General features: G+C 40.6%; 1 protein-coding gene across 2 annotated transcripts; it reads left to right on the forward strand.

The window, feature by feature from the left end:
- Positions 1 to 7851: 7851 nt before the first annotated feature.
- TMEM184B (transmembrane protein 184B) lies at positions 7852 to 58180 on the forward strand. 2 transcript variants are annotated; one of them, XM_075182950.1, is made up of 11 exons: positions 7852 to 8094; positions 9777 to 9932; positions 22498 to 22731; positions 30391 to 30556; positions 35957 to 36047; positions 36975 to 37050; positions 47691 to 47782; positions 47997 to 48166; positions 49158 to 49352; positions 54825 to 54848; positions 55494 to 58180. In XM_075182950.1, exons 2-11 carry the CDS (start codon positions 9882 to 9884, stop codon positions 55730 to 55732), a joined length of 1338 nt encoding a protein of 445 aa, XP_075039051.1. In that variant the 5' UTR covers positions 7852 to 8094; positions 9777 to 9881; the 3' UTR covers positions 55733 to 58180. The 2 variants fall into 2 exon arrangements, with proteins under 2 accessions (XP_075039051.1, XP_075039052.1); XM_075182951.1 differs by lacking the exon at positions 54825 to 54848 and having other exon boundaries at positions 7853 to 8094.
- The last annotated feature ends 13909 nt before the right edge of the window (positions 58181 to 72089 follow it).

Raw genomic sequence — 72089 nt, forward strand, 5'->3', positions numbered from 1 at the left:
AATATGCCTGAGAAACCAAAGCCCACCTGACTGAGGTGGATACTATGTTGGAGTGGACTCAGCCTGTTTGCGATCAGTTTAGCAAATATTGTGCGGTCTGTGTTCAATAGAGATATGGGTCAGTACAGCGGTTCCCAAAGTGTGCGCCGCGGCTCCCAGGGGTGCCGCGGAAAAGCCAGAAACAAAAAGCACAAATTTTTTTAAAAAAAAATACTTACCAATCCGCGCGGCGCCTGAGACCAGCATCCTCCTCTCTCCCTCAGCTGACAACTCGAGCACAGTTTTATCCAGCACTGGACTCTGCAGACATCTACTCACAGACGCTGGGTCCTGTGCTTCTTGCCTTGCATACTTGTAGAGCCTCTGCTGGTCATTGCAAATCAGTGGTTTGCTCTGAGGACGCAGATAGCGGTGGTCACTAGACTGCATCAGTTTCACTAAATGCTGGAACGGGGAGTGAGTACCTTTATATTTCTGCAACAGGAGTCACCATTACACAGCACTACGCTTACCGCACAGCATAGGAGTGGCAGGAAAATGAACAGTAGGCTGTCTGCCAGTATCTGTGCCACACTCCAGTAACTGTCCCTGCTCTGGGGTATTTGAATCCTGCAACACTTTTCTACACAGTGGTGCATCAAATTGTCACAACTAGGTGCTTTTCAAGTTCCAGCATCGGGCACCAATAGATACGAATTGTCAATTGATGATGATGCATATGCCAGCCTATACTTAAGGTCTGTATGTGGAGAATATTGTATTGGAATTTTGCACTTGGCTGAGGAACTTTAGTCTCTGAGCCCTTAGTGCTTCAGTGCACATATTTGACAATAAATACTGTCAGGTTGTATACACTGTGATAGAGAGAAAAGTGCCTGACTTTATAAACATTCAATACTTTGCCTTAGTATTTAGCCGCTTCTTCTTGGCCGTCACAAACTACCTGCATAGTGTGAGGAAACACCTGTTATTGATCCCGCAGCAGTACATATTTGTGGTATTGGTCTGCCTCCCTTCCACATCCCTGCTTTCCTAGTACCAAAATAATCAGGGGCTCAGTGTGCCTTATCATAGCCCCACACAATATACCTACCTATAGCAGCGTATTCCTAGCTTAAATGGGTAAATTCAACCAAACTGTTGTTGTAGCTGCGTGCCTGGAGAAGTTTTGCAAGATCTACGCCTGCCAATTCAGAGGACATTGTGACCACCTGTTAGCAACCTTCTGCTCCTGACTATCCTCTTATTTCTCAAACCTGGTCTGAGCCATCCCTTCAACAAGTTGTGAAGATAGATGACAGCTGCGGGAGAGAGGAGAATGCTCGGTCCCGTGCGCCGTGCGGACTGGTAATTTTTTTTCTTTCTTTGGCTGGCTGCGGCAGAAGAGGCAGCGTGACAAGGGGCAGAGGTGGCAGCGTGACAAGGGGCAGAGGGCGCAGCGTGACAAGGGGCAGAGTGAGGGGGCAGAGTGAGAAGGGGCAGAGTGAAAGGACAGAGGGGGCAGCTTGTGTGGAGATGAAGGAGGGCACAGAGTGAGTTAGCTGTAAATTATTCTTTGGCAGAAATATAATTGAAAGAAATATATAAAAATATTCTTTTCCCTTGGATTTATGTGTATTATTTTTGCATACAACTAAATAAGTATTTCTGTCCTGACCTAAATACTTATTACTTTTTTTTGACCCAACTACTTCTATAACAGGACTGCTCGGTAATTATTTTGGAGGGGTGCCTTGAAAAAATTATGGAGACTCTAAGGGTGCCGCGAACTGCAAAAGTTTGGGAACCACTGATCTAGGGAGTGAGGTTTCAGGCGTAGATAACTGCACTGTAGGGTGTAGGACATAGTAGGGTAAAACAAACAATGTTCCCTGGTGGGGTGGCCTCTGCTAGAGAATAGTGCAGCAAAGTAAAATGGCGGATAGGGGGGCAAGAGAGCAGCAGAGAAGGAACGGTGTGAGGGGGATGAGTGGTTACTTAAGGGAGGATGGGTGGTGGCCTCTGAAGGGGCAAGGGGAGAAAAGAAGAGAGAACAGAAAGGGGAGGGAGAAAGTAGGGGAAGAAAGAGGGTGCGGGCCCAGCCCACTGGTGAGTGCAATATAAAGATATAGAGCGCCGGGGGGAAATAGTCTGTGGAGGTCATTGGGTATGGGTGATAAGACACTCTCCTAGCAACACTGAGTACAGGCAAACATAACCTAACACACTATCAACCAGTAAATCAATTAGATTAAATAACAGAATAGACGTTAACAGCGGAATGTTGGGAGATAAGCAAGAATGAAGAAAGGGGGGGGGGGCTGGCTCAGCAGTAATAGGAAAGATAGAACAACAGGACAGAGGCCCAAGAGGTCCGCAGTTCGGGGCCTGTCCATGAGAACAGTCAGGGGGAAAATGGTGAGAAAGAAGTGTAGAAAATGGGGAAGGCAAAGAGATAGTAAAGGAATAAGTAGAAACCCCTGCAAGAGACAAGATGCATGCAAAACTGTAAATTACATATCGGCAACCAAAAATGTGCAACGTATCAGTAGCTTTAAGATAATTTTGCAAAAACATGACTGTCTACATATACATTATAGTAAACCAACGACCAGACAGTGCAATATAAAACACATAAATCTACCACCAGGTGTGCCTCCCTCACGAGAAGAGTTGTTGTCCCGTGGTGGAGGGCCAGGTGTCTGCAGGTACATTAGCAAGTCCTTTCCCTCCCTAGGTTCCCTAATAGCAACAGTTTTTCCCTCAAGGTCCACAATAAGCTTAAGGGGGAATCCACAGCGATATTGATTCCCCTTGTCATGGAGTGTCTGCGTGAGGTCCCTCGGATCCCTACGTTTTGCGATGGTGGACGGGCCAGATCTTGGTATAATTGCAGCTTGGCATTATCGTGGAGGACGTGCGGCTTGCCCCAAGCAACAGACTTGATGTGGTCTCGATCCTTAAAGCTTAGGAGGCAAATGATCATGTCTCGAGGTGGGTCACTGTCTCGCGGTTTTAGTGGAAGACTCTATAGGCTATTTCAATGGGCACTATTCTCTGAGCGAAGTCAGGAGAGAGAGCAGAAAATGGTCCCTGGAAGTAGGCCTCAAGATTGTCTTTTGTGACGGTCTCAGAGATGTTGCGAATGCGAACATTGTTGCGCCACTCTTGCAGGTTTCCAGGTCCTCGTTTTTATTGCACGAGTCCAAATCCTTCTGTGTCTATAGTTGAAATCTATGAAATTGTTCCTGTCGGGTTTCAAGTTTGGCAGTGTGGGAGAAAAACGAGGAGATATCAGTCCTAATAGATGAAACCGCCTTTTCAAGTTGCGACTCCAGTAACTGCTTAAGGTCGGTAATGAGAGCGAGAATGTCCTCCTTGGTAGAAGGCAGGGGCGGCATCACGGTCCGCAGTGGGACTCGATGGCGAGAAAGGGCCCATGTGTGAAGATTATTCCTGTCTAGTAAAGTGGTGGGTAATTTCAGAGGGAACCTCCTTTTTCTGTTGTTTTGAGGAATGCTGCATCAGGAAATCCGTGACTAGAGGCAATTATTGAAGAAAAACAGGGAGGTAGAGTGCACTCAGTGCTGGAACAGAGCTGCAGAGATCAGCGAAATAGCACACACGGGAACATGGAAAGGGGGTTACATTCTTAGGTATCCATGGGAAGGTTCTGTGCAGGTGACAAGTCTGAGTGGCAAGTAAGGGGGTTGTGGGGGGAGCCTGCTAGGATCTCTAGTCCGGAGATCCAAGTCAAAAAAAGTTCTTAGATGGGTATATAGGAGAGGCAGGTGTAACTCTGTCATTTGGCCACTAAGTGTCGGCAAAAGATCCAGGCACAGCAAACACAATGGAGAGTTGGGTTGCCAGGTGGAATCGCCAATTTAGTGATTAACAGGCTGAATCCTGGCAAGATAAATGTGGCCACTGTTGAAAAGCACATAGTCAACTGGAATGCCTGGTTTAGTGTGGACAAGGCAACAGTTAGGTCTGGGGAAACGTGGTCGGCTAGCCAGACAGCATGTAGGCTCCGGGGATGTAGGGGGAGCTCTCGGTCTGAGGACTGACTGTAGGAAACTGGTTAGTAAAGTCAAGGTAGAGGCCTATCAAGCCCAAGATGACGGCCAGTGATGGGTTGTAACTCCAAAAGAAATGTCAAAGGTGCTGATCGGCTACACAAGCTGGTATAGGTGGCAGGCACCCTGCAGTGGGCAACCTCAGTAGAGGGATGCAGTAGAGCCCTGCACAGAGTGGTGTCAGTGTACTTACTTCTACTGATGAATGTAGCGGTAATGAAGCAGGGACAGTGTCTTCTCCATGTACTGGCACCCATTATTAGCCAGCATCTGACCTCCCACGGGATGGTTTTTATTGCAGTTGGTGTTTGTGCAGTCTTATTTGTGGCAGGTTTTATAGAGTGCAATAATAGTAAATGACCGCTAGATGGCAACAGAGCTGCAATTGTGAAATACTGTTAGCAATCAGGTTGGTACAATGTTATTGTTCAGACAGGCTAGAAATGTTGTGTAGAGACAAAGACCAGCACCCACTGTGATGTATTGTCACAGTTCAGTTCCCAGCAAACAAGGGGGGGACCCATCGCCTCCTCTATATCCAGAAGGGGGGTGGATGGCTAGAATGAGGGGCAACAGTAACAAGCCAGGGGTACCTGAGTGTCCTGTTCTGAATTGGAGGTGCAGGTGGTGCTCCGGTGGGTGTCAGGGGAGGTTCCCCATGCTGGGAGTGTTGGTGCTGTCTGGTCTAGCAGTTTGGGTAGTGTCAGTGAAAGCCCGGATGGCCAGGGAGGTGGCAAGGATATGACCACAATGGCAGAGTGCTGTGCTGTGATGACAGCCTGTAAAGTAAGTTGCAGCAGCCAGGTTCAGGTGTAGATGTTGCCTACTGAGTGCGGCTCGGTGACAGGGGGGGGGGGGGGGGGGGGGCAGAAAGCCTCCAGATGTATCAATGAGGTGCTGAGGAGCCTCCGGCAATATTGGCAAGGGGCGAGGGGGCAGAAGTGGCACGAGGCAGCTACAGGGGAGTAGGTTGCAGTATCTTGTATGGCACCAGGAAGCACAATTCCAGCAGACAATGTCCATGCTTACTCCTAGGTAGTCCGGGGGAGGAATTGCAAGGAGTTACTGTGAAACCAGACTAGCGGGTACCGCGCAATAGCTGGTTTTTACAGGGGAAGTCACAGAGCTCTCAAGAAATGCAGCCAGTGTCGACGACTGCCAGCATGTCATATTTTTTTAAGACATATCAAGAGGTATTGTTTTCATCAACCCTTTCACATCCACGTCAGGCATGTTCAAGTGGGTCAGGTTGTGAAAACCCCTATCATTAGTCCTCTTGTTTGATTGGATACAGGGGTGGATTCTGCGGAAGGGGTGATCTGCTGCCTCCAGTGCGATGGCACAGCGCCTCTCTCCCTCCGCCTGACTGTTGAGCGCGACGTCAACATTACACACCAACATTGTCAGTGAGCATCTGCGCTGGAAGAAGCAGCTGACGTAATAGGAAGAACCACAGAAGAAAAGGAGACCATAATCAAATAATTGTGTGATGAGTGGGGCAGACATGTTATTTGTTGCTCTTATTGTTGTGATTTTATAGCTATATATTGTTTTACTTAAAATAAAGCAAAGAACAAACCTGACCGACTTGTATCCTAAAATACATTAATTTTTGTGACACATAGGGGCATATTCAATTCCGATCCCGATTCGCGGGATCGCGCCGGAACGGCCGCGAACCTAATCCGCGGTACCGCAATAACGTGGATTACGGGCTGCGTCCGAAAATCCGCGTTATTGCGATACCGTATTACCGGCAGTAGTGCGCATTTTCCGCGTTACTGCGGATCGGATCGAAATTGAATATGCCCCTTAGTGTTGTAGGGCACAGAGTCTACAGGAGTCGGGACTGAAGAGGGGGAGGAGTCAGGACTAGAGAGGGGAGGAGTCCTGATTAATAAACAGCCCCACAAAGAAAAGTCTAGATCCGTCCCTGATTGGATAGTGGAGAAGCAGCGGAACACTCCTTCTCTACAAGGCTGTGTGGGTGGGCAAGATAATAATAAAGGATTAAAGGTAGGTTGAATTAAACTGCGGAAGCTGCTGTCCCAGCTCTCTCGGCTCGTTAATGTAAGTGTCTAATAATATTCAATTATCTACCTAAGTACTAATGTAATTACAATACTAGACCTGCACCATATCCATTACAATTATGCCACATATACAAAAATTACATACAACTCTTGCCTTTCATCAGGTGACAAAACATTTGATACTCAAACTGTGAAGTCTGAAAAGGCTTAAAGACACATTTCCTTATTTGTTTGGCACTACTGTCATAATCAGGAAATCTATCTGATTACATTTGTAGGTAAATGAATGGGCTTGCTGTGTAAAGCAACAACATTTACAAACAACAGAAAGCCCTATTTTCCAAAGAAAAATATATTTTTTGGTAAACAATGAAACTAGGAAATGGACACACCATAAAACAGTCACAACGTGGTTAATCTACTGCTCAACTTTAGTTATTCATTTAAGGAGCCTATTTATTCTATTTTTTTCTTTATTTTTTTTAAATCCCCACCAAAAACAGCAGTTTTCAGGGGATAGCCACATTTTAAGTATCTCATTCATCAATAGGGGATCACAGAAGATATCTCCGATATTTGCTGCAGTCCCACTGTTTTCATTTTCAATAGCAGTCCCCGTCAAAGATTTTCTGAACTTGTACCCAATGACCAAGTTAGCCATTGAAGCTTATAGAGAGAGCATTGCGGTAGAGGGATCTTCGAAATCACCTCACCGAATCTTACCTACTCTCCCCTCTGGTCACTATCGCAAAGTGCCCACTCTTTGATAGTGACCATAGAGGATGGATAAGGATTGAACTATTTCTCAAATCTATTAAAAACGGATCACAGAAACAGCAGTTCCAAAAAACTGCTGTTTCTGTGATAAAAAAAAAATCATACTTACCCCCCTCTTCGGGACACGCTGTCTCAGGATCTCTTCCAGGTGTTCTTCGTTCCTCTTCATTCTTCAATTACGCATGTGCAGTTTGAAGAACTGCACATGCGCACAAAGATCCCCGCTCTGTCTCTGCAACGAGAACTGTGAGTGACATGGAGGGATCATGTGATCCCTCCACACATGCGCTGTCCAGCTCTGCTCTTCGGAGCAGAGCTGACAGCATTGGATTTTTTCAATTTTGATAAGCTTCAGCTGGTGTACATTAACATGACAAGTTCCCGAAAAAAAAATTTTTCCGGGACTTGTTAGATTGCGGCCAGAGCAGTCACCATACTGTTGAATGGTGACTGCTCGCAAAAACGATGAGGAGTACAAAGCAGCAGATATCCATGATATCTGCTGCGATGCACCTTTAATAAATTTGCGGAGGGCACATCGGGACCTGATTTCCACGGTAAGTGCACGATAGTGCACTACCGTGATTTCTTAAATATGCCCCATAGTTCCTCACAGAAACAGCAGTTTTTCGTGACTACTGTTCCAAAAGAAGAATATTCATCACGAACTTTCATTCCTTATCATTGCATAAGGAATAAAAAGTGAATAAAAAAGGTGCTTGTTAAATATGCTCCTAAATGCTTAAGAATCCAAGTCTTCAAAAAATAAATGTTATTCCTAATCCTCAAACATTCATGTAATACACAAAACTGACTATACAGTTAATTGCGCACCATATGTATCACTATATCCTCATCTGTTGACGTCTCACGCCACCCAGAGCACCAGAACGTAACATCCCTTTAAATAGGCGCTGACGTCACATCAGAGCCACGCCCACCCATACCACTGGGCGGAGATTGCAGGGATTCAATGACGTTCACACTTCGCTCTTTTCCTCCGATGTCGCCATGCAAACAGAGCTAGGCAGACACGGGTAGGATGCCAACATGCGGCGCATGCGCGGAATAGCGGATCCGGAGGCTTCACATCACACAGCTGCCTACTGTACTGTATGAGCTCCGCTCCTTCCCGGCCATTTACTGCACCAGGATCATTACCGAGTACTCGTCCAGTGTCAGACCCTACCAGTGCGGCTCTGGAATGCTCGGTGCTCTGATCAGATTGGGTGAGGATGCGTCAAGCTCGCTGTCGATATGTGAATAGAGTGCGCTCAGGTGTAGGCTTAGTTTGGGTGGTCGCTGCTGATTGGCTGCCCCCTGCACACGACCTCTTCGCGCTCTTATTTGGGGTCCCTCAGTACCTTGAACACTGGTCTGTGATTGGCTGAGTGTCTGGGGCCCGCCTGTTGCGCAGGGATGTGCGCTAGTCTTACAAGGACGGAGTTCCCCTTGTGTTTGGAGCAGCCAACTTGTATCCATGACGGAGTTTAACATCCATACCTTCTTTCACCCCACTGGTTAAATAGCCAATACATTAAAGCTGCTGTACCCAAACCAGCTTTCCACAGACCTATGATAAAATATAAATTATATGGGAACTTTCTGGCAAACGCAGGATTTATAGCTAGGGGTATTATTACCTTTTATCTAAATAATATGTATTATCATCGGCATGTTTAGTCATAGGTTGCTTCGGATTCCATAGTGCTGGACAATCCATCTTATGACATGAATATAATAAACATAATAACAGACACATGAATACAATTAAACATGATAACATGTACATGGCTAGTCATGAGATGGCAATTACATCTAGCGCAGATACTGGTAGCAATGTCAGGCCTGTCTGTGAACAAACACCAGAAGATTCAGCTTTAAGACGTGACTTCAGGGTCATATGAGGTGGATGGACATGAGAAATAGGACCATTCTAGAGGGAGAAGGTAATGAGAGACAATAGGTGCAAACAGGACACAGGTAAATGGAAGAAATAAAGGGAGTGGACATATGAGGATCTATTGGGGGGTAGGGTAGGCAAAAGCATGAAGAGGTAAGTTTTGAGGAAGCATTTTAAGGCTTGTAGATATGTGTTTGCATACTCTTCAAATACTATGACGTACTTTGCAAAAAGGAACCAGTACAAGTGCGTGTGTAGTGCTAAAGTTTTTCTAGTTTAGAGGGGGGATTTCAGGCACCTGTAATTACCACCATATCTTCCTTTATTTCTTTTAGCTACAGCCTGATCTATGAGGAATGCTGAGATATATAAATCCTAAACTGAGAAAAAGCAACAATTGAGATGTGAAATAGTAACTTAACATGTAAAATATTTTATATGTTTAAATGAGGCCTTTACTCAAGTTGCTTAGTGAGAATCTTTGTTGGAGCCGGTGGGCTTTACTTCCTGTAAAATTTTCTATCTAGTGAATTGAGGAATGTTTTTATTATTATGAAGACAAAAGCTATATTTTAATGGACTTCACTGTAAATGTTTTTGAAAGATCATAAACATTAAAGTCTGCAATATGTGACATGTTTGTTGGTTTATAAATAATAGAAGACTGTGAAGTTACATTATGATTATATATATATTTTAAGACATTTAACTTTGTTTTTGTTTTAAAAGAAATGGACCTTTTGTGTTTAGATACCAATCAGCCTAATTCTCCTATGGCACATATGTAATCTTCACACCTCTGAGTAGAGCTTCAGATCTTGTTCTGTCAGTAGGAGGTGGTTTTCAAAGTAGAATAAATCTTATCCTGGGACAACATGATTCTGAATATCCCTTTTAGCTCCATTGAGTTGGTTTATATTGGCTGGATTTGTGGTTGTGGGAAATCTTTTAAATTTTATTTTTATAAAATTCATAACTTATTTTCTCAATATCTTATGTTTTGTTTAGGAACATTGAACGTCTTTCAGAAGTAAGGGGCATATACCTTCAACTCGCACTAATGGGGTCCTGATGTGCTGGAGGCGTGTTATAGGCTCTTAACAGATTTTGCTAATGTTCTTCCTGCTCGCTTTGTGGCAACTAGCTGAGCCTCCAGTTTCACAGGTAAGAACTCCACTCTTCACAGGTGACATCCTGTCACTTTGTAATGGCAATTTCATAGGGCGTTAATGAGTGTGTGTTTTTGTAACTAGTGTTATAACACACATTAAATTGGCAAATGTTAACTCCTTCACAATCCCTTCATGTTTAATTTATACCTTCATGACCAGACCACACCACACTTCACAGTTTTGCTGTGTGATGGTTAAACTAGTAATGTTACTTTGTGTCAGGGATACAAGGAAATCTTAGCTCTTGTGTGTAATAGATTTTCTTTGGTTGCACTGATAAAGCGTATCCCTTGATCTCTTGATTAAGACCCCAGTGTGGTTTAGTGTGTGTCACCAGGACACACTATCTGCTCTTCCGTAATCCCTGGACCCACTATAAAATGGACTAAAAAGAAGTTTGTCTGTTATACCATCAAAAGAAAGCCCTGTTTCTTCAGAGAAATCCAAAATAAAGCTTATATTTGATTAAAAAAATAAAAATTATTACTGATGAAACAGGTGCAACCAAAAAAAATATTGTCATGGTTATGAATTGGTTGAGGATCAAATGAACGGCTACTATTTGAAATAATATATTTGGTGCTCCATTTTACACCCCAAAAATATAACTGCCAATATTGTTTGTGTTTTACTTTTTTTTTTTTCCACTCATTCTTTATGATGTTTGTTAAATGGAAGGTTTCACTCTTGTCCGTATAATACTACTCTAGCAGCCGTGTGAAATCGGATTCCTTGCATATTTGAGTTTGCCGAGCTTTAGCTCACCTGTCAGCTAATTGTCTTCCTGTAACTTTTATTACCGAGCTGCTTTGGAGGTAATATGCAACACACCTGGCTATGTTACACTTCTGTGTGTTTAAGCAGTGAGCAATCACCTGTGACAGAACTAGAAAGAGATTCTTTGTTTAGTTAAGGTTCTATGTTTGTGTTTCTTTCATGCCTGTGTTTTGAGTGGATATGGGTTTTACTGCTTTTGATCTACACCTTTTGAAAGTCCTCATCCAAAAATTGAATTCAGCATATAGGAATATATTTGTGTATATTGTGCAAACATGTTGTCATAGCAATGGAACAGCTGTTTCAAATGGCACAAATTTAGACATCTTTTTCTTTGATGTAAGTGGGAGCCGGGTAGCTTGGGTGGCACATGAAACGTTCTGGTCTCTTTATATTGATGTAGTCAACAGATGCAAATAGAGGCAGATAATTTATTGGGGTCATTCATTTATGCAATTGCAACATATATACAGCAGGTGTATGGAAGTATACGGTTCAGTTACTCCCAACAGGTGTAAAATTTTATAGAACTGTATTTTTTAAATTTGTCCACTTTCCAATAAATGTGTTTGATTCATACATAAGGTATTTCTAAGCTTTAATGTATAAAATACAGAATTGCCTTGTTCTGTTCAATTTAGTTTGTCTGGCTATCAGATGCTGCTATGCAGCTTTAGGATTGTTTGAGTCTTCCGCTTCACAGTTCATTTTGTGTTACCTTCTCTGCAAGTGTTGTCTATGTCTAGGCAGGATTTAAACAGATGCTGGTCCAACTGGGCTACATGCAAGATGATGCTGGTTTTGTACAGGGGAGACCAACACCTGTTTGGTGTGACTATTATGCATAGTGGCCTAGTGGTTAGCACGTCTGCCTCACAGCACTGGGGTCATGAGTTTGATTCCCGACCATGGCCTTATCTGTGTGGAGTTTGTATGTTCTCCCTGTGTTTGCGTGGGTTTCCTCCGGGTGCTCCGGTTTCCTCCCACATTCCAAAAACATACTGGTAGGTTAATTGGCTGCAATCGAAAATTGACCCTAGTCTACCCCTCTCTGTCTGTCTGTCTGTCTGTGTGTGAATGTGAGTCTATAGTAGGGAATTTAGACTGTAAGCTCCAATGGGGCAGGGACTGATGTGAGTGAGTTCTCTGTACAGCGCTGCGGAATTAGTGGCGCTATATAAATAAATGATGATGATGATGATGATGATATAAGGCATGATGATGTTTTTTGCTACAATACCTGCACAAGTAAAGTTTTTATGCTTGAAATCTGAAACTCCTATATTTCCAAATGAAAGCAAATGTACAAACTGTCTAGAAAGGACACCATTTTTGCCAAATTACGTTGTTTATAAAACATTTTTTTATAAACTATTGCATTTTTAGTCTTTTTTTATTTTTTTGCTAATTTTATTATACTGGCTTGCATTTGGGCTTAGTGATTCTGTCAGCATTGCTTGGAGCATTGAGCCATTGAACTTTTAGTTAGATTCTCGAACACCTAGGTTCCTCAGATAGATTTAAGGGGTTCTCAACACTGTCAAATATGACTCGCACTAAGATTAAATATATTAATAGAAAATAAAACATGCACAAATCTAAACAAAGGGGGTGTTTTCAAACATTTAAATGCATAAGTAGTTTTTTGGTATAAATTCAGAAATATTAGAGGTTATTTTAAATAAATACTAATTTCTTACTGGATGTTTTTTTGGGTGGGACTTGGTAAATACTTACTGTTACAACCGGGTGCATGTTACTAGAAAAGAAAAGTGAGAGGCTTATCTAACTTAATAGGCAAATCACATTCTGGGAGGTAAATGTATTAAGTAGCGATTCTAGCAAATTGCCGATATTGCCCTTAAACCCAATGCCGTTTTAAAATATGCTGGAAAAGTCAGGGAATATTGGCGATTTGCTAGAACCGCTGCTTAATATATTTACCCCTGAGTCTCATTTAGAGATAACAGTAAGTCCAGCTCGAAGGAGCAGTTTTAAACCTTGGCAAAACTGTGTTGCGCTGTGAAGAGATTTCCAGTTGCTACAACTAAAATTGCCAGTATATTCCCTGCATGCAAATAAATTATTGCTTTTGAGTCCCTTTTATCGTATAATAGTTTTGTTCAGGTGCATATTTATACTTTTAACCTGGAATAGCAATGTTTGTTTAGCTAATTGTTTGCTTTACTGACCATAGACTTCAGCATTTCTGTAATAACCAGGGGAAATGGTATATTAATATTTTCTATCTGTGCTTTCTGTTGTACTGGTTGGGTTCAATTCTTCATCATAGAGCAAAATGTAGGATCTTTGCTGAAGTTTACAGGTGTAGATATTGACCCCTGCTTGTGAAGTTGACATGCACTAAACTGATAACATGTAAACCACGTTCTTGCAATTGTCTGGTACCACCTGGCATTTTGGGCAAAATAATGCTTGAAAGCTTTATGGTTTCTGCTGGAACATGCCTCAGAATTGCTTATTTATGAGTAAATGATGAAACAAAATTGTTACACACCTACTTTCCTAGCGTGGAGCATATGTTATATGGAAGTTATGATGTCTTGCTGCTGAACAGTGAAGCATATTTTTTTTTCATATGGAGAATTTTAAAAACTTAGTTCGTCTTTTGAAAGCTCAATATATTGATGGTTACACCCTTTATGTACCAGGGCGGTAAGGACTCCTGATTAAATTCCCTCTCCTAAAAAGAAGAACCTGGTATGGAAAGCTTGCCTCAGAGGAACGTAATGTTGCATTATTTTGCTACTGCAAGTCTACAACAAAATTACATTTCACAGAACAAATTAGATCGTTCTTAGCCCTGGGACATTTTAATATTAAGTTGGTGGAGGTGGCAGGAGCCAGACTGCATCCATGTTGCTCCCATGCGACACATTGAAGTTATGTGGGAACACTCCACACAGGAGCGATTCACTTCTGAATATGATGCATCTAATTTTTCCTGAGCATAATTGCAGGTCAGAACCAACTCTATAAAATAAAAAATCTATTATTTTTAAATGCTATTAAGTTATATTTACTAAGGTAAATATAGAGGAAGGAGTGGTGGATTTCCAATCCATATTTGCTTCCAATTGAATGCTGTACATTGCTGTCCGTAAGGGAGGGCGCATGTCTGGAGTAGGGTTGGTAGAGCTAAAAAAAAACATGCTTGATAAAGAGAATAATCAATTTCAAGTTGTATGTGGTCTCTGCCATTCTCTGCACTCCTCAGTTTTTAAACAAGGGATAGTTTCGTTATCAGCTATACTGTCATGGTACAATGATGGCCGTGAATAGGACGTTGTCTTTTCTAAATAAGGTAACCAGGAAAAAAAAACTAAGGGACAAAGGTGGGTGGCGTTGCTTTATTTGTAAATAATAAGATTGAATCTGCCCCTTAAGGTTTAATTAGCCACATTGTTTTTCAGAGCAAGGTGGCTGCGGGATTTGACAAAAAATCTCAGTTGCGAGCAAAAATTGGTGCATAAATTACCGTAGTAGCGGTAATAATGCGCAGCAACGTTGTTTTAAAAAAACAGTGCAGCTATTTGAATCTGCCCCTAATACAGGGCACTGCAGATAGGAATATTTCGGTAGCTCTAGAAAATGGTGCTGGGTGTTTTTCAAATACGAAAAAAACCACCAGGAGAAGATTAGGTGTTGGATGGATTATTATTAGAGAACATAACTGACATGTCGATAAACTGGTGATTCCAATATGCCTGATATGGACTGGAATCTGAAAATTGCCAAATCAGACAGCAGTAGTGTCATTTTGGATTGCTTGCATAAGGCATCTCTCAAGCTTTTATCTAGGCTACCTAAACGCAAAATAACAGTCCAAGAATGGAGACTTGGGGCTAGATTTACTAAGCTGCGGGTTTGAAAAAGTAGGGATGTTGCCTAAAGCAACCAATCAGATTCTAGCTTTCATTTATTTAGTACCTTCTACAAAATGACAGCTAGAATCTGATTGGTTGCTTTAGGCAACATCCCCACTTTTTCAAACCCGCAGCTTAGTAAATCTAGCCCTTGGTATCAAATATGTCTGTAGGAGAGAAAGTTTAGTCTAGTGACCATCAGTCAGTCAGCATGGTTTAATTTACATTAGAAGGGGGGAAAAAGAAGGTGCGCTCAGGACAAAGCAAATTGCAAGCAGCAATAAAGCACAACCACACCATAACAACGGTTTTAGATTGTAGAAATAAGAAATGACTCTCTGGTGGTTGGTAGATGGAGCGCAGGAGTAGCAGAATAAACTACAACAATGCAGTTATTAAATGCAACAGAACTTTTATGCCAGATATGTTCATAAAAACAAAGCAAAGAGAGAGCCAGTATGGTTCTCCAAGGAAGTGGCAGTTATAAGTGCCAAGAAAACTGGATTTAAGTAATATAGTAAGACCCACTCAAAGGAAGATTAAAAAAAAGAATATCGAGCTATTCTGAGACTAATCACAATAAAACATGCTAAAGTGCAAACCAAAGAAGATTCCATAGTCAGCAAAAACTGGCGACCAAATTGCTGCTTAGATACATTCGTAAATGTGGAGAAAACAAAAGGAGATACGGTAAGGCTAAATAATGGAGTGGTGGATATCTATTTAATACAGAAGTGGTGCTACTTGAACTCTAAAAGTAAAAGGTGGATAAGTTTATGGGTCCAGATGGTATACTTGCAAGAGTAGTAAATCACAGAGTTGTGTTTGCAGTGTCATTAACAACACACTTAGCAGAGTTGCTGTTATGTTTTAGTTCAGCTGATTGTAGTATGACAAATGTAGGTCCGTTGCTACAATAAAGGCAGTAGGGATCAATTGAATAACTAGACCTGTGAGTCTCGCATTAATAACAGGGACGTTAATGACACTTAAAAAAAAAAAGTCAAATGGATTAATCAATCTTTTCCCCCCTGAAAGTCGTTTACAACATGAATGGTGATGTAATGTCAACAATACAGGAAAGGGACCTTGGAGTTCTCACCTCACACTTCACATCAACTGTAACTATATCGCCTCTGTAAAGGTCACTGGTAAAAACTCACCTCCATTTACGGTGTACAGTTCTGGACGCCCTATCTACAAAAAGATAATATACAATTTGAGGAAGAGCTACTAACTGGTGTGTGAGCTGCACAGCAAAACTTATCAGGGGACACTTGAAGAGCTGAACATATGCAGCTTAGAGGAGAGAAGGTACTGATATGATGGGCATTTATGACCACCAGTATTAATAGAGCTCAGGAAGGCAAAGGATTTCTAGAACAAAGTAGGGACACGCTTTGTATTTGGAGGGAGAAGAACTGAAAGTTAACATAAGGAAGGATGATAGTCATGAGATGGTCTCCCAGCAGTTGTAGTGGGTACTTGTATAGTAAAATAATGCACAAATGAGTGGGAAAACATATTGCTATGGTCAAGAACTACTATTTGCCCCTTCACCCCCCTCCCAAAAGAATACAAACTGTAAACAAAAGTGCACACACAGAGGGACAGGGTAGATAGACCTATAGGTTTCTTTCTGCCTCACAATGTATGTTTGTGTAATTATTCTGTTTTCCCTAGTCTCTCTTGCATCCCTTAAAATGTTTTTGTGAATTAAGTAAATATCAATAAAACCATTTTATTAGCAGCCAGTGCCTGCTTGGTTCTATGTGTTTCTGCTCTAATCCTTTTTTGTTTTGTGTTTGCTTGTTTTGACCCATATTCTCTAGCAAACCCTGATCACGCCTGAAACAGGCCAGGCCTTTTCTGCTTAATCCCCTCGTGCTGAGTTTCATTCAGAGGGCTAAGAGCTGGCCCAGTTGTGTGTGTTTCTATATAAGAGATGGGGCTAGCACAGCCACATTATGTGTAATCCTTTACAGGACACAGAGCACTAGAAAGGGTCAAATTCTGTATGATCTTCAACTATAGTTTCAGTTTTAATGTTTATCACTATAATCTTTTTAACAAGGGGGAAAAAAAGCTTGTGGCTTCACGGAATAGACAGATATGAAACAACAGTTTTTGGGGGTAAACAGCGCAATCTTACAGAGCGTCACTAGCATAGTCGAATGATAAACTGTCCAGCTGAATGTAGCATCTGATAAGATCTGTGTGATTTGCCGTTTACTCCCATATACCCTGAATTGACAGTTGTGTCTAAAATAGACACCCTAAGACTGCCAATGGTGGGCATTGTGGTTAAAGGAAAAACTATGGTTGACTATATATATATATATATATATATATATATATATATATATATATATATATATATATATGCAAGCAAAAAAAAAGGTAGTGTTGAATTGACAAAAGGACCACTCATTGGCCAAATGATATAGCTTGATAGGTACGATGGACTTACTGGTGGTACTGGTTCCAGTACTGTCATTGACAAGTCATTTTGTGTGTGTGTTTCATTTTAAAATTTTTGGATAAAGCAGCCTCAGTGCCCACTAACAGCCTGTGCAAAGTTAGATTTATTTCATGCCATGTTCATAGCATGCTCGTCTTTAGCCCTTTTAAAGTATCGGAAAAAACATCTCTGAATGGTATATCTTGGTAATGGATTAGTTGTTTTTTTGGGAGGGGAAACGTTTATTACACAATCAATAGAGTATCAATTATCCCTATTACCATAGTTTGAACTCGCAGCAGAGGAGAGCTCATAACAAGCCCCTGTTATTATGATTATGTATTTTTATTTGATTAAAGTAATATTTTTTATAAACTTACATTGAATGTACTTGGAACAAATGTCAAGCAATTAATATTACCATTTCCCACAACTCACTAGATGCACATGTTTTACATCTAAATTAATACATAAAAACAAAACTTGAAAGAGGAGAAAACACAATCTACTTAAAATAATCTATGTTCCATTCCACTATCACAATTATTGTATTAGTTATCTTAAATATACAACTTTAAGTGCTCACAAACACCAACATATTTAGTGTTGGTACGCCCAGTCTCAACGGCTTATTAGATGGAAATGTATATTTGTGTATATACTTAAGTAATATATAAAGGCTTTATGCCAGAAGAAGAGGGTGACGTTTTGAGCTTCACACAGCCCTCAACCCTTTTCTATTTTATTTATTATGGAATAAATTCCTTACAATTTTGAAGAGCCCTGTGAGTGCTTCCTATTTTTAGATAGAGAGATCTCTATCTCTCTCTCTCCTTAGCCAATTCAGTTTGGCTATGTCCTCTCCCAAAAAGTGCAGTGTCCTTGAGTTATCTGTCATGAAGCCTGACGGGTAAGACAGTGGGGCAGGTAGTGTGTAGAGGGGAGGAAACGTAGCCATGCATAAGAGACAGATATGGGGAAAGGTTAGGATTATTCAGAAACTAGGTTAGCGACTGCTGGGTGTGTTTTCTGTGTTTCTGGTTCAAAATAATGAACTGGAGAAAACAGTCATGTTGGAAGGAGTACAGGACTAGCCATGGTTGAATAATCCAATATGGACTAGCAAATGTGAGATGCAGCAACTGCTTATGCCAGTAAAAGGAAGACTGGTAACTTTGTGTGTGGATTGTTAAGAACTTTAAATTGCTGGTCTTCAATACTTTGAAATCGTTTCATGAATAGCCTGGTCACAAGAATGTCTTAATTTTAGACTTTGATAAAACAGTGCAGGTGTGAATATGCAATTAAGCCAAATAATGCAAGTACATCTCCTCCAACAAAACTCATATTGCATACATTAGTGTTTAAAAATAAATATACTATGGTTGAGCAAGAACATATAGATGTCAATTTTTTTCACCATTTAGATTTTGTATGCATTACAAAATAAACTTGATTTTTAAATATTTGCATAGAGGAATCAACTTGTATTATTGTGCCCACTACATTTGCATTATGTCAGCTTTCTGTTGAAGACTCTGCAATTTGATGTTGGAGGCTTTAGCTGTGTCTTCTAGAGCTTAATGAGCCCTGTTTCTTTTTGTTAAGAGGGAACCGTTATACTTTAATTTTGCAAATCCCACAATCCTGTTCTCCATACACTAAAAGCTTCACATAAATCTCTCTGAGGATTAAATGTTAACAAATCAAATGCCTCCTCTGAGATTTCTGTTGTATTAATCACTGAAGAGTGAATTATATTTCCAGATAATTCATTATTTCACTTTTCAAATGATTATATAGCAGTCCCCTCTCTAACACTGGCTTTATCTTGGCACGTTTTAGCTTTTTAGTGTACATTACACCATAGAAAGCCTAAAATAAATATATAAAACAAACGTAGGGTTTACCTATAGGTGATCCTAAGCAGCGAGTGATCTCACCCAGGACACATGACTCATTTACCAACTCGTTGCAGCATTTTCATTGCGAAAGACAAGCTTCCTTGCCAAAGCAGCATAGGTTCCCCAATAACCTCTCATTGTTCTTTGACAAAGAGGTATATTTACTAAACTGTGGGTTGGAAAAAAGTGGAGATGTTGCCTATAGCAACCAATCAGATTCTAGGGGGCATATTCAATTGGGATTCGCGGCTGCACCTATAAAGTGCCAATACGGTACTGCAGCATCATGGACTTCTGCTCACAGACATCCATGATGTCGCGGTGCTGGGACCCGTGCGTCCGAATCCGAATTGTCATTTTGTAGAATGCACTAAATATATAACTGGAATGTGAATGGTTGCTATAGGCAACATCTTCACTTTTTCAAACCCGCAGCTTAGTAAATAGACCCCTGGGTGTCTGTTTAAAAATAGCAAAGACCAGTAGGTGCATTTGTCACCTTAGTTTGTGTCTGTGCGTACATGTGTACAGCATGTATAAGTAGGTTTTATTGTGCTTTGTTTTTATGTCCTATGACACAGTCTGTATATGTGCATTTAGTAATGAATGGGGATGCCGTGCTGCTTATCACCCAAGGCTGAAAGAACATCTCTCCCTTGTGGACAGGAGGAATATTTGCTTAAAACCATAAAGAGGAAACTGCAACCTATATTTAGTTCACAGTATTTTATATAGCATATAAATTAATTGTTGGAAATGGATTAACTATATCACATTGCTTAAAAGTGCTTTAAATCAATATATTTGTTCATATTTACTTACAAGAAGTTAGTCTAATTGAATCAACATTAACATTGTGAGCATTTTGTTTGCAGAATGTCATTGTTTCAATACTGCATTGTTTCAGGTTGGGTTACAATTAGCTTTGTTTTATTAATGAGACTTTACAATTGTATCATCATAGAACTATGCATTAGGTCATGTAAGTGATTAGTTTATATGGATTGTGCCGTGCTGACAATCTGATAACTTCACTTGAGTAATATTCATTTGATTGATCTGAGTTTGTGTTGTCCGGTTTCTAGTCATACTGAAAACATTTTTGATATGAATCATCGCTTTGTATGGGGCTCTTTTGAAAGAGTGTTTACTCACATTAGCGTGTAGCGTGTATATCAAGGAGGTGTGTACCCACATGTAATCTAGGATTGTAATCTTTTTTTTTTTTTTTTTTCCCCTTAGCACTCTCCTAGCACACAATATGTTTAAGAACTTTCAGGATATTGCACACTAATTGCTACTTAAACATTAAATGAAAAAATAGATAACAGTATTGATATAGTTTGCCATGGGAAAGTGCTAAAGATTACTTGCTTGTATTTTATACTAATGATGGTGAGCACTTCTTGTTTGCTGCTTCCCTCCATCTGTTGTCAGATTATCCCCTGACAACAGATGGAGGGACTTATTCAATTTTTTATTAGTTTTAAACTGGTCAGACAATTGATCACTTTGTTGCAGATAGCCAGGTTAATATGACGAGGAAAGGTTAGCCAGTTTAGGCATGTTTACTTTAGAAAAGAGGCGTCTAAGGGGAGATATGATTACTATGTACAAATACATTAGGGGTCAATACAGAGAGCTTTCATGGGAACTTTTTACCCCAAGGACCATACACAGGACACGTGGTCATCCCCTAAGGTTAGAGGAGAGGAAATTTCACAACCAGCAAAGGAAGGGGTTCTTTACAGTAAGGGCAGTCAAGATATGGAATTCATTGCCAGGGAAGCTTGTGATGGCAGATTCAATAGATATGTTTAAGAAAGGGTTAGACAAATTTTTAGCGTTAATTTAAAATGAAGGATAGTAGTGGATATAGGGTAAAAATAGGACTGCAATATTGAGTCTGGGGGGATTTTCACAATTGAAACAGATTGGCGGTTGCTTACTCTGGATTAATTTCAAATATAAGTGCAGGATCGCAGGAGATCCAAAATAGGTTGAACTTGATGGACTGGTGTCTTTTTTCAACCTCATCAACTGTCAACAATATATTGCAATATATGGAGCGAAAAAAACCTGTTTTAATATGGAAGCGGACAGGAGCTGTTTTTGTTTTGTCTTTTTGTGAATCTGAAAATAAAACCAATTTTACACCTACCTATTTCCCAAAATGAGGGACTGCATTGTAGTGCTCCCATTAGGCTAAAAGGGAAATGTGACAATGCTATCATCTCTCTTCTATGACGCCTCTACCAGTTGGAAGGAGCTGGGAGGCTAGCACTAGAGAGACTTGTCTGTCTTTTGACTTTTTAATCATGCAATTTGAGAGAATTGACAAAGAGGAGGGGCAGGTGGTGGGATGTTGGCACAATCATAATTGCCAATTTAGTTATCCAGTTGGGTGCCTCTCATTTGTGAACAAATGGGTGTAAAATTGGTTTATATTGGTAAACCATTTTATTTTATTTTAAATCACCAAACTGCTTTCTCCAGTGACAGATCAACTTCAAGGGAAATATCTAAAAGTTCATATGTGTGTTACTGGTTATAAGGGAGTGCGGAGATAACAATTTGATGCTTTATTGTTTGTTTGTTTTTCCTTAGCTGTCGGATGCAAGCGTGTCATTTATGACTAGCCATTACAGATGGCCAAACAGATCACATGCGTCATGATTGCAGGCAGAATTTATTCTGGGAAATATCATTAAAAGACTTAATTCATTAACTGCTTCATTACCAGAAAGTTTTGTCACGTCATGATCAGACCTATTTTTCCATTTCCGAGATGGCTTCATAACCTATTCTGTACTTTGTCTACTAGTTCAATTTTTTTAACAACTTTTATAAATGGTAGATGGGGTGTTCTTTTTGCAGCATACTGATGTAAATGTGATTTTCTGAACATTGTCAGAAATAGGGGAAAAATAGTTACCTTCATGCAATTAGTGCAGCTCCTGAGTTAAACTGGCAGATATTTGTTGGTGCTGTTAATGAACAAATCCTCAGGGTGGGTGTAAGTGGGTCACACTGCAGTGAGCTATTCTGAAGAACAGGGACATAACGCTTCTTTTGTTTTAGTTTATGTGGGCCCAGAAACATGCTTCCTTTTTTTTTTTTTTTTTTTGTTAACGGTCCACTATCAAATAACATGGGTAATCCATAGGCTTTAATCACAGTCTGCTTTATGCATACTACACCTACTGGTACATGAAAATTTACTCTATACTAAGCTTGTGCTTTTGGGTGGTGGATTCATACTAGAACTAGTAAACTACTCACTATCTCTGGTATGACCGTCCCAATGGTTATTAGTTCCACAGATTGTCTACTTTTCCTGGTAGTGGACTGAACACATAGACATCATATCAGTGTATCTGTCTTGCTCTGTGAGCAGAAGTATATACCATTAGTGGCTCTGGTTTTCTTTCCTATCTAAAATTTTGTTCTTCCCATCACTTGTGGCTTTGTGCAAATATCCAGCTATTTGTGGCTTCTGTTCATTGACTGTTTTTCACTCTCTTCCAGGACACAATGATGATGTCCAGTTTAGGTGACCTCTCTCAGGAGGGTACAGGCACGGTCAAAGGGATGCCTGCTGCAAGCATTCCTAGCAGTGCAACCCCTGGCAGTCTGAATTTCTCCAGGACACTAGAAGAGCAACCTTTCACCATAGAGCAGCCTATGTTCCTGATGACAACCACTGCTCAGGCCATCTCGGGGTTCTTTGTTTGGACTGCACTTCTCATCACCTGCCACCAGGTAATTGGCCCTCCTCTAACCTCATTATGTACCGGCTTGTTCAGCGGGATTTGTCTCTATAAATTGTCTGTTATGTTGAGTGTTACGTCAGCTAACCTGTCTCTCTTAAAATAATGCACTTTTAATTTTGTTTCAGTGTTTTAAACTGCTTCAAAAGTTTGAACATTTTATTTTTAATTCTCAGTCTAATTATTTACTTCACCAGCGTACTATGCAAAATGTTGTACATTTATAAACTCCATATGTAATTATGTTTACTTTTTACTTTTATTTCCTATACATCGGTAATCTTCCGAGAACTCCACCCTGATTTTGAATTCTAGCATAACCCCACCTAGGAAAACAGAAGGATTCTATAGAGGAGGGTTAACTTTTATCTACACCTGTACACTACTTGCACACACAGCATATTTTACTGAGACAGGAATGTCCATATAACATGTGGTGACTGAGGCTGTCTCTCCATCAAATAGGATCCAGGTTGTGGTGGATCAGGGAGCTTGAATGCTATGCAGAGTTTGTAGCTCTCAGCACTGGAAGATCTTTGGTGTTGCTAAAGGGAAACGTGAATTTGACATTTTTAGATGATGTAATTTAATAAAAAAAAAAGTTTGTCCACACAGTGGTATATTTTTTGAGAAAAGTGTTATTTTTACTGTTACAATAACTTTCACATATAAAATAAGCATATGAATAGTAATTGTATATTAGAGGTGTTGCTTTCACAGCATGCACTAGTAGTAAAAACCACTGCCACACATACACAAAGGTCTTTCATGGTTTGTGTTGTCTATTTATAACACAGCAAAAACCAGCAAACAATTCCACACTCTTTTTCATACCACACTGCAAACAGAACTTATTCATTTTTATCAATTTATATTTCTTACCTCCACCGGGGGATCTTGCTTATCATGGGGTTGTATGAGTATTACCTTGTTATATAACAATGTCAGACAAGGGTAAGACACCCCGGACTAAATATTACACCTTCTCTAAATGTAAAGTAAAGCTTCCTAGTGGACAGTTTGACACGGATGGATTGTTCGGACGATGATGCAAGGGTCCGGGGTGAACAGGCCCAGGGTTCTTGTCCGCAGCTGGAGGAACCGGCATGGGCGGTCGCACTGGCGCAGTCTGCGTCTCACTGATTCAGATGCTTGCCCACCTGGTGGAGATCCCCCCCCCCCCCCCCCCCCCCTCAAGGAGAGCCTGTGTAGTCCACGTCCTTGGTTAAAGGCCTGGACCGGTTGAATCGGTTTCTGGACACTCCCAGAACCCAACCACGACGCTGTTAGCGTCATAGGTCTACTCATCCTCTCCTCTGCACTTTCTGATTCAGAAGATTTTTCGGTGGAGGAAGGTGAACTTCCTGGGGATTCTGATCCCGCCTGGTGGGGGATATGGCTGAACCCTCAGGGAGTCAGGGCATTGAGGATATGATAGTGGCAGTTTGTCAGACATTGAAATTATTGGATCTAGAGGAACTTCAGTGAGAACTAGGCCGCTTTAAGTGCAGGAAACTTTGTTGTTTGTTTTCCGGCATCAGTGGAACTTTACAGAGATAGCGGAGTCAGATTGGAAGCAGCCAGATTGTAAGTTGTTTATCACCTGCAGACATTAGAAACGGCCCACTGGAAACAGGTTCCAAAGGTGGATATGCCAGTGGCCGGGTTCGCCCACTGTACTACTCTTCCAGTGCCGAGTTCTGCTGCACTCCCTCATACCACTGACCTTAGGGTGGAGGGTTTTCTTAAATCCATTTTCCTGGCGACAGGCACCTCACTAAGACCTAAGTTGACTTCAGCGTGGGTCGCCCAGACAATGGAGACCTTGGCTGACCAGCTGGTAGCAGGGTTACAAGACTCTTTTATCTTTTCCTGGCTCTATATTTAAAGGAGGCCTTGGGGCTCCTTTAAATATAGGCTGCTCAAAATGCAGCCTCAGTTTCCTCATCTATCTCTGCATCGGCAATAGTGACACGTAGGTCTCTCTGGTTCAGGTCCTGGGGTGCAGATGCAGAGTCAAAGAAATATCTGGAGATTTTTCCCTACTTGGACTCTGCCCTTTTTGGCCCAGAATTAGATATTCTCTTTCAGGCCACGGAAGGTAAAGTACCTTCTGGTGAGTACCCCTAACCCTAGGATTCCGTGGTTTGGGTCTTTTCACCAATCCCTGCAGGGATGGGGGTCCATTTGGTAAGAGGCCAGACCATTAACGGCAGGTCCTCTGTGGCCAGAGGTAATTCCCAGAAAAGTAGAGCTCTACAAAACATGCAGAGCCCAGGCTCCCGGACAAACCGACAGCCTGATGGACCCTTCCCCTCTCCATGACCGTGTGGGTAGGGGGAAGCCTGCTGTGGGTCAGAATTCTTGGAGCGACGTCCTTCAGATCTTGAACAGAGGGGTGATCATCCAGGGGGTCAGCATAGCTGTTCTTAAATCCACCTCTGACCCCCCCCCCCCCCCCCCTCTCTTGTTCTTCTCACATAACGATGACCCTAAATTGAAGCCAGGCTGTCGCTTTGCAAAAGTCATCAGCTGGAATATGACCAGGAGAAGGTTCCTTTCACTCCCTTAGCCCCTCAGACCTCTCTTCAAGAGATGACTGGGCATGAAAGTTTACACTCTTCAGATACAAATCCTGTGGGGGGGGGGGGGGGGGGGGCTAGTCTCCCTACTTCCTGTAGGGCCCCTTGAGCAGGCAGAGGGACTTTCCGTCACTCACAGAGCCCCAGAAGTTGCTGGCCTTTCTTGGGCAGCTTCTGGTAAGCCTGAGGGTTTCCGATTGGCCCCGACACATCAGGTCCACAGACATTCTAAGCAGGGTAGCTTTCCTCCGGAGTTGTAGACACCATGCTGCGAGCCAGGAAACCGACCTCCGCCCACATTTATTACAGAGTGTGGCATACCTCCATTAAGTGGTGCGGATGAAGACTCTGCCACTTGACTAATTTTTCTCTTTCCTGTATTCTAGCCTTTCGCCACAATGGCTTGGATGCTGCGACTTGGGTCCCTAAAGATCCAGGTGTCAGCCTTATTTATCTTTTTACAACTGAACATCGCTGATATTCCAGAAGTAAGAACCTTCCTTCAAGGGGTCCTGCATATACAGCCCCTTATGTTACGCCTACGGCTCCTGGGACCTAAACTTGGTTTTGACCATGCTTCAGAGGCCCCCCTTTGAACCAATGCGTTCAACGGAGTGGGGTTGGCCAGTTTCTAAGCAGACCATCGCTAGGTGGATTACATCCACAATCAAGCAGGCCTACGTCTGTTCCGATCAGCCTGCGCCTATTCGTATTGCCGCCCATTCCACCCGCTCAGTGAGGCTTCTTGGGCTGTGCATAATGGGGTCTCAACAGATCAGCTTCTCTAGGCGGCCACCTGGTCATCTGTCCATAGCTTTGCTAGGTTTTATCAGTTCAATGTATTTGCGTCCCCGGACGCCAGTTTCAGCCGCACAGTGTTGCGGACCAGACTGCCAGAGCGGTCCCTCCCTTAAGGGGTCCTTTGGTACGTCCCCATGGGAAGAAGGGTCCCCCAGGTGGAGGTAAGAGAAGAGGATTTTATACTCGCGTTAAATCCATTTCTCCGAGTCCATCTGGGGGACACTGCGTTCCTTCCCCTCTGCTCTTCTGTGGTTATTCTTTTGGTGTTGTGGTCCCCCCTGCTTCAGGCTTTTTTTATTACACACTGATGTTCACACAGGGTTGCAGAGGGGATATAGCCAGTCAGCAGGAAAGTTAATTATTTGACTGCCAACTCCAAGTTCCCTCATACAACCCCATGGTAAGCTGTGTCCCCCAGATAGACTCAGAGAAATGGATTTAACGCGAGTATAAAATCCTCTTTTATGCTTTCTGATATGATTACAATATCGGCACATCTGCAGAATTGATATAACTTGATGACATGATTTACACCATTGTGGTCTACTATGAAAACAATTGTATGAAGATATTGGACCCAGGAAGCAGGTTGAAAGGACTATTTAATATTGAGGTGTATTTTAATTTAATTTGTATATAGTTTATTTACTGTGTTTATTATTTTCATATATATGTTTATTTTAAATGAAATGTATGTGTGCAACAGGAACACATCAACACAGTTGGAACACACTGCAGCACAATGCAAAACAAAACAAGTATTTTTGAATACATGTGTGTATTATACTATTCAAGACATTTGGATATATATAGTATTTACCTATAGTGTAGGTGTAGTCATCCACTTTTATCTCCATCTTTCCTATGTTACAAGTTTTGATGGAGATCCTTCATTTATGAAGTACCAGACTATATATACACAGATGCTTTACTGAAGTCGATGCCCATGCAGGGATGGGGGAAAGTAGAACATGGTTTTCTAAAGAGCTCATGTACATGTTACTCCATAGTGATGAATGATCTCTATGCTGCCATCTGCTTGTCCTCCATTCCCATATTAAGGAGTAAATCGGGGGAGACAGTAAAGTCACGTGCACACAAGTTGTTTTTATTTCTGGCACTTGTTTATGGATCGTTTTGTGAGGTAAAATGTGTTTGAGACACATAAAATTAACATTTTAGACAAACTGGTTTGGAGATCATGGGTTCACTTGAAAGCCTCAAATATTTTAAAGTCCTCCATCCACCTATGTAGCCATGGGACATACTTACTCTGCTGTTCATAAGCTTATTAGATATATGTGATTTAAAAATTATTCTAATTGTTAGTCTTTATTGGAACAATAGATGTTGGAGTAGAGTAAATCAAAATAATAACCAAATTAAAATATCTATTGTACAAACATTACATAAATAAATGGAGTAGAAAAATGACCAGTGCAATAAAAATGTAGATTTGAAAAATGTATTTCTGTAGTCTGTGCTATTATGCCACACAATTCAGTACATATACATATTGTGTCTGTATTTTCCACAACTGTGAATGGCTCTATTTCCACCTGGTCTTTAGACAGGTGCATCTTCAGATCATATAACACTGCTGCCTCCTTAGCAACATAATCATTACCCAGCAACAGGAGATAGGTGTGCTGGAGACGATGTGGGTTAACCCTGTTTGCATGCATTTTAGCCTAGACTATGAAAAGCTTTTTGATATACATATATATAAATGGTATAACCTACCTTGGTAATATATGACAAGCTAGTGCAAACATCCACTAAATAAGTAGTGTATCTACATAAAAATGTAACATGAAATAACTTTGTGTATGAACATATACTATGATGTGAAAATCTGACGTCCGTGCTGGTAAATAGCAGTGAAATGGGTATAGGTGTATAACTGTTATGATGATGTCCTGTTTATATGGTTTTAAGAAATTATTTCCAAATAGGTGTTTTGGGCTCTCATTATCCTTATTCCCCACACACATAAAATACTTTTTTTTTTTTTATAGATATAAATTGTTTTCAAAGTTTCACGATTTAACAAAATAAAGGAAGAAAAAGTATAAAAAAAGGGACAGTGAGTTATAGGGGGAAATATAGTGTCTAGTAAGGGAGAGAAAACCCCGAACATAAATCATGCAAAACATAACCACCTGTCAACAAAGACCAACACTGTGTCAGGTTTGCCATCTGTTACTGTTAATACTTGCATAGAAAATATTAAGACATAAAACCAACCCATCCCCAATACACACACACACACACACACACACACACACACACACACACACACACACACACACACACACACACACACACACACACACACACACACACACACACACACACACACACACACACACACACACACACACACACACACACACACACAAAATGCACTTGTTTCTTTTGTCTTTTCGTCTGTACCGGTAATACTAATTTGTTTTCCTTTGATCATTATGATATCTAGTGTTGTCTCCACCATGGACAGCAGCAATTCTTGTTCTAGCCAATTGTTTGCACTGGTGTAATTCACGGCAGACAGTGACGGATGATTTTAAGGGAAGTGTTTTGAATTCCACAAGTCAGATTGAGGAGTGCCAAGTGCATGTGAATAGTGAAAGTAAACACAAATGGGGGGGGGGGATTCAATTGAGCGCGTTACTTTTAACATGGCCTGCGCATTAACGTTATTACGGTAATAGTGCACGTAATTACCGTTATTACAGTAGTTTTAATGCTGGTCTTTTGCTCGCAGCTCCCTGAGCTGCGAGCAGAAAGCCGGGTTAATGTTACTGTAATAACGGTAATATCTTTAACGCGACGGTACTTCAGGGGGAATTGAATTCCCGCCATTTAATGAATTCTCTGTTGGGCTTCCCTCCTTGTGTTTCACAAGGTGAGGAGACTATTCCTGACAGAACTTCTGTAATCTGCACCAATGTAGGAGAACTTTTGTAAGAGGTTTCTCTCACGCAGATAGACCCACATAGAAACTTTCTGGACAACTGCAAAAATGTTGTTCATTATCTCCACCCTAGTCCATCTCCTAGGCTGTCTTATAGCCAAAGGGCTCTGGTGCAAAGTAGTATTTAGCATTTTTAATGTAAGACGATGAGGCCCTTTGCCCTTGAAGAATATCTGCATTTAACCTCAAACTTTGAGAGGTGGTAGCAATTTGGACATATTATCTTTGTTTCATTGCAGCATTTGGATTGACTTAATTACACATCTGCTTTGTAATGATAAAATTTACAATAGTAATTTTAGCCCATTATATAAGCAATCTAGTCTAGTCTGTCTGGTTTTGCGTTGTGACGGAGAACAGGAACAAGTTGTGATTTCAGAATGCAAGGCTTGGAATATTATAATTAAAATCCATGTGAGCAAGGTCACTTGATCTCTTTATTAACAAATTAGATTTACTGCCTTTAATGAGAGCAGGCAGTTATTTGCGGAAGATGGGGTGATGCACATTGCTGTAAATGTGGGTCATTGAGCCTTCCAAGAGGAAAATAATATTTTGCAGAACATATTGACAATGCTGCTTTGGAAAGTAAAATTAAAAAGCCATAACCTGTGTTGTTTCTGGATCAGCAGTCTTGTATGCAGCCATTAAATTTATTAAAATTATTTTTTCTGTTAGACTGATGTTTGCATGTGAAAACCTTCTAGTAAATGAATGTGTTAATTGAATGTTTTAAATAAAAAAAAAATCTGAAAAGTATTAGTTTTTAATAGCCAGCACGTTCATACTCAGTTTTTGTTGGTTTTTTTTCCCCAATAATAAAAATGAATTCAATTTCTCATGGTGACTTAAACTGATTATAAGCAGTGATATTGCAGCTGATTATTGAGCGTTTCACCCGATTATTTATTTGTTATGGTGTGTGTGTGTGTGTGTGTGTGTGTGCGCGTGCGCTTAGTTATTTTCTGGCTTTACTCGCAGGCCGCAGTGAAGCAGGAAGAAATCGGGCTGTGTGTAGTTTAGGCTGGCAATACACACTGTGAAACTACAGTAGCCAACTTGGGTCAAATGGTAGGATTGACTTGTGTTGCCTACATCAGGTTCAATGATCTTGTTTTACTTTTTTCGAAATCTATGCTTTTCCTCTGTTGGAGGGTGCTTATATTGAATGTACATGTGCCTTCTGAGAAGTTTGTAAAACTTCCATTTTATGATTCTCGGGTAATCTTTGTGTGGTATTTTGTATATAATGTATCCTATTACATTGATTATCATCAATTTTTCTCCTTAGATATACATGCACCTACGCTCCTACAGCTGCCCTAATGAGCAGAGACACATTGTACGAATCCTCTTCATTGTCCCAATATACGCCTTTGACTCTTGGCTCAGTCTTCTCTTCTTCACCAATGACCAGTACTATGTGTACTTTGATACAGTCCGAGACTGCTATGAGGGTAAGTGTGTTGGCATATAGTAAACGCTTATCCCTGCATTACTTGTCCTGACTGAGAGCTGTACATATAATCCAGTATGGTAGCCCAGTATCTTATAACGTGACATTACGTGTCCGTTTCCCAAACAAGATGCACTTACAGGTAAATGATATGATATATCATTGTTTGCTGAGTAAAACATGGCACTCTAATATGTCTCTAGGCTTTCATTTACAGCCAGTATTCTACCATAATAATACTAGGGACAATGTTTCTTTGCTATTTTATTCTACTTTGGTCAAAATAGATACCAATCTAACAGTCTTCTTTATGTGGGCAGGCTGGACCTGCCATTAAGGGGCACTTGTGTCCCAGAGGACTTGCTCCACTGCCAAATGTATGTGGTCCTCTCAGTCCTTGCAATCATTCCTGGATTCAGTGCTGGAAACTGCAATTATTGCTTGATCTAGGAAAATATTGACCCTTGGCCCGTTCAGAAACTAGAAATAGGGAAGGTTGGTAATGACTTGTATGAATAGTTCAAATTCTTGCATAATGTTTTATTCACCTTTCCTGCAGTTATGGTTATGCCATTGGTTGCTGACACTCCATGTTAAATGCAAAAATTATAAAAATGTTTATTTATTTTTTTCTTCCTTAAATGTGTAATTGAATATGAATATTGCTCCCTACCTCACCTCCAGGTTAAATCCTATTTTCAAATATCATACATTAAACCACTAGAGGGTGCAACTACTTGACCACTGAAATTTGCATCTTCACTAAAATAAAATACAGGAGATGCGCCATCTAGTGACTACTACTTGCAAGTACAAATATCCCAAAAATGACCAGTCTAAAAATATTACCTATGTCGTAAATAAATGTGTATGTGTATATGTATATATGTGTGTGTGTGTGTGTATATATATATATATATATATATATATATATATATATATATATATATATATATATATATATATATATATATATATATATATATATATGTATGTGTGTATATATATATATATATATATATATATATATATATATATATATATATATGTATGTGTATATATATATATATATATTGTACACACACTTTCTGTGTAGGATTGCACAGTAACATAAGTTTGTTCAGACATGAGCTTGCTGATATGGCTTTTTATCTTTGAAATGCAGGAATGCTTCTACCCTCATCTCATCTCAGAGGTGTTGGTATGCGTGACATTAGCTTGTGCTGGTATCGGTGCGTGTAGCAATCAAATGCTGTCAGCTGGGTACATAGAGCGTATGGGGACTTGTCACTTATGCTGCCTATTATATGCACACACATACCGGGTTTACACTCCCCTTTTGGAGCCTTTGACAAGTTAAGTAATCACATGCAGCATCTTGATGACAACCACAGAGGAGTATGACACATTATCATATGCTACTCTCCAAAAGAACATGGTCATCATTACTGGAGTCTCTGTCTTTACGGTGCAAGTGGGGTGGTAGGGTAGGGTGAGATATTTAGCCAAGAGGGCTGGCATCTGGAAATCATTCTAATAGTAGAAATGATTGCTGATCAGTCCCTCCCTTTACCTTGTATGTGCTGTCCAGATCACCTATGCAGTTTGATGGGTTCTGAGATGTCTCCATTACCTGCGTTAAAGTAGAAAACACATTGTTTGGTTGATTTTGTCCCTATTTTCCATCTTGTGCTGTGGAGTTTTATTTAGCGGCAGTGACTTCTAGTGGGTTGCACAGAAAGAAGTTCTTTCCAAGAGCACTGCTGAGTACTCTGACCCAGACAGGGGAGACCTCAGACAACCAATTCTTATCCAGGAACAAGCATAGTTCATGAGGGACAGAATAATGTGTATATGTCATGTCTGTAGGATATAACATGTGCATGTGTCTCATAGATTATAAAGCTTTAGTGGATTGATGAGCTTGCAGGAGTCCCTGGAGAGCCCTGCTGGAGATTTGATTGACTTAAATTTGGATTTGAGGACTGTATTAAAATCTCTGCCTATGATCACTTGTCCCTTGACCACATGTGAGTACTTCAAAATAAAAACAATCTCTGTTAGGAAGGTGCCTGTCCTGCATTATGAGCGTACACTAAGGCTGTAATAGGATGTGGATTTACTATGCTGAGCAGAATAACATTCTGTCCCTGTGGGTCTGTAATAGACGTTTCAACAGTAATTGGGGCAGATTAGTGTGAGGATGGCAATGCTTTTTGTTTTTCAAGGTCCCATAAAAAGTCTTGTGGAAAAGCTTTGTAAGTGTGCGAAGTGCTTCTCCTGGGGTGTTTTCTGTTGAGAAGTGGAAGAGCCATAGTGCACTTCTGAGGTGTGTTGAGCCAGTTAATGTTTAGAGTAAGAACTCTAAAGCTCATGGGGACTATGTGCATGAGTGGTTGCAACAACATGGAATGGGGAAAATGAAAACTACTGACCTTATAACAATAGGGCACAGAATTTGTATATATAATATTACAAGTTTCAATATTTTGGGATTTTCTCTATAGCTTCTCTAATTAAGTGCCATGGTAGAGTCTTTTAGGAACCAGAAGGGCTGTAACCATAGTTCTCAGAAGCTCCCGGGGCCTCACACTTGGAACAGTTCCCTGCCAAAAGGCCCTTCATCTCTACTGAAAGCGTCTAGTGCCATTTTATTCAGTATTGTTGGGGCTGAATCTCGGGGAGCCATTTAGCAGGTAACAGTGTGTCGTGAAATCATGTGCTCACAGATTGTGTAAGGAACACAGAAGTCCAGGCATTTCTCTGAGGACAGATGCAGTCTCTCAGATCTCTGCATTGCCTTAAGGAATAAATAACGAGAGAGAGGCCTAAAACTAATCAAAGATCAGTCTTTGAAATGCTTTGACTTGGTTGTCTTGGAGTCGGAGATCAGGCTGTGGTATGTTCAGAAGAAGGAGCTTTTGCGTCCAGAGGATCCAGGAGAAGAAATGGATGCTGGATAAACCAGCAGGATGACAATGGACTAGAGAAGGGAGATGCCCTGCCCTGTTATAAACTCGTGAGACTTGACCTTGTGTGTCACCAAGAGGTGGAATGGGTAGTCCCACCCATACCGAATCATTAGATTTTGCAGGTCATTTGTAACTTTGATAAGTGTTTTGGTTACGCCTTTTTTTTTTTTCCAGGCTGGGTAGGGAGCTAGGTCCTGGTAAATTTACAAGTTATTGCCTAAGTAAGGGATGACAGGAGCATTTCTAATTGAGGACAGGAATATTTATTTTGTTTTTTAATTGTGGATGTGGTCCTCTGTGCCCTGAGGGGGCTGGACTGGTGGAGGTTGGGAATGAAGAGCTCGGTGTGTTCTGTCTAATTGCTGCTCCTCAATCTTCGCATCCGGGAGGCATTGTAAGAATAATCCTTCCAGATATTTGTGTAGGGCTTTGTTGTTTATAGGTTCTGTAGTATTTTTATTATGCTGTAATTATTGCAGCTAGATTGGTTTTCTAGGTCTTCTGTGTGTTCCTTCATAGCCTTTATTTCTGCTGTTGCCTCTGTTTGTTTCAGCTCTGAAGTTTCCTGATGCTTGTAGACATTTTCCATCTTGTGCTCTTCGGTGTCTGTTCGTCGTAGTTTTGACCATATTCATGAGATCTGAGGTTGAGCAGGCTTGTGTTGGCTGGTCCCAGCCTGGAGGGCAGCTCTCAAATTAAGTCCCCATTTAGATATTGAGTGTGGCCTGAAGGCCCTCAGGTCGCAACAATGTGGATAGGCCGGATTGAGTCCTGAGTGGAATAAAATAATATTCGGTGGCCACGATTGCATGGCACTGCTCTCCTTGAATACTTTGCTTTGCTATTGAATGAATATTAGTTCAGTTGAGGATTTAACTTTACAAATGCAGGAATTGCATGATCATCCTTGCCGAGCGTCAGTCCACATTTCTTGTGCTTTTTAGTTTTCTTTCTTAGTCTGTGTTTAAAACTGTAAAGTGTTTCTTATAATGGATGAGACTCATGAATACATACGCAAACAATCTAATCACTTGTTTCCAGTAATAGGCTTGTTACTTGCTGTCCTTGAACTTTTGTTCTGTTTTTCTACCATTGTCTTGCTTTGTGCAAGTGAATCTATTGGGGATACACAAACTATACCTGAATGAGACGAGTCGGGCTATGCATTTAGCTTTATTGCTTTTCTTACGGTCTTCTGACATTGAGCTCGTCTATTGCAAAATGTAGACATCTGTGAACAGAGACAAGACATTTGCTGCTCTATCATAGCCAGACTTTATTAAAGGAAGTTGCCGGCCACAAGGAACCAAGGAGACGCTTTTTGTTCATTAATTTTTATCAATGGCAAAGCCGTGACCCTTTTTGCTCTCATACATGACTTATAGCCACCAGAATATTACAAAGTACTACTATCCAGCACAATAATATTAACAAATGTGCAAAGTTTGCACCGGACCCCAGAGAAGTTGTCTTGCCACAAAGAACATAACTAATTTTCGGGTACATCCATGTACCATGTTTGGAGAAAATGTTATACAGTGAATGTTGGAACCATTATGTCCTAGGAAGATGGCAAACTATGCACCCCTCCACGTGCTCCACAGTGTTGAGGACCGACATGCAGTGTGTATTCAAACACTACCTTTGGGATTTATGTGTAGGAATTAAACACCTGAAAATAAAATTGGAATTCAATGTCCTAATTATCCCTTTCAAAATTACTGGGATTTACTTCTCTTCTGTACCTTTTTTAGAGTACATAAATGTTTGGGGGTGGAATGGGTGGGGGTAGATACAGTCAAAAGGAGCCATTTCACTAATAATTAAAAGTAAAAATAGCTAGATATCCTGTCTGTGGTTTGTTCCACAAATGCTTGCCTCTCAATTGTAATCCTTCTCCCTTTGCCCATTTGTATCCAATGTGCAGAAAAGTGAGAGGAGCTAAAAACCTATAGAATTTTGTTTGGCAGGGAACATGTATCTTTTCCAATTGCACTGTGCTTTAGAGTAGGGATTACCAATGTCACAATAGTTCTGTTACTAGTGCACAGTTGCCTAGACAGCTAATTAATCCACATCTTAAAGATTGATTTATATGTGGATGTCAGATCCACATAAATGCACATCTCTATGAATTAAAGAAACTGTATACTAAAAATACTGTTTCTATTGTAGATCTATACATTCAAATCTTTAAAATAGGTCTCTTTTTATTATTTAAGAAAGATATCTGTGGTAATTGGTGCCTACCCATTAATATAATTGACAGTATTTGTTTAAAAAAATAATTGTTTAAGCACATTGGTCCCGGCCACAACAGTCTTATTTTCTGTACCACAAGAGCAGACTCATGTCAGGCCATATCAGTCAGCAGCTAATTATCTTGCATGTGTTTGGAATAGAGACTTAACACAACTTGTTATTTACAGCTTTTGTCATCTACAACTTCCTAAGTCTTTGCTATGAATATCTTGGGGGAGAGAGCAACATCATGACAGAGATTCGGGGGAAATCTATTGAGTGAGTATTTATTGTGCAATATTTTTATTCAAACTATTATATACTGCATATTTTTACTCCTCAATACTTATATTTTCTGTTCATATATTACCAAGGTGTATTGACTAAAATTGCAAGGAAATGAATGAATCGGCTACCTGCGACACACGGTTTGCATCTACCTGCTATTCTCTTGTCCCTGTTTATAAGTGGTTTCCCTTAGAAAGCATTTGCGCTGCAAGGGAACAGATTTGACAGCATGGGGTGTATTTAAATACCAAGTGCTAGTAGCTTTCCATGTTTTTTATTTAAATCCCCAGGGACAGGAGAGCAACCGTTTGATGCACTCTGAGAGTATATGCAAATGTGACAGGTAGGTCAAAAATAGCCAGCATTTTACTTTAATATCCGCTGAATTTTTATATTCCGTCATATTGGTTAACGAGGGAATACTTAGTTGGAAATATATGCAAGAGTGTTTACACTGACTGTGAAAAGTGAGTGAAACAATTGTATGCGCTGCATGACTATATGAAGCTTACCAAAGTGTTCAGTGCTTCAAATCGGTGCAATGCAACTGATCAAGTATCTCCAATTATGATTAGTTTCTTGAGCCAAGTAGTTTTTGGGGTTTTTTTTTCCTTTTTTTTTTTTTTTTTTATAATGTGTGACAAGATGGAATGAACTATTCAAATTAATAAGTTAAGTCAGTGTTGGGTGATTTTGGGCCTAAAAAGAAAAAAATTGGGATTTATGTCTCTAAGTAAATCTTAATATCCTCTACCATTATTTTAGCAGATTGTGACTCATCAGCAACATAATGTATATATTGCCTGCTCTTTAAAATCTTGGACAGCACTGCATATAGGTTCAAAAGACCTGACTGTTAGTATTTGAAGAGTTATTGGTATATATTTCATAGTGTCTCCCTTCCTGCTCCACTTACAGGTCCAGTTGTTTATATGGTACGTGCTGTTTATGGGGAAAGACTTATTCTATAGGCTTCCTCCGATTTTGTAAACAGGTGAGTATACCCAAAAATTCTCAGGGTACCGTGTTTTGGTTTTATTAAATTAAACTTATTTTGTAACACTTAGGAAATGTAATGTTAACAGTGTTCGTTCATTTATTTTGTATCTACTATGCTTGCAAAAGCTCTAACAATTGTGCAGCACCAATGTTGCGCTCTGCACCTGCATATTCCAGCAGAACATGCTCTGTTGCTTTCAGTTGTGGGAAAGTAGAATCTATGTTAACAGCAATTAAAGGGATTTTTAGTGGCAAGTAAGTCAAGTCATGTGACCTGCCAGGGTGGAATTGTAATTTTGCCATGCCAAATGAACCATTGGTGGATCTAGACTTTTTTGTTTGAGGGTCTCGCTGATAAATTCCCCAGCAAGTGTACCTTTTCCCTTAGGGCTACCTGTTTGAAGTGAACTATCAAGGGTCTTCACCTCACTTTCTATATATCCATGTATTTTTTTTATATTTATAAATGATATCTAGGCAAAAGTTATTAAAAAATAATATTGCAACAATAATCCACCATACAGACATGGTACAATATATAATGCAGGGCACTGTTTTGAGTTTATCTGAACAGTGCACTCGCCCTATAGGAAGATGAAGAAGGAAAGAAATAGTAGCCCAGTATTCAAATTGGTTGCATGCATGTATTTGGTTTAGGTTTAGCATCATATTTTAATTGCAATAGTCAACTCTGGTAACAGAAAGTCTAATTGTGTTTATGGAACCAAAGCGCTAAATATATAAATCTTTTCATTAATATCTACTTGTTAGAAAAGATGAATGAAGGGTTGGTTGCTTGCTTAAAGGCAGTTTTTGAGGCAGGCTTGGACGAGTTTGCGCTCAGTCTTGTCCTACTTTATAGCAATTAAACATTTAGGTGGGCTGCTTTCGGCATTCATTGTTTGGAAGTTGTTGTGATATGATGGGAGGATCACCTTCTGCCCAGCTAAGGTAATCCTGTGCGTTACTAAGTTTCCACTTACTAAGTTTTCCTTACACACTCCACCCTCCCTGCAATTTCCATTTCAAGCTAGTGCCTTGCATTTACTTTAAGTCTGTCTGAAATCTGGTACTAACATTAGCTGATGCACAAAGTTTTTTTAATCAGGGATGAAAGTGAGGAAGGCATAATTGTCAAATTATGCAAAAAGGTCTGTAGTTACTGTCTACACAGTTGGCATGCAGGTGAATTTGTAATAATTTTGAGACTTCCGTTATCATATAATGAGGTTAGATTTTTTAAAGACTGGTCTTCTAATGCAAAATGCGCCATTACCCAAGGTAATCTCTCTTAATTGATTCGCCACAATCTGATGTGACTTGTTAGTGACCATGGATAAGAGCTGTACTTTATGCTGTGGGTTTTAATCAGAGTGCAAGTGGGTTGTGGGCTAGCCTGATAATTATTTCTATACGCTTCAGCTTTCCTTTGATTTCTTGTTTCATAGAGGTTCTTCCCCTTATAAAATTCTGATATCTTAATAAAAAGTTCTCTTATGTATGCTTTGTGTGCTATCCATACCCATAGTGGATTCGCTCTTGCTGTTTTTTTTGGCAAATACATTTGACAAATGCATCTGATGGATCCATCCAAGTTTGTCGGAAGTCCCTTTTAGGTGTCATCACTTGACCTTGAGTAAAGCAGTCAGCAGTGAAAAGATAGCCAGCTAGTGGGTGTGATACATATTTGACAGTTACATGATCGACATTTATATGGTCGACACCAGTGCTTTTTTTTTCCCATTGAACGCCGGGAACGGCGTTCCGGCACCTTTTTTTTTTTTTTTTTTTTTTTTTACTTTTTTTACTTTTTTTTTTTCTCTGCGGTGCTGCTACCGTGCAGCACCGCATCTGTGTGTGTGTGTGTGTGTGTGTGTCCTGCTTCCGTCGGCCGGAAGCAGGGCAGCGGGAGGAGCAGCGATCGAACTAAGAAGAGTAAAAAGAAGTATGCAAAGAAGGTAAGTAATACTGACTACAGAAAGCGGGAAGGGGCGAAAGTAGAAGAGGGCTACAGAAAAACAAAGGGCGAGCAGAAAGAAGGCTACAGAATAGAGGGGGAGCAGAAAGAGGGCTACAGAATAAAGGGGGAGCAGAAAGAGGGCTACAGAATAAAGGGGGAGCAGAAAGAGGGCTACAGAATAAAGGGGGAGCAGAAAGGGGGCTACAGAATAAAGGGGGAGCAGAAAGGGGGCTACAGAATAAAGGGGGAGCAGAAAGGGGGCTACAGAATAAAGGGGGAGCAGAATAAAGGGGGCTACAGAATAAAGGGGGAGCAGAATAAAGGGGGCTACAGAATAAAGGGGGAGCAGAAAGAGGGCTACAGAATAAAGGGGGAGCAGAAAGAGGGCTACAGAATAAAGGGGGAGCAGAAAGAGGGCTACAGAATAAAGAAGGGGAGCAGAAAGAGGGCTACAGAATAAAGAAGGGGAGCAGAAAGAGGGCTACAGAATAAAGAAGGGGAGCAGAAAGAGGGCTACAGAATAAAGAAGGGGAGCAGAAAGAGGGCTACAGAATAAAGAAGGGGAGCAGAAAGAGGGCTACAGAAAAAGGAGGGAGGTGGAAAGAGAGGGCCACAAAAAAAAACAGGGTGCAGAATAGGGGTGAGAATAGCTAGCGGCCATATGTGAGAAAAGTTGGTAGGCAGCCGCAGCAGGGGACATGTCAGTGTGTAACAGGTGAGTGATGTCCAGTTGTTATGTTTGTTTTATTAAATTAACATATGGGGCCTCCCCTCTAGATATCCTGCGTTTACTCCATCAGTCATCTGGACTGCAGCCTTGCCAGCCAACCAGGAGGAGGTAGGAGTTATTATTTTTATTTTACAATTGTCAAGTGTGTGAGGAGCAAGGAAGGGAGTAAATTTATGTGTGTGTGTGTATGTGTGTATATATGAGTTCCGGCACCTTTTTTTTTTTTACAAAAAAAGCACTGGTCGACACTATAATATAGACAGGGTTGGAAAGTCAACTATAATGACAAGGTAATAGCAGATCATCTTAATTATTTTTGCTCAGTGTTCACTACAGAAAAGTTGCAAGTTTATTCATAAAAATGAGGTAGATACAAGTACATTTACAGAGGAGAAGGTCCTAACAGAACTCTCAAAACTGAAATTGGAAAGATCAATGGGGCCAGATGGTATACACCCAAGGATACTAAAAGAGCTTAAAGGGGTGCCATTAGCAGAGTTATTCAACCAGTCACTAGCTACAGGAGTAATTTCAGAGTACTGGAAAAAAGCAATTTGTAGTCCCACTGCATAAAAGTGGAAGCAGGAAAGAGACAAGCAAGTACCAACCAGTGAGCCTTACATCAGCACTAGGGAAATTGATGGAAACACTCTTAAAAGAAAGAGTTGTAGAATATCTAAAATCCAGTAACTTACAGGATCCTGCACAGCATGGATTTGCTGGGGGGGGGGGGGGTAATGTCAAACAAATCGTATTGCCTTTTTTGACTGGGTTACTAAAGTAATAGATGAAAAAGGTGATGTAGCTTATCTAGTTTTTAGTAAGGATTTTGACACTGTCCCACATTGCAGTCTATTTAATAAACTCAAAAGCTTGGGATTGGATTCTTAGATGGTTGAATGGATAAAATCTTTGTTGCAGGTTAGAAAACAGAGTGTTCTAGTAAATGGAGTGCACTGACAGGAGGGAAAGGTTACCAGTGGTGTACCTCTAGGATCTGTACTTGGACCAGTGCTTTCTAATATCTTTATTGGTGACACTGCAAATGGTATTGAAGGGAAAGTATGCCTTTTTTGCGGACGAAACAAAGATATGCAATGGGGTAGACACACCAGGAGGGGTAAAACAAATGATCGGTGATCTAGGTAGACTAGGGGAATGGTCAAGAGAGTGAAAACTACAGCTTAATGTCAAAAAATGCAAAGTCATGCACTTGGGTCTAAAAACCCCTCCAAAGGCTAAATACAGTATTAATAGCACTACAGTAGAAACTACTGAGGAGGAAAGGGATCTAGGAGTCACTATTTCAGGTGACTTAAAGGCAGGTAAGCAATGTAACAAAGCAATGAGAAGAAAAGTCAGATGCTTGGTAGCATAGGGAGTGGAATCGGTAGCGGAAAGAAAGAAGTAATAATGCCACTTTATAGATCATTGCTACGGCCTCATCTAGAAGACGGTGTTCAATTCAAGAGGCCATATCTCCAGAAGGATATAAATACATTAGAGACTGTACAAAGAAGGGCAGCTAAAATGGTGCATGGCCTACAGCACAAAACTTACCCGGAAAGACTAAAAGATCTTAATATGTATAGTTTGGAGCACAGAACAGAAAGAGGGGACATAATAGAACTATCAAATATATTGAGGGTTTTAACAAGGTACAGGAGGGAAACAATCTTCAAAGGAAGAGACGTATTCGAACACAAGGACATGCACTGACACTGGAGGGAAGTAGGTTCAGAGGAAACTGACTTCACAGAAAGGGTAGTGGATAAGTGGAATAGCCTCCCATCAGAGGCGTTAGAGGCTAATACAGTACAGCAATTTGAACATGGTTGGGATAGACATAAGGTTATCCTTACAAAGAATAAAGGATCAAAAAAGTGTGAGGTTACCATAGGTCAAGGGAAGGCAACCTGCGGCTCTTCAGGTGTTGTGAAACTACAAATCCCAGCATGCCTTGCCACTTATCTACTGGCAAAGCATGCTGGGACTTGTAGTTTCACAACACCTGGAGAGCCGCAGGTTGCCTACCCCTGCCATAGGTTAAAAATTAGGCAGACTAAATGGACTAAGCAGTTTTTATCTGCCGGCAAATTCTATGTTTCTATCAACAGTATTGTTAGGACGACAATACAAATGTAGACAGCATTAGAATTTGAATTTATACAGGGTTTGGTCTGGTTGCTGCACAACGCTGTGTAAATATATCGCTGCCCTCACTCCCCTTCCGCTTTATACTGGATGCTGAAAGAAGTCCAGGAATAGTTCCAAAGATGCAAATACGTTTTGTCTCATATCCAATGTCTGGATATATACTGACATTTAACCGGGCTGGTCATGAAAATTGCGTAGAAGCAGTAGTCTAGTTCAGGAGGGGCTGCACATGCGCCACATCATAGCTTGTTTTAATCACATCACTGAAGTGAAATGGTTCCAAGGTTGTTATCATTGTTCTTTATTTAGAAATTGTCTACATATTACACAGGGGGTCATGATACAAAGAAATGATGTACAAAGTAATTAAACTGAAAGAAAGAATGGCCCTTTCCATATGTGCTTACAATGTAATAGGTGTGGGGTACATGATATCCATTGTAGCTGTTGGTGAGGACAGTAGCATTACTCGGCACGGATACTAAAGCAACCGTCGGAGACTGGTATTTTTATGCAGCTTCTGGAGGTGCAAAACGGTTCGAATTAGGAGAGATTGAGAGAATATTATTTCAGGTGTATGAACTTTAAAAATGTGAGGTCTGAGGTGAAAGGTGCTCCTATTTAATCCAGGGGCAAACATTAAAAGAAACTTGCTGCATTACCACCACAATTATTACTAAATGTTGTGCAAAACTGAAAACAAAATAATGGTGGTTTTATACCTTAGTTCCTGTGCAATATGTAAAGGAAAAGTAGGGAATTTGAATAATTACTGAATTATTTTAGAATGACACACTTAACTTGAAAAATTATAGACACTTACATGATTTTTGAGTTTCGTATCTGTTTTAACCACCTCTAATCTGTATAGTGATGGAGACCTGTCTTTTAGAGATTTCAGCTACATTCAGCACTTATGTTTCAATCACAGAGAGTGATTTTAAGACCTCTAAAAGACCTGTCAGTCCATGCTGAAATGTTTCATGCCGCAACAAATGATGGTAGCAATGTCATTCTCTTGTCATTGTTTTTTTAAAACTATACCCAAGCCCCACCAAACATGAGACCCTTGTTTTAGAACTCAACCTATTATGCGTAGACTTCATTGCCAAACGTGGCACACTAAAGTAACACGGACTCTACAAAAACGTTCCTGTAAAGCAGAACGTCACTGGTGTAAATCTTGTATCTCTAATGATTTCATCACATATACTGCTATCTACCACTCCTATCCAAATGTTCTGGACACTGAAAAACAAACATACTTCTAACCTCTATCTCTCATCTATGCTCAGGCTTCTAACCCCAAACACCTTTTTTAACACATTTAAATCTCTTGTAAACCCTCCCACCTCCAAACCTTCCGATTTCCATCAGTGCCCAAGATCTTGCTGCCTATTTCAAGGACAAAATTGATAAGATCAGACTTTAAATGGTATGATCTCCCTTGACAAGCAATCAGCGCAATTTCTTTGTAGCACCCTCTGACACTCACTCTCTTCATTTGATCCCACAAATGAAGAGGAAGTTTCTACACACTTCTCATCTTCCTACTTTACCTCCTGTCCTCTTGATCACATACCCTCACAAATTGGTAGTCCCTTGTCTCCTGTGCGCATTCCACCTCCAACTAAAATCTGTTCTTTGTCTCTCTCCCCAGTGATTACTCCTATTTTGAAAAAAATAAAAAATAAAAAAAAATTCTGACCCAAACTCTCTCTCAAATTACTGCCCCATCTCTCAGCTCCCATGCCCCTCCAAGCTTCTTGAAAGAATCGCCTACACTCCCCTCACACACTTTTTTTGCAGCAAATAACCTACTTGATTCTCTTCAGTCAGGCTTTCGCTCTCAACACTCCACAGATCATAAACTGAATGCCATTACTCTCTTCTAATTCTCCTGGATGTCTCTGCTGCATTTGACACTGTTGACCACTCTCTCCTTATACAAACGCTACAATCCCTAGGTCTTGAGGACACTCTCCTGGTTCTCATCCTACCATTCTAATCACTCTTTCAGTGGTAATTTCTCTGGATCCACCTCCGCTTCCTTTATCAGTTGGAGTACCACAAGGCTCAGTCCTAGGTCCTCTGCTATTCTCCATCTACACTACTTCTCTTGGCAACCTAATAAGCTCCTTTGGATTTCAGTATCATCTTTATGCAGATGATACACAAATCTATATCCTCTCCTGATCTTTCACCATCTGTGTTGTCTTGCGTTACTGACAGTCTTTCTGCCATTCCATCTTGGATCTCCTCTCGCTAACTCAAACTCAATTCTTCTTCAAAAACAGAATTAATACTATTTCCACCCAAAATAGAAGCTTCCTGTCTGACATTTCTATTTCTGTTGATAACATGACCATAAATCCCACCCTGCATGCTCGCTGCTTAGGTGTAATCCTTGACTCACAACTATCCTTTGTTCCTCACATCGACTTTATATCTAAATCATGTTACATACATCTAAGGAACATTTCCAGAATATGTACATATCTCACACAAAACACTGTAAAAACCTTACGTCATGCATTCATCATCTCCCGCATCGACTATTGCAATTCCCTCCTTACTGGTCTTCCCAAAATCAGACTTGAACCCCTACAATCTTTTTTGCAAGCAGCGGCTAGATTGATTTTCCTTGCGAAAAAAATTTCTACTGACATACAAAGCCGTCAACAAAATTGCACGGACCTTCATCTCAACTTGTCTCAAAAGATCTCCCAACTCGACACCTCTGTTCTGCACAAGATCTGCATATCTCTTCCACTCTCATCACATCCTCCCATTCCCGGTTACAGGACTTTTTTCGGGCTGCACCCACTTTGTGGGATTCCCTCCCTTGCACAAGAAGACTTTCCTCTAGTCTTCAAACCTTCAAGCATTCTCTGAAAACCCACCTCTTCAGAGAAGCTTATAATATTTCTCAACCACCATCTTAATCTCCCTAGGTTACCCTAGTAAAACCGTCTACATGGCTAACACAAGACAACAACCCTCTGACCAACAATGATGTGTGACTGATCACACAGCCCACTCAATACCTTTGCATTATAGCTGGACTAATGTGCAATATGATGTAGTACGTCCCCTTGTGTATCACACTCCCATTGTCCCATAGATTGTACGCTTGCAAACAGGGCTCTCTTACCTCTCTGTAGGTATTACCCAGTGTTGTTTTGTTAATGTTTGTTTCCAATTGTAAAGCGCTACGGAATTTGTTGGCCCCTATATAAATGGATGTTGATGATATTATAAAGTGATATTTATGAAATATTTACTGATTTATATCCGTTCTATAGTTCATGCTTTTGCACACTGGGTGCTGCCATAATGATATGTGAGAATGGGCAGTGATGTGTGCACTAAGGGAAAGCAGAAAGTGGTGGTAAACTGTCCTTTAAAATGGATATTCCATTAAAAAAACAAAACAAAAAAAAACACCTTCAGTTTACCTGCAAGTTTGAAGTGAAAAGTGCTGGTGTGTTTAGGAGTTCTTGTTTGTTTTTGTTTTAATATAAATTATGGAGTATAACTTTGTGAAGCTTAGTTTGTGTATTACATATGTTTGCAACAGAATATATATCACATCCAGTACTATTTAATTGATAAGGGAATAAAATACATCCAGGGATCAATCACAAAAGCATCTAATAGAGTTGGTAGCAGTGCTTTAAATCCAGATATATACATCATGGTTTAAGTTGTTCTATGATAAGTGTCTTCCTAATTCACAATACAACCAAGAATACTATTTGACAATGCTTAAAATTATCCAATAATATTCCTTTTATTGTTTCTTGTTAATTAGTGAAAATAGGACATAAGTGTAATTCATTGCACTCTGAACCTGTACATTATTATTATTCGGTTAATACTGTTGTATGTTTGCTTTTGATTTGGCACTTTCCACTAGAGATGGGCGGGCTCGGTTCCCCGAGATCCGAATTCATCCTATCCGAGTGCCGAGTATTCGTTTTTCTGAGCTCCGTTCTCGCGAGATTTGAAAAGCATAAATACCAGCCTCCACAGCAATCCATCGCCATTTGACAGAGGGAGAGAGCAGGGTTAGGTCACACAGGCTATATCAGCGCAGGGACAGAGCAGTAATTGGACACATTATTGTTTCTATTCAATACCATTGTAATCTTAATACCAGTTGTTACAGCAGTAAGAGAAGAAGAGAGGAGGATTTTTGTTCAGTTTCTGGCACTCCCAAGTGCTTTTGGGGTGTGTCCCAATCTTTTGCATAAATATTCTGGCTGTCAAAAGTCATATTTGTCAGCAGTATCTAAAACAATTTTGTAGCACTACAAGTGCTTTGGGCTCAGAATGGATTCAAAGCAGTCCACATGTGAGCACAATGAGCAACCAGGTTCTATCACCAGTCCTGAAGGTAGGGTTCCCAGTAAGTCATCTGGGAAAGGCGATGTCAAACTACAGTCTTTTGAAATCAGTCAAAAAAAACACACACCAAAAAAGATTTACCGTGTCGAAGCGAAAAAGAAGTGTAACTGAGGAAAAATTAAGTGCAGATAAAAAAAAAAAAAAATTGCCAACATGCCATTCTACACACGCAGTGGCAAAGAGAGAATGAGGCCGTCGCCTTTCTCTATTAGTGGCAGATCCAAAAATGTTGCCGAGCCTACAAGTGGTGCACAACTACTGTTATGCGTCAAAGCCGAGCTGCAAGATAACAGTAAGGCATTAGAGGATAATGTTTGCTCTGAATCAGAAATGACACCAATCCCTGTGGAGAGTCCATCCAACAGTGGGATGTCTAATCGTGAGCATTCTGTTAGTGTACCCATAAAGAGGGGCCCTTTCAGCAGTTCTGATGTGTGTCTAAACAGCCCAAGTGTAGTCGTGATGCACAAATTGAGGATGCCACTTTGGAATTAGAAGAGGATGAGGGGGAGATTTGTGTAGGCGACAAGGGCACTAATGATGATGTTGATGAGGATGATGCAGACAGATACCAAATTGGCTTTCTCAATTCCTATTTATATTCTAGACTCTCTAACGGCTGAATATTTTTCTATTTTACTCCTAGTGGAGAGGGGGTCTGATGCAGACAGATACCAAACTACCTTGGTCCATTTATTCTTACTTTCTAATTCTACAGTCTATGCAGGCTGCTTTTTTTTCTATTCAACTACAAGTGGGGGGTGTAATATACACCCAAAGACGATGGCTACATTGCCAGTAATCAAAGATGGAGGAGGTAGACAACCAGGTTTGTCTGTATAATTTGCAGGCAAGTGTTCGAATTAAGGATGGCCTACCAAGGATTAAACTGTTTTTTTTTCATAATTTATTAGCTTTAGAATTACCTCACTTATCCAAAAAAACTGGTGGAGCACTAAATTAGGTTATTTTAGACCAAATTTTTTTTATTTTTTTCAAAAATGGCAAAAGAAAACCAAAACCAAAACACGCAATGACGGTTTGGCAAAACCAAAACACGACTGTAATCAAGATCCAAAACCAAAACACGAGGATCAGTGAGCATCTCTACTTTCCACTCACATCCCTAGTGTGTCTGTGTCTGTCGGAAGTGCATAAAAAAAGTATATTTAGAATATAGATGTACTGTATATAGAGTGGATTAGGTAATTATCCAATTAAGTTGATTTGTCCGACAAAGCTGAGTATTGTTCTATAATGTTGTGTTCCCCTATTAATAGAATGCGCACAATGTTGTATCCTTTGTTACCAGAGCTGATGCTATCTGCGTTACAGGGAAGGTTGTGTCGCTTTATAAGTTTTCTGTTTTGACTCTTAGGCTACCCTACAGTTTTGTGTGGTTAAACCTCTCATGGCAGCTATCACTGTAATACTCCAAGCCTTTGGCAAGTACCGGGATGGTGATTTCAAGTAAGTTGTGAATATCTTATCTTATCTCTGCAGTTGTAGAAGTGTACAATTTCTTTTTGTGTCTGCCTAATAGCCATTGGAGATTGAATACATTTGATGAAAGGCCAATGTGTTGTACAAGCTGTCTGGTGCTTTCAAAAGAGTTCTTTAAAACTATTATAATGCATATTATTTCATAGCAACCTAACCAACTTCTGTATTTTTATCATTGCAGTGTGGCCAGTGGTTACCTCTATGTGACTATTATTTATAACATCTCAGTCAGCCTTGCTCTCTACGCTCTCTTTCTCTTCTACTTCGCCACACGAGAGCTGCTTAGTCCCTACAGCCCTGTGCTCAAGTTCTTCATGGTGAAGTCAGTCATTTTCCTTTCCTTCTGGCAAGGTGAGATTAACCATCCTGCTGTATCGTGTGTCCAGAGGAATAGTGTTATGTTATTATGAGTGTGTCCCAGTACAGTTGAATAAACACAGGGTCATAACGACTGACAGATGGTTGTGTGTGAGCATTGTCAGCACTCCCCCCTACACCACTACAGAGAGTCTTCAGGGATGTTTGAGAGGATCTATTTTTATTCCCTAGAAAGTACATTTCAGAGGACAAGTTTTATATTCCAAGCATGATACAAATACACAAACGGCTCTGTGTTCAACGCCAAAAATATTTTCTTTTTGAAAATAAACCGCTTAGATAAGAGAAGTAATTTTATCAACACTGTGCAGCTGCTGTATTTAAATGTTTATTTTAGCACCAGCATTTTCTTAGTGCTTTGGTAATTTTATCATCTTGCTATCACAACTATATTGGTCAGTGGTGTTTTGCTGATACTTACACAATACACGTAGAGACAGCAGTTTGTTGGGCTGAGCCAATATTCATGATAAATGCAACCTTTCAATTCTATATTAACCAGTTAAGTACCTAATGATTTTTTGTCAGAACACATGAATTTCAGTCATTAAGTGTATTATTGATGTATGTGGTCCATAATGAGTTTATTATCTATTTACACAGAAATATTGGTTCAACTTCTAAAGCTGCTCCCTCCCTGGTGTGGATTTTATACTGATGATTTCAGATCTTTTATGGAGTGTGAATAATCTAGATGTTAGGTGGATATGTTTGATATAGAATTAAGGTGTTGTGACAAATGCTTATTTTATTCTTGGATGAATAACTCGCACTAATATCACACAAGGTTCACAAATCCCATCCCTACCATTGTTTACTGATGTAATCTTATCACATTATTTGGTGAGAACAGACGCCCAATATGCTCTTCTATTCTTACAGGCCTAATGTCATTAGAACTTACTCTGTTCCATATTGTCACAGACATCCATATTTCCTGCTTTATAATGGTTTTGTGTTCTAGGTATGCTTTTAGCTATACTGGAAAAGTGTGGAGCCATTCCGAAAATCCATTCTGCTGAGGTTACTGTGGGTGAGGGCACAGTAGCTGCTGGATACCAGAATTTTATTATTTGTGTGGAAATGTTCTTTGCAGCCATAGCTCTACGCTATGCATTTACTTACAAAGTATACTTGGACAAGAGGCTGGATGCCCAAGGTAAGTGCTGCCCTTTCTTTCTTTTTTTACATTAATCATGTATTAACCTTTTCCTTACCCGCAAGTCTTCAAAGGCTGGATGAAAGGTCTTCTATTTCTCCCCACTTGATCGTAGATCAGAGGTAGTTGAACTTTAAATATTCCAGGGTCCCCTTCACCAAGCAGCTTGCTTGGCCTAAATACTGGATTCCCCATTTATTGGCTGGGATTTTGGCACTAAATCCAAGAAAATTATGTCATGGCAGTACTCAAGCGTGGGGGTTGAGCCATCTGTTAGTTCATGTACATAAGGAGTAAAGTCCTAATATATAAAGTGTTCTTGGTAAGTACACTTGAAATACACTGGTGTTTGCAAAGACGTTACTGATTATGGTAAAGGATTTAAACAAGTTTTATGGCGCGAGCCTCATGTCTACTACATTTAAAGGTTCAAATGGTTTTTGGTATATTAGGTGAGACTTTCTCATTTTGGTTACATTCCTACACATAACTTTTATTTTCTTTCAGGGACTGGGAATTGATAATGTGCAGTTTTAAAAGGTTTCTAACACACAACTTTAATTCACCAGAAATGCTACAAAAGATTAACTTTATAGTTTGCCTTCTTTATAGTATACTGCCATCTTTATAAAAGTATAATTTAAAGCGGCTTTAATGCTGGTCACAGATGGGCAGATCCTGCCACTCGGATAACCAAGCATCAGGCTCATACAGCGATATTAGGTTAAGTGTGCTTTTGAAAACTTAGTATATTTGCTGCAAATAGTTCAGCAATGACCTTTTAATTGCCAAACTAGCATTCTTCAAATCTCTAATATCCACCCAGTCTTTGAAGGTGGCCCTATTCCCTCCCAACTTCTCCGCTCCCTCTCCTCCACTGCATGCCCACCTCTATCTCACTTTTTCAACCTGTTTCTCTCCACTGGTACATTTCAGTCATCCTTTAAACATGCATTTATCTCACCAATTCTGAAAAAAAACATATCTTGATCCAGCCATTATATCCAACTACTGCCCTATTTCTGTCCTCCCCTTTGCCTCCAAAATACTTAAGCGATTTAGTGTACAAAAGCCTGTCTCACTTTCTCTTCTTTCAATCCATTCTCAACTCTCTGCAATTAGGCTTCTGCCCCCAACATTTCAATGAAACTGCTCTTACAAAAGTGATCAATGATCTTACTGCAAAGTCTAAGAGTCATATTTTTCCATACTCATTTTCCTGGACCTCTCTGCTGCTTTTGACACTGTTGATCACCCTCTTTTCCTACACACACCCTTCACTCCATTGGCTTTCGTGACAGTTCTTTCCTGGTTCACTTCCTACCTATTGACCGCTTCTTTTAGTGTTTCTACCTCTGGCCCATCCTCCACTCCACTCCCACTATCTGTTGAGTCCCACAAGGCTCTGTTCTTGGCCCTTTTACTTTTACTTTATTTTATGGTACACCTCTTCTCTTGGGGAACTAATTCACTCATTTGGCCTCCAATACCACCACTACACTGATTACACTCAAATCTATATCTCTTACCCTGACCTCTCTCCTTCTCTTCTATCTCGTGTAGCCAACTATCTTTCTGCTATCTCCATAAGGATGTCCCAACGCTACCTAAAGCTTAACATGTCCAAAACGGAGCTTATTATTTTCCCTCCTTCCACCACCTACACTCAGATCTCCCTCACTATTAATAACACCATAGTATCCTCAGTCTCCTAAGCCTGCTGCCTTGGTGTCACACTTGACTCCGCCCTCTGCTTTATTCTTCACATCCAAACTCCCAGTCCTGGTGACTCAACCTTAAATACACCCTTTTCTTACTCGACATACTACCAAATTTTTTATCCATTCTCTCATCATCTCTTGTCTTGACTATTGCAACCTCCTGCTATCTGGCATTCCTGATGCACATATATCCACACCTCAGTCCATCCTAAATGCTGCTTCAAGACTGATCTTTCTCTCACCGCTCCACATCTGCTGCACCACTTTGCAAATCCCTACACTGGCTACCTATGTCCTTTTTAGAATCAAATTGAAATTACTCGCCCTTACCTACAAAGCCCTCAACAACACTACCTCTGCATACATCTTAAATCTCTTCTCAAAATACTCTCCCTGCCATCCTCTTAGATCTGCCTCTGACCTGCGTATTGTATCTACTCTGGTAACCACCTCTCACTGACGCCTAGAAGATTTCTCCCGTGCTGCTCCCCACTTATGGAAATCCCTACCACGCTCATTCAGACTTTCCCACAGCCTTCAACTCTTTAGACGCTCTTTGAAAACACATCTTTTTTTTTTTTTTTAAAAGGTGACCTTATCCCCGATAACACTATTCATGCTAATGCACCCTCACAATTGTTCCAATTTCTTACAAATCCACGATAATAGAAGATTCACTTTCAGATCTGTGCTCTTCATCTATCATAACCATCGGCTGAAAAGATTGCGACTCTGCACACTCCATAAAGATGTATCGACACTGCCGGTCATGAGTGCATACACACTGCAGGATTGGAACGACATTGTTCCGTTAACATTTTTAGTCCGGTTTAAAAGTCAAATGAAATTATACGATGTGCTTTGGAACGATAATACACAGTAATGCGATAGTGGGCCGAGCAGTCGTTTATCATTTGATTGGCCCAATAATCGGCTGAAAACACTGTTGTGTGTACCCAGCCTTGCAAAAGTGTGCTTCATATTTTATTGCTGTCTATGTGGCTTACATATGCAGCACTGCATAATAGGGATCATTAGATCCTTTGCGAGCGTTATACTCACACTGTGTTCCTTTTGAAGTGCAAAGTGAGTTTTTTGATCATGTGATGAGCCATAGATGCATTGAAACAGAGTAGTTTTCATTAATCAGACCTCAAAGCTTTACCAGAAGAAAATCGTAGCATATGATAAGGAGAGTACAGGTCCAGAAAATACTGATGTCCGTGTTTGATGAAACAAAATCTGTTAAATGTGCCAATGTTTTATTTCATTTTTTTAAGGTTTTTGGACATGTACTTTCTTGTTCTGTAATCAATGTTTGATTTGCACTTGTTTTGTGTACAAACCCACTGTGTCAACAGTGAGGTCACACTTGATGGCATTTCTTTCTCTGATCCCTCAGTATCCTCCAGGCATCCTAAACCATACAATATACTATCCATTATTATTTGATTATATTGGTATATCTTTACAGTACATTACAAAGTTTCAAGCTATTAACCCTAAAAGGTAGACTTAAAAAAAAACAAAAAAAAAAAAAAAACCCACATTATATCTGGAATATAACAAGCATTAATGAGAGCCAAACATGGATCTGCAGACTCCTTTAAAATGTAATTTTTAGGTGGAGTTTATCATTTATTTGTCTTGTTTGGAAACTTTCAATTACACCTCATTGCACTGTGTTGCATTGCAGCACACTAGGATGTTTTAGGTGTGTGTGGCTTTGGAAATAAATATTTAATGGATTTTGCACATCAACAAAGATTCTTCATAAGATCCAAGGGCAGACAGAAGATTTCTCTGCTTATCATACTTTTTCAAAACACTTTCATATATATTTATTAAAGATAGTATCCACTTTATATGTTTTTGTTTGCTTTTAAATCCCCCCCCCCTACCTTAGAATAGTACTTTTGGTGAGTGTCCCTTACCTTGGGTTACCCACCTTTTGTTGTATTGAGCAAGTTCTCTCCTATAGGAGTCCTTGGTCTCTCTGGAGGGACTCCCACCCAGCATCACTCCACTTTAAGTCTTTCTAAACCTCTTCCCTCTTCTACTTTTCTATTTTAAATTACACAGAAACATTACTTAAGTGAAAAAAAAATTGGAGGGGAAGAGGGGCATTTATGAAAACTGTTACACGAGTAACGTTAGAAAAGGTTTTGTTGCCAATAACTGCTAGTCAGATTTTCACATTAGACAATAAAAGAAAATCCCTGAAGAAAATGTGACGTTACACTCGGGACAAATGACTAATTATTTGTTAATTTGTGTAACACACCATTGTGCCTGATTCATTAAGGGAAAGTAGGGCAAAACGAGTAAGTAGTCTCCTGGTCAAAGCCATGTTACTATGCAAGGGGTGCATATTAGTTTTTTATTTTGCACATAAGTTAAATACTGGCTGTTTTTTTATGTAGCACACAAATACTTCATAGCTTTATTTTTACACTAAAGTTGATTTAGGGCATTCCCCTCCCCAACTATAAATCTGGCCCCACATTTTAAATTTAGCAACATGGTTTTGCCAAGATTCAAAGTTGTTGTTTTGTTTTGTTTTTTTGTTTTTTTTAACTTTTCTTAATGAATCAAGCTCGTTGTGTTCACTCTTAAGCAGAGGTGCAGTAGTTATAAGTAACTTGGCTATAGAGCAGAGGTATAGTCTCTAAACGTATAGTCTCTAAACGTAAAATGCACCAGATCCTAGAGTATACTATCATATTAAATGTTACATATACAATAGCCCTTTCCTTTTTTCATGCTCAATATTTTTTCAAAATGCAAGCATAAAATGGTATATCGTATACATGGTGTAATGGTGGATTTCTGCCACCTTGTGACTGTCATCAGAATGACTACCTTTTTAATGTTTTATTGTTCTTTTTGTTTACTACTGAAGACTATACCATTGAGTATTGGTGTAGGATCATATAAACAGTGTGTGTGTTTCTGATAGCCACAAGGCTTTGTTCATAGATCTGAAACTGAGAGAACGACTGACCACTTGTTCTCATCATCTGCTGCTGTAACATTATGGTGGGACTATCATTGATATTATATTGATTTCTGTAGAATGTCAGAGTATCATTGGTGAACTGATCCCCTAGTATGGCCCTGAGTGCAGACTACCAATCGCTGTTTAAAAACAAAATGTTTAGATATGCCCTCCCCAAAACTGCTTAAATCTTACTAATGGGCATTTTAAAATGATTCTCAGATATGCTTTGATGTACAGTGGTGTAATTATATTCTTACTAAAACCGGACATTATTCATATGTAGTCTAGCAACCACTATTGTCAAAAGATTACTAGTAATCTAGGTCTTTTATTGGTGATTCTTTTAAGAAATGAAATAACTATTTTATCTATTTAAAGAGCTGTTTGGTGCTCAGAGTAGGTAAATCTGCTTCAGCTGCCTGCAAGTGTCTGCCTACAAGAGAATATGTAGAGTATTTGTATTCTAGAATGTGTCCTGTGATCATGACACCTTGCAGTGTTTTTGGAGGAGAAATAGTGCTGAGTCATCTCACTGAGTGCACTGCTTGGGCGGGGGAGAACATGTGGTTCTTGTGATTGAGCCTAGCCTTTTGCATGTATGACTCATCAACATATGAGCCTCATATGATGTCTGTGAGCTGATATCACTGAATGTTTCCACTTACAGGTCACTGTATAACCTCTCTGTATTTCTTGATCTGTCCTTCTCTCTTTTGTTTCCTTTGCTTTTGCCCTGGTTAAATGCTGCAGCTGTTCCAAACTACGGTCCATATGGTAGGTACAGCCCTGTCTGCATCACCTTTTCAAGCTGTTTGAATCTGCAGTTTTATATACTACTTTTGCTTTCTATCCCTTTCATCGCTAACCTTCTTACATGAGGCCTTGTACAGTAAAATGTATTGCTGTACAAAAGAAAAATAAAATGCATGCAAAGATGTTTAACACACTTTCCCTCACTAAATAAATCTCACCAAAGGCTTCCCTTACATGACTTGGAGATAGTACGAACTTAGGGAAATAGTCATATAAATGAAGAATAATGTTTTTAGTGGAAAAAGGTTTTGTTACCCTTGTATCCATCAAAGTAAGCATGACCATCTCTCATCTTTCTGACCCCTCATTTCACTACAACTAGCGATATGGTGCCAATGTAATCTACTTCTACCACTATATAAACCTTGGTATACTGGGGCTTCTGGTTATTCAATTAGTAAAGTACAGTAATTCAAGCTGTATTCTGCTTCACATTCCTCCCACTGGTCGGAATGTATTGTTTAATATTGTATAACAGGTTTGTCTATATGTTTTACGTGTATATGCAAATAGTGTATAGGTTTATGGCATCGACAATACCAGTCACAAGTGACCCGATGTGTTTTTTTATCAATGATTTTTAAAAGCCTTATGTTCCTTTTGTAGGCCGTTGCGCCCCCATGAAGAGCATCTCAAGCAGTCTAAAGGAGACTATGAATCCTCACGACATCGTGCAAGACGCCATCCATAACTTCTCCCCAGCCTATCAGCAGTACACACAGCAGTCCACTCTGGAGCAGAGCACTAGCTGGCGCAATGGACAGATCATCTCCCGCTCACAGAGTCTGTCAGGTGCTCGCGATACAGAGAAGACCCTGCTCCTGAGCTCTGATGACGAATTCTGATCATGAGTAATAGACAGCCTGACCGGCCGACTGCAAGACTTACAGAGGAGGATACAAGCAGACACCTGTAGCTTGTCTGTAAAATTATCTCCTCATATTCTTTCCTCATATTCTTACTTTTGACCAAATTCTGTGCTGACTTTTTTTCCTTTATGAATCCTTTGACTACGGTTAATATTGGTGTACAAAAGGTCTAGAAGAGTCCTAGAATTGCTTTGGTTGTGTAGGTTTGTTGCAGGTTGAGATAATAATTTTGTATATACTGAACAGGTTCTCCAGCTGAAACGTTTCTTGCTGCCAATTTCATGCAAAATCAATTCTTTATTTTGCAGTAATCCTAATGCCCTGGATCTTAGTGGTGCTGTTTAGGTGGTTGGCATTTGTTTATTTCCTGTGTACTCCAGCCAGTCCTTGGACATTGGTTGTGACCTAACCAGGCACTCTTTGTGGTGTTCCTTTTTTACTTAAATACTGTAAGATCATCAATGTGTAGTTGACGGAATGTAATCTTCAGTAACTGAATTGCCAATTTCTGAGCTGGATTAGATACAGTGTGACCTTATGACTAAGAGGAATCACATCCTGCAACAAACCTAGAGATTTGGAATAATTATCTAACATTGTCTTATTGTTGCAGCTTTGTGCTCTGTGGCTTCAAACACAGGTGAATAGTAGATGCCATTCTGTCCTTTGCATCTGTTGTCACTGTTATTTCCAATCTAGATTAACACCTTAACTGCTGTACATTCCTATGGTGCTGATTGTTCCAAACATGAAGTATCTTTTTTTCAAAATTGACCAGCAATTGCTTGCAGTGGCACTAGCTTAGAAATACAGCAGTCTCACTTGAGCTACACCTTTTATTGAGTACCTCTGTTGGAGAAATGTTTCCTTTTGTGTGCTCATTATTATTTCCAGCTTCAATTTGCTAGTGATTTGGACAGCTTCAATGCACTTCAGCCTCAGAACTATGTGCATGGTGTTATGCAATCCTTTTGTATAGATTATGAGCAAACTTTGATTTGTGCCTGCTTCTCCTCCAGCCCTCTCACACTTTCACTCTGGTCTTAAATGACATGAGGCCACCTCCCAGATGCTATACGGCAAAAGGCTTACCATACATGAATACAAATTACAAGGGTGGCCACAGGGTAAAGGAGGCAGAAAAAAATTACATTAGACAAATACAAAGGACACTTAATCAAGACAATCTTGATTAGAATGTTTATTCAGTGCTTCATATCCTGTTCTGGCAGTGGAGACCATAGGATAAAGAATAGACTACTTCATTGTGGTGTGAAACATACAACCCACATATAGGACCACAGTATGCCAAAGTCTATTCAGGTGTAGATGTGTTAGTGGCAGCAGATGCAGAAAATGAGTGCGCAATTGTTGAATATATATGTTCCTATTTCTATGTAGGTTTTTCTTTATTCTTTACGAATCCAGGCCACAGACACGAAGCTTTACAGAACAGGTTTAGAGCTTTTACACACAGAATTATCTTGGGCACTTGAAAAGCACTTTGCATACATGCCCTTATTCACACACTCCTCTTTCTGTCAGGTTGGTCAAATGTGTTCTTGAAGGTTCATTAATGTTTGATTAATGGGAGCCCCCCAAGAGGTCTATAGCTGGACCACAGCTAATGTAAATACTGCAGTCAGGCTGTCTTCCTACATCTTCCAATTGCTTTTCTGTGTTTAGAAAATATTTATATTTATTGAAAAGTGGCGAACAGACATAAATGACCCATTATGCCCTTTCGCTTAATCCCCGCTATTTATCTTACACTGTCAAAACTGACTAAACACGGAGTCGGTTTTGGCAATGGAGAGATTAAATAAAGTAGGTATATTTTTATAAATATTTGTAGATACATTTTTTTCTTTACCATGTTGCAGTGATAAGAGTTCTAGGTTTCATCATATGTAAACACTACAGTCATTTAATCTTCTTAAAAACCTGTGGGTGCTGTAATAGAATGGCTCAGAATGAGTATTTGTCCCCTCCCTGCTGCCTGAATTCTGGCAGTGAAAGGGTACATTGTAGTGCAGCGCCTCCGGGGTTTTTGTTTTTTAATCCTCAAATGCTTGAGAACATGTTTTAAAGTAGATGAATTGTGGAAACTGTTTTGGAAAAGGGGTCCCGATAAGATCCCCAGTTAGGTGCAATATCAGAGATGTTGGTTGCGTGGCATTTTATTTTTTTGGTGTTACCTTTAAAAAAATGTTTAAACCATTAATGGAATAGATGTGTGGTGGTAAATTATTTGATATAAACATTATTTACAATGTTTAATTCTTTACTTCATATACAAGGAGACTGGATAAAGTATCCTGTCTACTCACGGATAGACTTTTGTGCAAATATTTATAAAAAAAAAAATAATAAAAATTATCCAAATTATGTTTTCTTTCAAATAAAAACAGCAGATATTTTAAAGCCGTTGTTCTCCAGTATGACCGTTTCTCCAATAACCAGTTTTATTCCTTAAATATCTTGGTATAGTCAATCAAAAGTGTGGTAATGCTTGCCTTAAACATTTGAATAAATTTTAATTATTTCAGAGTACTCTATTTGAGCTATATGGAGAACACAATCGGATCGCTTCTCTTGGCTTTCAAGTCGAGCGATCAGCTCTCTGGTTCGCTCCCAGACTGACCTTCTCCATACTTCACCGGTCACATGCTATCAGGTAAGATGGAGGTCAAAGAGCATAGTTCATAAGGCAGTGGTGGGCAACAGGCGGCCGTCGAGCCTTTGGTTTGCGGCTCCCTAGCCGGTTTCTCTTGAACTTAATAGAACAGGGGCAGCGACTTCTGCATCACGTGACCTCCTTTGCACAGTACACAGAGGTCACATGGCATACTGAGATGAGGAGGGGGTGTACTGTGCAGCCCATTTGAAGGCTGGAGGGCCACTCCAGACAAAACAGGGTCATGAAGGAATCCAGTTTCTATAGGGTAGGGTGGTTGTTAGAAACAGTGCACACAAAGCACTATATGATAAATAACCAATGTAGGGTCACTTTCAGCTTGCAATCTACTTTTCATGCCCAGTAAGGAACTGTCTTGGAATCAAACTTGGGTCCATTTTATGAAGAGACTACTTTTTAAAGGATTGCTATAGCTAGCACACCCACTTTTTAGGAATTAATTTCAGCTAAGGATGTAAAACATTGTTTGTATGAGCTCCATGTTTGTCAAAACACTACTATCAAAGCACACTGCAAAGACGCAAATAGCCTAACATAGAAAATTACAGATAATTGGGTGTTGCACACGTTTTCATATAGGAGCAACTTTCATTTAGGTTTATTGGTCCTTTTACGTTAATTTGTCATAATGGTAACTTACACCAAAATGGTGTGTTAGAAAATTGTTTTACACAGCTATACACACATAAATATGATTTAATGTTGCCAATATTCGTATGCAAGTAGAAGGTGCTTGCCTTTAAATTACTTTCAAAGTGCCCATTACCTACACATAATGGAGCCAGCCATTTTAGGGGCTAAATCAGTATTATGAGAGTCCAACTTACAAACACGTTTCCTGCCTGTGCCCCAATTATATCACTAGTTCCTAGTAAATTGATAGTCTGCATTCTCATGTATATTGGTTTAGCACCCACCATTGCATTTTAAGGCAAATGGGATATGAGAACAGAGGCTGCCTCTAAGTGCAAAGAGTATATACATTACAAATCTTAAGCAGAAGAAACCAATGATTATGCACCATGCTGTGATGCCATAAGTGTCATGCTGCACAAGTTTGATGCAAAAAAGGTTGTGGTGAGATATTTTACTTACATACATTTCACAAATTAAATTAAATTGCTTATATCAGTGCCTATGGGCTCACATCTACATTTTTTTTGTTCTTGGGAAGTCCCAATTTTTCACATTAACCAATTGTACAGTACAATTTATCTTCTTATGCATGTAATTAGCTCATTTTCTACTCTTCATTATTATTAGATTAGATTTAATATATTGAAATTCATTAGCAATGAAAATAAATAGTATTATAACCATATCATCAACAGGTCATGATTGTGTTTGCAGTGCACCAATATTCATCTAAATAGTACACATTCCATGCATAAACATATCTGGTCTAATAGTTAACTGAGAAACAGAGACTACCTACAACTTATACCCCATTCATACTGCACCAAAATCCTGGGTTTTTCCCGGGTCAAGCTCAAACAACCCGGGTCTTGGTGCAGTATGAATGGTACAAGTCAACAATCCCGGGTCTTCAACCCGGGATTTATCGAGGGGTAATTCCCGGGTCGGACCCAGGTTGCCTGCACTATAAATGGGAAAAACCCGGGTTTTTCAACCCGGGTTGCACAGAAAACAAGATGATTGGCTGTCAGTGAATCATGAAGAACTGTGGGGCAATGGTGAGGGGTATGTTTTATAGTACAGATCTGTGTGCAGCATATCTCACAGTGATTCTACTGTGCTGTGTACATACATTTTTTGGAACTGAAGGTGACCTCTCCGTTTTCTTTATTAAAAGGGGAAAGAGTAAAATGTAGTAATTGGGTTTGGATTGTGAGAAAATTAAGAACATCAACCAGAATAGAGCTACAAGTACACTAAATTTAGAATATAAGTAGTATATAAAGGTCATCAACAATTAAAGGTCATTTAGCCAGTCCCTGCAGCTGTCTAATGCTCATTCTTCAGCCACAGAGGGGTCACAAAGAAGAAAGCTCAATGTACATGTCAAGTTGCTGCCTCGTTTTATTACCATAGAGTAAAATTAAATTCTAAGCACCAATAGTTATTATCCCTGCACCTTTAAATCACAATATCTTGGTGCACACCTTCTTACCATACCTTTTTGTAAATATTGTGCAGGAATCCAAATGATAAGTTCAGTCGCTGAGTGATGAAGAAAGGTACTTAGATCCCAAATACTATACACATTATTATATTGATTGCATGAATCATCACATCCCCAGATTATGAGACATATAAATGCTGTCACCATTTTTCAGCCAATGAAAACTGCTCTGGTGATGACTCCCACAAATTGCCAGGGCACAGACTTGTGCAGTATGAATGGGGTCAACCCGGGAAATTCCCAGGTCCGAGGTGCAGTATGAATGGTGTTTCTGAGCTGGGATGCTCCGAGACCCTGCAAAAACCCGGCTTCAAAAACCCGGGCTATTGCAGGGGCGGCAGTATGAAAGTGGTATAACTGTCTTCTGTGTGCCTGGTGCTAGACAACATCCAAAATTATACATGAAAAAATTGTTCAAAGACTGCACCCAGTTAGCACAGTAAAGAACAAAACATTTCACTTCAGTTATTAACAAATGTTGTAAATTAGCCAGTATTTAAATTATTATTGTTTATTTGTAAGGTGCCACAAGGTTTCCGCAGCGCCGTACATGGTACAAACAGTAGACTATACAGGGTAAGACAGTACAGAACAATAAACACAAAGTACCAGTACTTCAGAAACTCCAGGCAGGCAGATACAGTAGAGACGGAGGGGAAGAACAGGTATGGAGACAGGAGGGAAGATGGGCCCTGCTCATACGAGCTTACATCCTAAGGGAGGGTAAACAGAATCAGGTACATAAGGGAGCCAGTGAAGCAACGGGGAGAGAGAAAGGGGGCAGGGGAGAACTAGAAGAGAGGTTAGGTGGATGGTTGGTAGGCCTTAAGGAACAGGTGAGTTTTAAGAGCCCGCTTGAAGGAGCACAGATTGGGTGAGGCGAATGGAGCGAGGGAGGTCGTTCCAGTGAAGGGGGGCAGCACGGGAGAAGTCTTTGATCACCTCTTCCCACTCTAGAATCCGAGTGGAGGAGAGATGGCAATCATTGGCTGAGCGCAGGGAGCGGGCGGGAGTGTGAATGGAGAGGAGGTTAGAGATGTAAGGGGCAGTAGACAGAGAGAGCCTTGTAAGTGGTGGTGAGGAGTTTGAAAAGGATTCTGTAGGGGAAGGGGAGGCAGAGGAGGAGCGGCGTGAGAGGAAGATGAGTCTCGCAGCCGCATTGAGTATAGAACGGAGGGGGGCAAGGCAGGAGCAGGGGAGGCCAGTAAGGAGGAGGTTGCAGTAGTCGAGACGGGCGATGATGAGAGCATGGATGATAGTTTTGGTGGCATCTTGAGAGAGGAAGGGACGGATGCGGGCAATGTTACGGAGTTGGAAGCGACAGGCTTGGGCAAGGGATTGAATGTGGGGGGCAAAAGAGAGAGAGGAGTCGAGAGTGACACCTAGGCAGCGGAGTTGGGTGATAGTGGAGTTGTTAACAACGATAGAGAGGTCATGGTGGGAAGGGAGCCTGGGTGGGGGAAAGACAATGAGTTCGGTTTTGGAGATGTTAATTTTAAGAAAGCGAGAGGACATCCAGGATGAGATGGCTGAGAGGCAGTCAGTTACACGAGAGAGGAGGGAGGAGGAAAGATCAGGAGAAGAGATGTAGAGTTGAATATCATCAGCATATAGGTGATACTGAAGACCGAAAGAGGAGATGAGAGCCCCAAAGGAGGAAGTATAGAGCGAAAAGAGTAAAGGGCCAAGAACAGAGCCCTGAGGGACTCCCAACAGGGAGAGGGGAGGGGGTGGAGGAAAAACTAGACGTGGATACAGAGAAGGAGCGATTAGCAAGGTATGATGTGAACCAGGCATGGACAGAGCCAGAGAGGCCGAGTGAGAGAAGAGTTTGCAGTAGGAGGGGGTGGTCCACGGTGTCAAAGGCCGCGGAGAGGTCAAGGAGGATGAGTATGGAGTAGTGACCCTTGGATTTGGCTGATAGGAGATCATCGGTAACTTTAGCCAGGGCTGTTTCAGTGGAGTGGAGGGGGCGGTAGCCGGATTGGAGAGGGTCAAGGACGGAGTTGTCAGAGATGTGTCTGGTGAGGCGGCTGCAGACAATCCGCTCAAGTAATTTGGAGGCATATGGGAGTAGAGAGATAGAGCGGTAGTTAGCAAGAGAGGTGGGGTCGAGATTGGGTTTCTTAAGGATAGGGGAGATAAGAGCGTGTTTGAATGAGGATGGGACAACACCAGAGGAGAGTCTCACATGATGTCATAGAATACATCATTACCAAAAAATAAAATAATGAATGAATGAATTTCTCGTAAGAGAAACAATGTGGATTGTACTTCATTGGTTATGGAAAAGTATTCTACATAAAATATATACATTTTACTGTGTATAAGTGTAATAAAAATGTTGCATTTTGTGTTACAATGTGAAAATATATATATATATATATATATATATATATATATATATATATATATATATGCAAAACTAGAAACAGCAAAACACTATAGTAGCTTTATTTTGAAGTAGTTGCAGCTGGACAGCCATAAATAAACAAATAGATGCATGCGGCTGTTTCAATTTAGCTTGTCATTTTTAAACAGATTTTTAGCGAATTTTAGCTTATGTGATTCAAACACAATATAAAAAAAAAAAATTCTGTTTAATTCATAAATTATATTATAGCTTTGTGTAAATTTTAAACCACACCTTAACTCAATATAAAACACATTCCACTCTCTTGATGCCATTGTACACCTGGGGTATATTTACTATGCGAACTGTCGATTCCCAGTAATTTTTTAAAATGGCACGGTTTATTAAAGACAAAGCCCATTGGGTTTGGTGTTTATTAAAATTGCCGTTTGAAGAAAATGACTTATACACCCTGATAGACCCCCTGGTCTCTGGTTCGTTAAACGTACTACATAATAATTTCTATTATTGCAAATAAATACTTCATGGAACCATACATCTATGTTAAAATAAGCTAATTATTTATAAACAATATAGTATACATTATTATCGTTTATTTATAAGGTGCAACAAGATTTCCGCAGCATTGAACAGAATAAAACACAGTAGGCCATACACAGTAAAACAGAACAATAAACAAGTATTACCAAGACCCCTGGGGCTCCAGCTATAGCAGTTGTAGTGAGGCTGGAGCAAAAGAAATGATATGGAGATAGAAGGGAAGAGGGCTGTGCTCGTAAGAGCTTACATCCTAAGGAGAAGGCAAACAGACAGCAAGCACAGAGTCAGTAGGGATCAAGCACTGGAGAAGCGAGAAGGAACAGGGAAGAGAGATGTGACGAGAACGATCATGGTGAGAGGGTTAGGTGGATGACTGGTAGGCTTTAAGGGAGAGGTGAGTTTTAAGTGCCCATTTGAAGCAGCACAGATTAGGGGACAGTCACATGGAATGTGAAGAAGTGATCAGGGTAGAGGAGAGGCAACGGTCATTGGCCGAGCGCATGGAGCAGGAGGAAGTGTGAATGGAGAGGAGGTTGGAGATGGATGAGACTGGAGCAGAAGAGGGCCTTGTATGTGAGGATTTTGAAAAATGATTCTATGGGGGAAGGGGAGCCAGTGCAAGGCTAGGCAGAAGAAGAGCAACATGAAAGGAATATAAGTGTGGCAGCCGCATAAAGTATAGAACCAAGGGGGACAAGGTGAGAGCAGGAGAGGCCGGTGAGAAGAAGGTTACAGTAATCAAGAGGGGAAATGATAAGCGCATGATTAATGGTTTGAGTGGCATCCTGAGATAGGAAGGGCTGAATGCGGGCAATGTTCCGTAGTTGGAAGCGGCAGGATTGGGCAAGGGATTGAATATGGGGGGCAATAGAGAGGGAGGGGTCAAGGGTGACACCCAGGCAGCAGAGTTGGGGGACAGAAGAGAGGGTGGTTAACTGACAGAAATCAAAGGGGATGAGAGTGTAGAAGGAGGGAAGACTATGACTTCTGTTTTTGCAATGTTAATTTTGAGAAAGTGTGAGGACATCCAAGAGGAGATACCGGAAAGGCAGTCTGAAACACAAGTGAGGAGCAGCGGAGAAAGATTGTGAGAAGAGATGTATAGCTGAATGTCGTCGACATAGAGGTGATACTGGAGACCAAAGAAAGGGGTTAGAGAACCCAAGGGGGTAGTATAAAGCGGACCGAGAACAGAGCCCTGAGGGACTCCTACAATGAGACAGAGAATGGGCAGTTAGCAAGGTAAGAGGTGAACGAAGCAGACAACCCGTTCAAGTAATTTAGAGGCATAGGGGAGAAGTGAATGTTAGCAAGTGATTTGGGATCAAGATTGGGTTTTTCGAGTATAGGAGAGATAAGGGCATGTTTAAAGGAAAAGGGGACCATGCCAGTTGAGTGACAGGTTAAAAAGGTGAGCAGGCAGTGGGGGAGAGGAAAGAATAAGGGTGTAGACTTCTTCACCCGAGGTAGGGCATAGGGAACACCAGAGTTGATTATTGGAGGAAGGTGGAGTGAAGATTTTGGCAGGAGAGGGAAGAAAGGAGGAAATGTCAAGTCTAATGGCCTCAATTTTGGAGGAGAAAAAGGAGACAAAATCAGCGGAGAGGGAAAGTGAGATAGGAAGGGGGAGGGGTGAGGAGAGAGTTGAACGAGGCGGCGGGGATAAGGATTGAAAAGAAAAGAAAGTAGGGACTTAAAGAGAGATTGTTTAGCAAGGGAGAGGGTGGAGCAGTAGGAGGAGAGGATACATTTAAAATGAAGGACGTAAGCCAAGGAGCGAAATTTCCTCCAGAGGTTCTCAGCAGTGAGAGAGCACTTCTAAAGGAAACAAGTGAATTTGGAGTTCCAGGGTTGTGGAATTAAGCGGCGATGGCAGACAGAGGGAGTGACAGCATCCAGGGCAGTTGTGAGGAAGTGGTTATAGAGAGAGGTTGCCTGGTCAGGGCAGAGCAGGGTGGGAAGAGGGGAGAGAAGGGATTCAAGGGAGAAAGAGAAGGAAGTAGAATCAAGAGCGTCCAGATTGCGCCTAGAGTGGGTAGTTTTAGGTGGGGGGGAGGAGGGCAGAGTGAAGGAAAGGAGATTGGTCGGAGTGTGGGAAGGGAGAGTTGGAGAATTCATAGAGAGCACATAGATTAGAGAAGATGAGGTCAAGGGAGTGACCAAGGCAGTGGGTGGGGGATCAGGCCCACTGAGTGGCCAAAGGAGGAAGAAAGGTTGAGAAGTTTGATGGAGGCAGGGTCAGAGGGGTTATCGAAATGAATGTTAAAATCTCCAAGTATGATGGATGAAAAGTCAGAGGAAAGATAGTGGGGGAAACAGGCTGCAAAGTTGTTGAGAAAATGGGAGCCAGTGGGGGTAGATGACAGAGACACGGGGGGGGGGGGGGAGAGAAAAGGTGGATAAAGTGAACTTTGAAGGAGGAGAAAGAGATGGAGGGCACAGTGGGAATGACCTTAAATGTGCAGTTAGGTGATAGGAGGAGGCCCACTTCACCTCCTGGACGGTCATCCGGTCTGGTGGAGTGTGTGAAGGAAAGGACCCCATGGGAGAGAGCGGTGAGGGAAGCAGTGTCAGTAGAAGAGAGTCAGGTTTCAGTGATAGCAAGGAGATTAAAAGAGTTGGAGATGAAGAGGTTGTGGATAGCGGGCAATATGTTACAAATAGATCTGGAGTTCCAGAGGGCACAAGGGAAGTGGGGGATATGGATGAGATTAGAAGGGTTACCTGAGTGTGGGGAACGGTTGAAGTTGGGACGGGGGCCAGGGAAGAGGCGATACATATCACATTACAGCTGCCTGACCCGCCGGCTCTATACAGTTAAAAAAAAGAAAAAAAAGTTTAAAAACAAAATAGTATTAATCCTAATGCTGTCAGCCTACTGCTGGTTGCCACAAAATTGAGGGGATAGAAAGTGTGGAGTCCCCCTGATTTTGCGAAAACTAGCACTAGGCAAACCAGCTGGGATTGGTGACACTATAGCATGGGAACACACAACAGGTGGTCCACTTGCCATAATGACAAACCAAACCCAAACTGTTCAAACATGATTTTACTTTGAAGTCCCAGCCAATCTGGGCTGCCAGTAACAGTCTGGGCATGCTGGTGCTTGTAGAACTACAAGCACCAACATACTCAGGGCATGCTGGCACTTGGAGAACCACAAGTGCCAGTCTGCTCTGGCACCCAGGGTTTGCTGAGCCATGTAGTACCACAAAGTAGAATTTAAATAAACCACACAATTTGTTACAACCACATTAGTTTAATAAAACGCCTAAAATAAACCAGTCATCTTGCTAAAACCACATATATTTATTAACAATAATAAATCTCCATATACTTACCATCTGATGTATTCTACTGTAATCATTCCAGTCTTGTAAGATTTTAATCCAGATTGTTTGAAACAAATCATAAGCACATCAACACACACAGAATGAAATATTAACAGATGTAAGGTCTATTTTTATGCTAGGGGGTTTCCCATTACAGACCTCACTAAGGTTAATATCATTAGGAGGGGGGAGGGGGGGGGGGAGAACGCCACACATTTTTTTTTTTATTTACTTTGGTGCACTGTACTAGAGCTGGCGGGCCAGGCATACTTACCTGCAGCTTCCTGTGTAGTAGAGAAAAGCCGCCCTGCACCTGAATTCAACAGGACATAGATCTTGACATCCATGGCTTGATGAATTTGAGTGCATGCAAATCCTAGATAGGTGCGCATAATTCTGATCACGGGTTGCTCTCAGAATGCGTGCATTGATTAATCATGCCCATAAGGTGCAAAGCCCAAGATGCAGTGTGGCCACCCTGTCAGAAGGCTGCTTTTATACATAGAACACCTCCTTCACTAATTTATAATAAAATATTTTTTTCTCTAAGATCAAGAATCATTATAAGTATATGTTAAAAAGCTTATCAGACTTTATATATTTAAATATTTGCATCTAAATGTTCTAGACTGTCCTCATAGTCTTACCTATACTGTATTAATTAGATTCAGTGAAAAGGAAGGGCAATGGCTAGGCACATGTTCTTTTTAAAACATCCAATGGCTTATTAAGGAATAAAAAAAATAAAAAAGTGTCTTCTGTAGATTCAGATAGGATTATTTTTCTGAATCTTTTAGTAGAAACATGGTAATAAACTGACTAGTAATTTATATACAAAACAAGGGCTGAAGAAACACGGTAAGCCCTGTAATTGCGGGAGGGGAAGCAGGGAAAATCTTTTTAGAAAAAGGCACACTCACTGTGATGCAGCAGTTTTGTTACATGTCAATCTTCAGGTTCTTCCAGTCCTTGTGCCTCAATGTGTGAAAAAGGAAATCTGTTACTTGGAAAATTGAAGTGAAAGAACTGACTCTGACCAGTAACTATTCTTTTTTAAGTTAATGACAGTTTCACATGAGTTGCTCCCAGTGTATCATATTTACTGTTACAAAGAAACGTAGCCACAAAACAGTGAGTAAGAGGCTTTTAGTATGTCAATAGGTGTAGGCAGAGCTGGATTAGGGCTTTGGGGGCTCCTATGGTCTAAATTTATAGGCATAGTGTCATAATTCATTAGAGCGAATATTAACTAGGAAGTAGTCAAAGCAAATAATAATAATAATTAATTAACCCTCTGATTAATCAATCCTCTCTTTATCAGTCAGTAACCTCCTCATAATCATTTAATATCTCAGCCTCATCTTAATCTCTTAATCCCCAGCAGTACAATTAAACCCTTTTAATGATTAACTATCTCATCAGCCCCTTCATCATTCGTTAACATCAGACTAATTCAACATCAGTTTATACAACATCCTTTATAATTAAATCCATCGATTAACCCCCACACAGCGTCTGACTGGTCCGGCGGGGAACCGGGGTATTCACTGGTGGGCCCCGATGCCTGATAGCTTCCCCCTTTTCGTTGGTGGGGCTGAGCAAGGTACTAAAAGAAAACAACTTACCTGATCGCAGCGCCGACGCCCCTCCTTCCTCCTCTCTACTCGGTTTGCGCTGAATTTCGGGCATAATGTGATGATGTCACGCCCGACATTCAGGCCCGTGGAGTGTGTGATGGCACAGGGGGGCTTGGGGAAATATAGTGTGTGATGGCACAGGGGAGCTTGTGGAAATATAGTGTGTGATGGCACAGGGGAGCTTGTGGAAATATAGTGTGTGATTGCACAGGGGGCTTGTGGCAATGTAGTGTGTGTGTGGTAGGTGGGTGCTCTTTTGTTTGTGGGGTGATGGTGGGGCGACTTGATTTAATAGTGGGGACTATTAATTTAAAATGAGGTGGTTTGGGGGCTATTAATTGAATGTGGAGGTGAGTTTGGGGAGAATGAGGTCTATTTATTAAATATGAATATAAATTATATAATGGCAGCGATGGTTGCGGGAAAATAGGCCTATTTATTAAATGTAAATACTATTAATTTATCGCTGGGGCTGTTTGGAGGGAGGGAAATAGGTTTATTTATTAAATGGGAATAATATTACTTTAATGTTGGGGTTGGTTGGAGAGATATAGATCTATTTATTAAATGGGAATACTAATATTTTAATGTTGGGGCTGGAGGAAGGCCTAATTATTAATTATGTGTGCTATTGATTTAACGTCAAGGCTGGTTGGCATTTTCTAAATGTACCCATTTTTTTTCCCAAATAAGGCCCCCAACATGCCGGAATCCAGACAAGCCGCAACTAAAGAAATAAGCAGCCACAGGTGGTGAAAGTGACAAGAACAGGTAGGAGAGAGCAGGACAGTATGTCAAATGTTCTGATTCTAGTGAGACAATCCCAATTTGTGGTGACTGTTCTGCCCAATCTAAAGGGCAGGCCAAGACTGTGTACTTTTATATACTACACTATGGTGCTAGTTGTCCTTTGTGGGCTTGCCACACCCCCTCTAGTAGTTTGGTACACCTCTCTAGTGGCTGGCCACACCCCCTCTGATGGGCCTCTACCATTGTATTCCCCCTTTGGGTCCTTCATGCCCAAGTCTGACACTGCCACCACATCATCAATTAATCTCAATCAAATTCACTAACCCCCGTCATTACCTCCTCACTCTCATAAAAAAAAAAACTTCATCTTAATTCCTTTTAAATCATGAACTAGCTCACCTTCATAATGAAAGCATCATCATAACTAGCCGCGTCATCCTCAATATTATTGTCTCTCAAATATATTAATTAGAGTCTGCACTGTTGGCACTTTCCAAGGATCCTACTAAAAGGGTTCCGTATCCACGGATCTGTTCCATCATCCTCCCCTTTACAGGCTGACCTTCTCTGCAGCACTCACATGGAGAAGTGCTCTCAACTGGCCTTACACCGCTGGTGCTCCAGTTGGGAACTACCACATCAAAAGAAAACCAGCTAAGATTGCCTGAGGCTTATAAACGAGTGGGCAGGGGCGGATTAGGACTATATAGTGGTCCGGGAATGTATTGTGAAAGTGGTCTCATGTGGTGGGTGTGGCCAAATTGTCAGTAGGCCTCCATACCGGAGAATATATGGGAGTCATCAGCGCGCAAGGAGTACAGCTATTGCTTAGACTGTGTCAGGCCATCCTCCAACCAGTGCTCCTTCAAGCACAATGGCAACACTGCATGCACCACTACTAGATGCACATGGCTCTCCCTTCAAACAGGGCAGCATGAAGGACATACCTAGTGACTTTCCCTGAAGTCCTGACTAAGCAAGACAGTCACACCACAATTGAGACAGTTGGCAGTTGACATTCTCTCGCTTATCTATTCCTGTAGCTTCACTACCTGCTGGTGTCTTAAGCTCAGTTGCTGCTTTATTGGATCCTTGAATGTTGGACCCTGATTAAAAAAGTGAAAAAACACTCTAGGGGGTAAATTGATCATGCTGCAAGTTTCAAAAAGTGGAGATGTTGCCTATAGTAACCAATCAGATTCTAGCTGTTATTTTTTAAATTGTACTAAATAAATAACTAGAATCTGATTGCTTGCTATAGGCAACATCTCCACTTTTTCAAACCGCAGCTTGATAAATTTACCCCTAGGTCCCTTAATCAGCACCAACATCAAAACAATAGCATTCACATTTAACAAATATGCCTATTTCTCCTGAGGACCCCCAACATTACATTATTAACAGTCTTATTACATCAATAATTAGCACCCACATTACATTATTAGCAACCCGATTACATCAATAAATACCCTGCAACACACACTACATCAATACCATCCCAAACCACACTACAACAAATTAAAATACCCTCCTATTACCGCAATCCCATCCCCAACATTACAGTTCTACACCCCACCCTCCATATTAACCAATCTGCTATTCCCCCCACTAATTACGATACCCCCACCCCTCCACATTACAGTAATAACCCTTCTCCAAGTCTCTACATTACAGCAATACCCCCCATGACTCTCTACGTTATACCAATAGCCTTCTCCCATCCGTGCTGTGACAGGATGGACCGCCTATGCCACCCTGTCTGTTGTTGCTGTGAATCGGCCGGACTTACTTTTCCACCGTTCCCTTTTGTTAACACAAACGCGCCCTCTCACCGTAGTAGGAGGGGCTTACCAGTGCTGCCACCACTAAACTCCTTTACCGGCATCCAGTACTGGGTTTCTTCTGGATAACTGATGCTGCTAATATACCCCGTTACTTGTGTACCTGGGCTGGTACTCCTGACCTCTTCCTATGGATCAGGGTTGCTGTGGATGGATACCCCCTGGCCTATCACACTGGCCAGAGCTGCTGGGAAACGGAAAAAGCGGTGGTACTGGATGCTGGGTCCAAACCTCAGAAACAACTGGGAACGGATTAGATTCTGGGTGTAATCTGTAGGTCACAGGATTTTCAGCATGGATGATGTTTTCAAGCAGGTCTTTGAAGCAAGTGATGTTTATTTGCAGTTACAATGGTTGAAGGTACCAGTGCTCAGGTCAGATGGAATCCGAAGAACAATTTTCAATACAAGACAGGGTATTTTTAGAATGAGAATGCAATTTGTTTTCCCAAACATGGATTTAATTGCAATGCAAAGCTAACAATATTTACGCTTATCTGTGATATCTTAAAACTTTGCTGTGATTTTCTGAATCTTCTTTCAAGCACAGAGAAAATCTAACAGCAGTCTAATTAAACCTTCCTATGCCTACATGTGCTAGACCCTCACACATCAAAAGGTCTTATTAACATGGGTCCTTTCTTCCAACAGTTGCAGAATACACATTTCCTCCAAAGAAAAGCATTCCCCAAGAAAAGTTGCAAAGCCCCAAACAAGGCATTTCCTTACACCAAGATACATAGGGGACACTGGAAGTCTTGACAATGGGTATAGAGTGGGTGCTTGCTTGGAGTTGGCACAATAAAGTTTTGTTTGAAGTGTTGACTATATTCCCTCTATGCCCCTCCTACAAGCGAGTTTAGATTTTGTGCCTGACGAGTTGGACAGTGGGACTTCTCTTACTTTTCTAGTACTTGCCTTATGAAGCTCAAGCTGGAGGACAGACAGGTTTTGTTCTGCCTCTTACCTTTGTCTGCACCGCGGGAGCCGCCGAGGGGACCGGTCCATCTTAGACATAG

Source organism: Mixophyes fleayi, chromosome 8, assembly GCF_038048845.1.
Source record: "Mixophyes fleayi isolate aMixFle1 chromosome 8, aMixFle1.hap1, whole genome shotgun sequence".
Lineage (NCBI taxonomy): Eukaryota > Metazoa > Chordata > Amphibia > Anura > Limnodynastidae > Mixophyes > Mixophyes fleayi.

Excerpts from the sequence above, each read along its gene's own strand:
- TMEM184B (XM_075182950.1), top strand. The coding sequence starts at position 9,882 with ATGTTCTTCCTGCTCGCTTTGTGGCAACTAGCTGAGCCTCCAGTTTCA. Across the intron at positions 22,732-30,390 it reads TTCTCATCACCTGCCACCAG|ATATACATGCACCTACGCTC; the intron begins GTAATTGGCCCT and ends TTTTCTCCTTAG. Across the intron at positions 48,167-49,157 it reads TTTCCTTTCCTTCTGGCAAG|GTATGCTTTTAGCTATACTG; the intron begins GTGAGATTAACC and ends TTTGTGTTCTAG.